At 49.5% G+C, this 58,223-nt stretch overlaps 2 protein-coding genes across 2 annotated transcripts; both read left to right on the forward strand.

Annotated features, from left to right (window-relative positions):
* Positions 1–1,473: 1,473 nt before the first annotated feature.
* Nphs1 (NPHS1 adhesion molecule, nephrin) lies at positions 1,474–27,288 on the forward strand. The gene is made up of 30 exons (XM_057757625.1): positions 1,474–1,807; positions 1,891–2,106; positions 2,181–2,303; positions 2,496–2,624; positions 3,066–3,147; positions 3,511–3,614; positions 4,201–4,328; positions 4,415–4,586; positions 4,732–4,889; positions 5,091–5,235; positions 5,335–5,459; positions 6,890–7,076; positions 7,190–7,319; positions 7,467–7,639; positions 8,469–8,609; positions 8,695–8,835; positions 9,355–9,476; positions 11,586–11,757; positions 11,838–11,994; positions 12,084–12,235; positions 15,574–15,685; positions 15,763–15,944; positions 18,046–18,102; positions 20,748–20,867; positions 20,985–21,009; positions 21,087–21,162; positions 21,725–21,815; positions 22,271–22,386; positions 26,427–26,591; positions 26,687–27,288. The coding sequence occupies exons 1-29, from the start codon at positions 1,696–1,698 to the stop codon at positions 26,556–26,558; spliced, it is 3,780 nt and encodes a 1,259-aa protein (XP_057613608.1). The 5' UTR covers positions 1,474–1,695; the 3' UTR covers positions 26,559–26,591; positions 26,687–27,288.
* A 7,856-nt stretch (positions 27,289–35,144) lies between these two features.
* Positions 35,145–47,053, forward strand: Prodh2 (proline dehydrogenase 2). Its single transcript, XM_057757391.1, has 10 exons — positions 35,145–35,324; positions 35,398–35,594; positions 35,688–35,826; positions 35,914–36,000; positions 40,274–40,354; positions 40,427–40,582; positions 40,661–40,827; positions 43,517–43,627; positions 44,870–44,955; positions 46,881–47,053. The coding sequence occupies exons 1-10, from the start codon at positions 35,151–35,153 to the stop codon at positions 47,051–47,053; spliced, it is 1,371 nt and encodes a 456-aa protein (XP_057613374.1). The 5' UTR covers positions 35,145–35,150.
* Positions 47,054–58,223: the final 11,170 nt, after the last annotated feature.

A 58,223-nucleotide genomic window follows, 5' to 3' on the forward strand; every position in this document is an offset into this window, starting at 1 on the left:
TTCCCTTCCTGGTACCCTGGGGCCACCAGCATGGAAAAATGGAGAGCCTGGAGTCCCCAGGGCATTCGGAGAAGGAAAACAGCCAAGTTTGAGTGTAGGTTTGCAACTGACAGCCCTACACCTTGGCCTCCAACGGTACCATCTGGTAGAGGCCCCCACGGCAGAGCCTCCATCCGTTAGGGCTATATGCAATCCGTTTCCCAGGAGGTCTTTAGGGGGATAGAGAAGGGAGTGTGGAAGGAGGGTAATGAATCAATAATGGGGGGGGGGGGAGAAAGACCAGAGGACTCAGCCTTGGTAGAGAGCTAAGGGGGTCTCGGGCCAGATGCCTGGACTGCCCCCTGGAGGAGGAGCAGCAGCTGGGCGGGAGGTTTGCAGGGCGTGTGGGGGCGGGAACAGTTGCAATTCCTGCAGGAGACAGCAGGCAGAACGGCTTATCCTAGGCAAATGCAGCTGTGCACCGGGTTTGGAAGGCAGGCCAGCCAACATATGGTTCAAAACTTCCAGGGTCAGAATCAGGTCTAGAGCCAGGGAACTGCATGGGAAAGGCCAGAGACGGGCTGACTGGGGAGCAGAATGTACTGAGTTCCTGTTACTGAGTGACAGTGGGGGAGGGCAGTAAGAGTGACAGAAATAAGAAGGGGAGGGGGAGAGAAGAGGAGGAGGGGAAGAGAGAATCAAAGAGATGGAGAAGAATGAGACGATAAATCACCCTGGCTGGAGAGAGACACGCGGGGAAAGGTGAGATGGAGAAGTTGAGAACAGAGGACTCTCCCACAGTCTCTGGACTCAGATGTTCCAGTTCCCAGAGACCCCACTCTGTGTCTAACTGTATCTGAGCTCACCAGGCTTATACACACTGGGGTCTGTGGACCTGGTCCTACTGGCTGTCCCAGTACCAGACATTCCAAAACTGTTCACAGATGGACTCCACTCTCACTTCTGGAATACCCACGCTCTCACACACACCCACACACAGTTGGCTTCCCTCTCTCCCACAGTTTCACCCTTTCAAACACACTCCTGTGTGTTCACCAGCAGAAGTGTATGATGCCACCAAGGAAAAGAAGGAACTTGTCACAGTCCGGGACAGCTGTGGCTGTGGGGGTCTGGGCAGGGGTGTCCTTCCCACCCACACAGGCCCAGGTCTGCCAACTCGAGCTGGGAGATAGCCCTGGTCAGACCCGCTCTCCCAGGCAAGACCTTGGGGTCACTGGGGCTGGGGAGGCACCAAAGAACATTCCTGGCATGTGCTGACAGGGGATTTCATTGCTCTGCTGGGCAGACTCAGGAAGGACTTGAGGGGAAGCAGCAGAATATGCTCACACTGGGTCCAAGAAATGGCTCCACGCTGTGACTGACTAGGTTGGCTTTCTGGGTTCGTGAGCTTGCTGGACCCCCACTCCACCCCCAGCGGTAGCGAGTGGGTGAGAGGGAGATAGTCATAGATAAAGAGAAATAGAGACTGTCGGGAGAAAAAGAGAAAGTATGCATTTTTGAGTGCTTGGGGTTGGAACTCAGAGAAAGAATCTTTGGCAGGGCGAGCTAAGGGCAGAAAGGAGACAGAAAGAAAAACTAGGACAGTCAGAGACAAAGAGGGGAGAAGAGAGAGAGAGAGAGAGAGAGAGAGAGAGAGAGAGAGAGAGAGAGAGAGAGAAGGGGACACACAGAGAGGCTCAGACAAGACAGCAAACCATGTGGCTGGCCATGGGCACTAAAGAAGTGGCCCTCAGAGGTCCTGGGGTGATCACAATACAGAGGACTTCCAGCTTGACTCCCTTGCTGCTCATGGGAATGCTGACCACAGGTGAGTAGGAAGGCTGGACTTGGAGCCCACGGGCCCTCAAGTGCCACCTCTGTCTCTTATTATCAATCCCCTTGTGTCCCCAGGCCTGGCCCAGTCACCAATCCCCACCTCGGTTTCTCGAGGCTTTTGGACTCTGTTTGAAAACCTGACGGCAGTGGAAGGGGCCACAGTTAAGCTGCGATGTGGGGTCAGAGCCCCTGGCAGTGTGGTGCAGTGGGCTAAGGATGGGTTACTTCTGGGTCCAAACCCCAGGATCCCAGGCTTCCCAAGGTACAGCCTAGAAGGAGATCCTGCTAAAGGTGAGAGACCAGAGCCTGAGATCTTGAGCCGCTAGCAGAAGCTGGGGCCCTGACTGCGAGCGCTCCATCTCCAGGTGAATTCCACCTGCGAATCGAAACCTGTGATCTCAGTGACGATGCGGAGTATGAATGCCAAGTCGGCCGCTCGGAGATGGGTCCCGAGCTCGTGTCTCCCAAAGTAATCCTCTCCATCCTAGGTATGGGTGAGAGACTCCCCTCCGGGACCCACTAACTTGGGCTCCAGCCCTCTTCTTTCATCGGACCCAGAGGTCCAAGCTCCCAAGCCCCTCCACTTTGGGCCCTGGGTACGGTCTCATTTCTTGAACTCTTGGCCAAAACCGTCATATCCACCTCTCAGTAGTGGCTAAACCCACACCCTTTCTCGCTAGTTCCCCCTAAGGTGCTCCAGCTGACCCCCGAGGCAGGAAGCACAGTTACCTGGGTGGCTGGGCAGGAGTATGTGGTCACCTGTGTGTCTGGAGATGCCAAACCAGCACCGCACATCACCTTCATCCAGGGTGAGTGTGGGACAGCACAATGCCACTGAAATGGGAAAGGGTGTTCCTGCCTAGGGTCCCCCAAAACATGTCACCCCTGAGTACCACCCCAGGAAATGAGGCCAACACGGATGAGAAAGGAATGCTTTCCAGGAGAATGCAAAGCTGCTGATCTGGGGTAGGGAGAAGGTGTGAGCACTCAGGTGAGCTAGGGGTGCCAAAGGCTATGCAGGAATAAGAAGCCGCTGGTGGGGCACGGTGAGGAGAGAGAAAGGCCCCTGATGCAGTCAGTCCTAAGAACTGCAGAATTCAGGGAATCCTGAGTGTGTGGGAGGACAGAACAGGCACCCCAGCTTCTTGTCCTCCAGAGCCAATATTAAGGGAGAGCTATGTCCATCCTGAGGACTTCCAGGGCATGGAGAAAACCCAGCATCTCTCTAGTCAGCTTTCTGTTGCCCCAAGGTGGACACACGGTACTGGATGTCTCCTATAATGTGAACGATGGATCCGAGGAGAAGCTCTTCACCGCAGAAGCTGAAGCCAGGTGTGCAAGCTGGGGTTTTCTCTCTGTCCCCCGATCTCCAGACTGTCCCACATGAGTTCCAGAATCTAATGATGCAAGTTTGGAAACTTGAGTTGTGGGAATACCTGGGACTCTGACTCTCAAAGCTTCTTGATGGTAACCCCAGTTTGTAGGTGTTGAGTAAAAATAGTTCGGGTGAAGACCTTGGGCACCCCTATTCTCATTGTTGGACCTCCAAATCTCTCCCAGGGGAGTCCAGCTCTTAGAATAAATCAGTATGGAGACTTGGCCAAGTGTGGGAGTTTGGGATGCTCTCCTCTTTATCCTGGCTCCTTAAATTTCAGGTGATGACTGACTGCAGAAATCTCTATTTTTCCAAGCCAGGGTGACGCCCCAGAGCTCAGATAATGGGCAGTTACTATTCTGTGAGGGGTCCAGCCCAGCTTTGGACATTCCCATCAAGGCTTCCTTCACCATGAATATTCTGTGTAAGTAAAGGTAGGGATAGTTGGGGGCATGGAGGACATCCCAGCAGGATTTGGGAGCACGGGCATTCAAGAATGGCAGAAGTCTCAGGCATTATCGCCAGCCATGCTGTTGCAGTGTGCCTATAATCCCAGCCTTGGAGGGGAGAAAGCAGAAAGAAGGTAAGGCCAGCCTGGGTTGTTGAGGGCTGGGCATTGCAGCTCAGTGGAAGAACCGAGCCCCAGATGTGCAATGACCCAGATTTCAGACTCAGCACTGAAAACAAAAAGGCATTCAAGAGAAATTTAAGATTTTTATTTTTATTATATTATTTTATTTTATTATTATGGTGGTGGTGGTTGTTGCTGTTGTGTCTCTGTGTGCATCGGCATGCATGGGCATGCATGGGCATGCATGGGCATGCCAAGTGGGGAAGTCAGAGAACATCTCTCAGGAGTTAGTCCTCTCCTTCCGTGTAGGCTCCAGGAATGGAAACCAGGTTCTCCTGAGCCATCTCCCTCACCCACGGGAGGAAACTGAAAGCAGGCTATGGGGCCCAGAGATAATAGATGGGCCTCCCAGGCCCACTGAGTGGTCCCTGCTCCCCAGTCCCCCCAGGACCTCCTGTCATTGACTGGCCAGGCTTGGATGAGGGTCATGTACGGGCAGGGCAGAACCTGGAGCTGCCCTGCATGGCCCGAGGTGGAAATCCACCTGCTACCCTGCAGTGGCTGAAGGTGAGGGTGGAGGCTGACATGGGGGGCAGGGGGGCACAGGGACCAGGAGCAAGTGCTGAGATAACTAGATTGACTTCTGTGTCCAGAATGGTAAACCAGTGTCCATAGCTTGGGGCACAGAGCATGCTCAGGCTGTGGCCCGCAGCGTGTTAGTGATGGCTGTGCGACCTGAAGACCATGGAGCCCGGCTCAGCTGTCTGTCCTACAACAGCGTATCTACAGGGACCCAGGAGCGAAGCATCACACTGCAGGTCACCTGTGAGTCCAGCTCTCTGCCTCAGCCCATAACCAGAGCGACCTCTGTGCCTTCACGTCTGTCGGTCCCCTGCCCCCATCTGCCTGAGCTGGTCTGTGAAGACCCCAGCCTGGACCCCGGTCTTATGTTGATGCATCTGTCATTCAGTTCCCCCCAGTGCCGTCACCATCCTGGGATCTGCTTCCCAGTCTGAGAACAAGAACGTGACCCTTTGCTGCCTTACGAAGTCCAGTCGCCCCCGGGTCTTGCTGCGATGGTGGCTGGGTGGACGGCAGCTGCTGCCCACGGATGAGACAGTCATGGATGTGAGGCTGTGGGAGATGATGGTTTGGTGATCCCTTGAGGCCCTGAACCCTGAGGAGCCCAGACTGAGGGTCCAGCTCCTGGGTCTGACTGGAAGAGGGTGGGATTGCCTCATGTGCCCCTGCTGGGGTCTGGTGGACTCAGGCCTCTGCTACCATGGCTGGGGGCTTCGCAGTCCCCAAATCGAAGTTCCCTCCTGCCAGGGCCTGCATGGTGGCCATATCTCCATGTCCAATCTGACACTCTTGGTGCGGAGGGAAGACAATGGCTTGTCCCTCACCTGTGAGGCCTTCAGTGACGCCTTTAGTAAGGAGACCTTCAAGAAATCACTCACCTTGAATGTGAAATGTGAGCTCTAGCCTAGAGCCCAGAGAATCCTCAGGTCAAACCTCACCCTGAGGCTTCAATTCAGACAAAAATGTCTTCTCTTTCCCCCTCTCTCACTAGACCCTGCCCAGAAGCTGTGGATTGAGGGACCCCAAGAGGGGCAGTACATTCGTACTGGGACTCGGGTAAGGCTGGTGTGTTTGGCCATCGGAGGCAATCCAGACCCCTCCCTCACCTGGTTTAAGGTAGGTACCAAGCAAGAGTCCTTCCCTCCCTTCCTGGCTTCCTTTCCCCTGTGTATCTGTTCGTATGTATGTGAAAGTGTGTGCAAGTGTGTGCAAGAGCAAGCACACACACGTTACTGACTAAGTCTATCTTAGATCCATTTTCTTTCCTAAGACAAGATAATGTAGTCCAGGCCAGCCTTGAACTTTGTGTTTTTGTTCAAGACAGGGCCTTGTTATACAGCCGTGGCTGGCTTAGAACTTACTCTGTAGACCAGACTGGCCTTAAACTCAGAGATCTGTCTGCCTCTGCCTGTATTAGAGGTGTGTGCCACCAACCCTGCCTAGTTTTGAGATTTTCGTCCCCTTGTCTCCTCTACCCCCTCAACACATAGAGAAACCTATAATCTAGGGGTAATGCCAGAAATTACGAAAAGACACAAATGTCATAAGAATTAATGAAACCCAGGGAAGTTCTGGAAAATCCGGAAAAACAATTCCAAGGTAAAAGAAGGAACTTTGGATTAAGATAGGAAATTCTAGAGATAAAGCAACTATAGTACCATTCATATTAAAGAAAATTCATATTAAAATTAATATTTAAAAAATAAACAAGAATGAAGGGAAAGGAGAGAGTGAGGAGAGAGACAGAGGCAGGGGACCTAAGGGGTAATATTGGAAATTAGGGAAAAGGTCAGAGTGGAAAGTTTTAGAAATTTTGAAGTTTTATTACTTTTTATGGATACTTTGCCTGCATGTTTGTCTGCAAACCACATTCGTGCCTGGCACCCTTGAGGACAGAAGAGGGTGTCAGACCCTCAGGAACTGGAGTTACAGACAGCTGTGAGCTGCCATGTGGGTGCTGGGAATTGAACCCAGGTCCTCTGGAAGAGCAGTCAGCGTTCTTAACTGCTAGGCCATCTCTGCAGCCCAAGAGTGGAAATTTAAAAAAAAAACAAAAACCAGCAGAGTGAGGTGGCTCACTGGTAATCCTAGCTTTTGGGAGGTGAAGGCAGGAGGACCAGGAGAACAAAGTTGCCCTCAGCTACCTAGAGGACTCACTTCAAGGTCATCCCTGGCTACAAGGGATCCTGTCTCATGTAAAACAAGACAAAAACAACAGAGGCAAAGAAAAGTGAAAGACTCCTACGCCGGGTCAGGGAATTTCAAGGGAGTTTCCTGGCACACAGTGTTCTGTAAATATCACAGTAATGGGTTTGGGGGTGTGGAGCCTGCAGCAGGGAATGGGCTGGTAAAGTCCGGGGTGGAGGGGTGTACAATAGGGATCAGGGTCCCCAAACAATCAAGGCAGGCAGGAAAGTCTAGGACTGGGGGAGCTCAATTCCAGTCCCCACTCCTTTAAGGTAATGGGGTGTCTGCTCTTGGAGGCGCCTTTATCACACAACGGCCCTGTCTGGGCTTGCAACCACCCACGCTCTTTGGGTCCTCAGGACTCACGCACGGTGAGCGAGCCTCGGCAGCCCCAGGAGCCCCGGCGTGTGCAGTTGGGAAGTCTGGAGAAGTCTGGCAGCACTTTCTCCCGCGAGCTGGTGCTGGTCATAGGACCGTCGGACAACCGAGCGAAGTTCTCATGCAAGGCGGGTCAGCTCAGTGCTTCCAGGCAGCTGGAGGTGCAGTGTGAGCGCATAGGCACAGGCCGGGGTTGGGTGGGGGTGCGGAGGGAGCGGTATAGACTCGCAGCCTTGTAGTCCAGACTCCTAAACCTCTGAATCTCTAACCCATTAATTAAGTCCCTCCAACCAACCTGACCATCCTGGCCAACTCTTCGGCGCTGCGCCCAGGTGACGCCTTGAACTTGACCTGCGTCAGCATCAGCAGTAATCCCCCAGTTAACTTGTCTTGGGACAAGGAGGGAGAGAGGTGAGCTTCAAGGAGGCCCCACCCCATCCGGGTTCCATCGTCTCCCCCTCTCAGCCTCTCCCCTCTGCGCCCTAAACGATTGGCCAAGGGCCTTGTACCCACATCTGACCCTGCCGGGTCCACACCCGATTTCCAAACGTTGCACAGGTTGGAAGACGTGGCTGCCCCGCCCCAGAGCGCTCCGTTCAAAGGTTCTGCTGCATCCAGGAGCGTTTTCCTTCGGGTGTCATCCCGAGACCATGGTCACCGGGTGACCTGCCGAGCCCACAGCGCTGCACTTCGTGAAACCGTGAGCTCCTTCTACAGCCTCAACGTGCTGTGTAAGCGCGCAGACCCGGTACCGCTCCTCCCGCCCCATCCTTGCAGACTCCAGCTAAAGGAGCCTTTACCTCTTCCCCCACCTTTATGCCGACCTCAGGTTGGCCCCAGCTCCAATCCATGTTCTCCTTATCCTAGCTGCTCTTTTTTCAAAACTGGATCTTCAGCTGTCAATTTAAAAAAATTTAAATTTCTTACTATGTAGTCCTGGTTGACCTGGAACTCAATATGTAGAATAGGAAGGCCATGAACTCACGGCAATCCTCCTGCCTCTGCCTCAGAAGTATTGGGATTGCAGGCTTGAACTACCATGTCTGGTTCTGCACATTTTTTTACTTCTTTTTTTTCTTTTTCTTTTTTTTTGGGGGGGGTAGAAGTGGGTTTTGTTTGTTTGTTTTTTGAGATGGGGTCTCACTGTGTAACTCTGGCTGGCCTGGGACTCACAGAGATTCGCCTGTCTCTGCCTCCCAAATGCTGAGATTAAGGGCATGTACCACCTCGTCAGGCTTGATTTTTTTTTTTTAAATTACATTTGATTATTGTGTGTGTGTTCCTGCATGCCTGTGCCACGTGAAAGAGTGGAGGAAGTTAAGGAAGCTAGCTGGTTCTCACCTCCCACCATGGGGTTCCCGGGTATTGAACTCAGGCCCTCAAGTTTGTCAGTAAGCTCCGTCCCTGCTCAGCTGGCTCACCAGGTTTTGGCTTCTATCCAGAACTTTGTCTAGCATCTCAGCTTTAACAGTTACCCTGTCCGCTACCTTAGTCCTAGCCACGACCCTATCTTTAACCCTTTACCAACACTCTTGACTTCCTGGGGCGCCCCCTCTGAAGACCCTCCAGAGTTCCTGGGGGAGCAAGTGCTGGTAGTGACCGTGGAGGAGCGGGGCCAGGCGCTGCTGCCTGTGTCTGTGTCTGCTAATCCGGCGCCGGAGGCTTTCAACTGGACCTTCCGAGGCTACCGCCTCAGCCCAGGTGGGGTGTGGGCCTGGAGAAGGGTGCTGACTCGGGAGGATGGGCGGGACTTCCACGCTCCACTTCTTGCGCCGGCCTTCCCCAGCTGGCGGTCCCAGGCATCGCATCCTGTCCGGAGGAGCTCTACAGCTGTGGAATGTGACCCGAGCTGATGGTGGCATCTATCAGCTACACTGCCAGAATTCTGAGGGCACTGCCGAGGCGCTGTTGAAGCTGGACGTGCATTGTGAGCCCCACCGCAGAAACGTGGGAACCGAGGGTTTCCAGGAGCCGGTCTTACCGTGGAAATCACGCCCACTCAAGGGACCTTGCCCAACCTGGAGTCTCCTTCTTGTGAAAGGCCCACTCAACCAGGGATACCCACCCTAGAGCCCTCCCCTTTGGAAAGTTGTTGCTTTGCGGGCTAGGGAGACCCAAAGTGGAACCTGCATAGAGAGAGGGGTCTACTTACTTGGGAGTTTCTCCATTCAGGAAACCAAGTTCTTTCGAACCCCACCCCAACACTGTTCTGGCACCCCCCCCCAATACACACACACACACACACACACACACACACACACCAGACTCCAGACTCTAATAATCCCAAAGGCACAACGAGGGTGAGGATAGCCTCATCACTCTGAGAACAGTACCCCTCCATACCATTCCAGACACCTCTAAGACCCCCTCCTCCTGGAGGCCTCCCCCACCTCAGCAGGACCTGCCAGGGCCTAAGTGCCTTCTCCAAGTCCCTGTCTCCCACTAGACGCTCCCACCATCCGTGCCCTCCGGGACCCGACCGAGGTGAATGTCGGGGGTTCTGTGGACATAGTCTGTACCGTGGACGCCAACCCCGTCCTGCCAGAGATGTTCAGCTGGGAGAGACTGGTAAGTACCTCGCCTTTGGCGACTGGACATGGAGCTAGGACGGTGTAGCCTCTTGGCTATGAGCGCCTTAGGAGTGGATGCCACACGTGGGAAGCTTTATGTGACTGTGCTGGTCAGGGTCTCTTTAAAGAACTGGTTTTGTTGAATGTCAGGTGAATGAGAGAATGGCATATGTGTGTGTGTGTGTGCACAAAAGTGGAAGGGTGATGATGGGTGGCTCCATGCTTGACTGATTCAGGATTAGAAAGGAGGCGAGTCCCTGGGGGAAGTCAGGAAGAACAATGACTGCACTGACATCAATGGCGAGTCGGGTATATACAAGTAAGCTGGCGCACAAACTTACGATGTGCACACAGAGGAGGGGAAGATGTCACGAATGTGCAGAGAGCTGCAGGGTGGATAGCCTGACCTGGCAGGTGAGGTGGGGCAGTGTGGCGTGAGTTCAGTCCCCAGAGCCCATGGTGGACGGAGCGAACTGACTCTCAACAGCAACTCACTTGCGTGCTTTTGTACGAGTGTGCCTGCGCTCATACACATGCATCGTGCATACATACCCACAATGAATAATAAAGAATGTTTACACTGGGCAGTGGTGGTGCACGCCTTTAATTCCAGCACTCAGGAGGCAGAGGCAGATGGATCTCTGTGAGTTCGGAGGCCAGCCTGGTCTGCAGATGGATCTCTGTGAGTTCGGAGGCCAGCCTGGTCTACAGAGTGAGTTCCAGGACAGGTTTCAAAGCTACACAGAGAAACCCTGTCTCAGAAAAAAAAAAAGAAAGAAAGAAAGAATGAAAGAAAAAAAGAAAGAAAGAAAGAAAGAAAGAAAGAAAGAAAGAAAGAAAGAAAAAAGGAAAGAAAAAAAAGTATTGCTGGGCGTTGGTGTCACACGCCTTTAATCCCAGCACTCGGGAGGCAGAAATGGGTGCTGTGAGTTCAAGGACAGTCTGATCTACAGAGCGAGTTCCAGGACAGGCTCTAAAGTACAGAGAAACCCTGACTCGGAAAAAAAAAGAAGAATGTTTAAAACTGTAAAGGAAGAGAACAAGCAGTCTGTGGAACCGGCGGGGGAGTAGATGGGAAGATAAACGAGTGGGCAGGCAGATTCTGTTTTCTGTTCTGTGGTTTGCTCATTTTGTTGTTGCTGTTTTAAATTTTTGTATTGTGTGTGTGCACAGTGAACACGTGCTGTAGTACGCGTGTGAAGGTCAGAAGACACGTGTGAAAATCAGTGCTCTCCTAATAACTGGCTCGCAGGAAGCAAATTCACATCGTTAGGTTCAGCCTGAGGTGTACTTACCCCCAGCCATCTCGAAGACTCATTGTTTTTGAGACGGGGTTTCATGCTGTGGTTCTCAGCTTCCTAATGCCGCGACCCTTTAGTACAGCTCCTCATGTTGTGGTGACCCCCCCAGTCATAACATTACATTGTTGCTACTTCACACTGTAATTTTGCTGCTGTTGTGAATCTTAGTGTAAATACCTGGTATGCAGGAGGATGTGCGACCCCTATGAAAGGGTCATTTGACCCCCAGATTGGGGACCACTGGTGCTGTAACCCATGTTGGCCTCAAGCTTGCTATGAGGCTGAGGCTTGAATTACTCCTGACCTTCCTGCCTCCAACCCTCAGTGCTAGGACGGATTCTAGAACATAAATACTTTAGAGAGGGTCTTGATATGTAGTCTAGGCTGTCCTAGAACTTGTTATGTAGTCCAACTTGGCTCTGAACTTGGGTTTCTCTTGCCTCTTCCTCCCAAAAGCGAGTAAACCACCATATGAAGCCCAGTCAATTTATTTTTTACTGCTTGAGACTGAACCCAGTGCTTTGAGCATTGCCAGCAAATGCTTCCCCACTAAACTGCACCCCAAGTCTACAGTTGGTTCCAAGTGTGATGAGTGTTTAGACAAATGTACGGATGGATGATTGGCTGAACTGGTGAATGAATGGATGGACTAGATTAGTGGTTGTGTGGATGGCAAAAAACATCATCACCTTTGACTTTGCGGAAGGAGATTGTAGCTGGGAGAATGAAGCTATAGATGGGATACAGTTTCAGGGGGGTGTTCTGAGGACAGACTTGGAACAAGCTCCTGTATCTTGGGATGCTAGGGGGAAGATGAGGAAGATCTGAGCCTGGATGACATGGAGATGGTATCAAAGGGATCCACTGGGCGTCTGCGGATTCACCAGGCCAAACTGTCACAGGCTGGTGCTTACCAGTGCATTGTGGACAATGGGGTGGCACCGGCGGCAAGAGGGCTGGTCCGTCTGGTTGTCAGATGTGGGTAACTTCAAGGTCTGCCCATGGCCCGCCACTCTCACCCTTCCACAGTCCCCACATTGATCCTTCAATTGTCCTAGTTGCTCCTCAGGTGGATCATCCAACTCCCCTGACGAAAGTGGCTGCAGCTGGGGACAGCACCAGCTCAGCGACCCTCCACTGCCGGGCCCGAGGTGTCCCCAACATTGACTTCACTTGGACCAAAAATGGGGTCCCTCTGGATCTCCAAGATCCCAGGTGAACCTGGGGATAGCCAGGTCGTGCCCCGGCTCTGGTCATCCAGCCCTGGTTTTCCTTTCTGAGTCCAACCGCGGCCCTCTCTTCAGGTACACAGAGCACAGGTACCACCAGGGTGTTATCCACAGCAGCCTCTTGACCATTGCTAACGTATCTGCAGCCCAGGACTATGCCCTCTTCACCTGCACGGCCACCAATGACCTCGGTTCGGACCACACCAACATCCAGCTCGTCAGCATCAGTATGATGAGAGCAGCTGGGGGGTGTGCTGGGATGGGAGTGGCTGGGGGATGCTGGGATGGGAACGGATGGGGGGGGATGCTGGGATGGGAGCGGCTGGGGGGGTGCTGGGATGGGAGCGGATGGGGGGGGATGCTGGGATGGGAGCGGCTGGGGGGGTGCTGGGATGGGAGCGGATGGGGGGGGATGCTGGGATGGGAGCGGCTGGGGGGGTGCTGGGATGGGAATGGATGGGGGGGATGCTGGGATGGGAGCTACTGGGGGGAATGCTGGGATGGGAGTGGCCAGGGAGATGCTGGGATGGGAGCCGGCGGTGCAGGGGGGGATGCTGGGATGGGAGCAGCGGGGGGGGGGGGGTGCTGGAGACTGCGCTTTGCCAAATTCCTGGTTGAGCAGAGCCAGGAAGTGTTTCTGATCTCTGAAAGGTGTTCATGCGTGAGAATGGAGTTTTGCTTTGTTGAAACAAGGTCTTGATATATAACTCAGGTTAACTTCAGACCCGGGTTAACCCAGGTAGCCCAGGATAACCTCAGGTTTGCTATGTAGCCAACCCTGCCTCAAAATGGCAATCCTTCTGACTTAACTTCCAAAGGACTGGGATTACAGTTGAGAGTCACTAGGTGTAGCTGGTTTGTTTTATTGTGGGCAGGGAGGGTGCAGAATGTAAGATCCAGGGCCTTAAGAAACTTGGGTAAGTTCCTTATTGCTGAGCTACCCCTTAACCTGGGAATACAGCTCTTTCTCCTCGAATGACTGTGTAGATATTAGATATATACCTCACTGGTTCCTTTCATCTCCATACTGATTGACAAGCCTTGTCACATGTCCCTCCCACTGGAGGGAGGCAGTTTCCATTGGAAGCATGTGGTTTGAGTGTGTGGAAGGGAAGGTAATTCAGGTGTCATCACCAAAGATGTGAGGTTAGAACAAAAGCCGTGTGTGTGTGTGTGTGTGTGTTCTTCTACTCACTAAAACTTATCCATGACTTCTAAATCAGTACTTATGGTCCTTTTTGTTTGTTTTTAATTTTTGAGATAGAGTCTCACTATATAGCCTTGGCTGGCCTGGAACTCACTATGTAGCCCAGGCTATACTCAGACTCATAGAGATCTGCCTGCCCCTGCCTCCCACGTGCTTGGGTTAAAGGTGTGCGTCCAGTGTCCCACACTAATGGTTCTTTTGTGGTCGTGAAAAGCCGTGTTCCAGAGAGATGGAATGTGGGTGGCTTGGTGGGCACGTTGTTGTTGTTTTGTTGTTGTTGTTTTGTTGTTGTTTTGAAACAGGGTTTCTCTGTGTAACAGTCCTGGATGTTCTGAAACTCACTTTTGTAGACCAGGCTGGCCTTGAACTCACAGAGATCCGCCTGCCTCTGCCTCCCAAGTGCTGGGATTAAAGGTGTGCACCACCACTGCCCGGTTTAAGGGGCATGTTCTTATTGATGGTGAACCAGTGACATTCTAGTTGTAGGGGTCATGATGTCAATGCGTGTTCTTTATGTAGCCTACTTAGTGCTGTGGGATTTGTCTTGGTTTTTCATTTTGTTGGTATTTTTGTAATTTAAAATGGTCACCATGAAGAAGGCTAAAATAGCTTGTCATGTTCCTAAATTCAAGAAGTTTGTGGGCGAGATGTCTGAGTGGTTAAGAGCACTGGTTGCTCTTACAGAGAACCCCGGGTTCAATTCCCAGCATCCACAGGGTGGCTCACAGCATCTGTAACTCTAGTTTCAGGGGATCTAACGCCCTCTTCAGGTCTCTACAGGAACTGCATACATGTGCTGCACACATATACACACAGGCAAAGCACCCATGCACATACAGTAAAAATAGGTAGCAAATCTTTAAAGGGAAAGAAGAGGAGAGAAGGTTATGTCATACCTCAAGGAGGAATTAATTTGCATTGATTAACCTTTGCTGAAGAGCAAGTGAGAGTGATGGTGGCCTCACTGGCTGTGTGCCCGAGATGGACTTTGAATTCCTGGTCCTTCTGCCTCCACCTCTGGGTAATAGGATTGCAGGTGGGTGCCACCATGCTGGGCTTATGAAGAGCTGAGGATCAAACCCAGAGATCGGCCTTCTGCAACATATGTGGATACTAAAAAAAAAAAAAACACCCTGCCAACAGAGCCACGTGTTTGCCTCCAGCTGGCCACATCTTCAGTGGGAGTGAATCAGCAATATATACTAGATAAGATGGCTTGTTTAAAAACCAGAAACATATATAAAATTAAAATTTATGAGTGGAACCAGTATAAGGATACACACCTGTAATTCCAGAAACTGAGAAGCCAGGGTCAGAGGATCAAAATGTTCCAGGCTAACCTAGGCTACCTGTGGAGACCCCTGTCGATAGATAGATAAATAGATAGATAGATAGATAGATAGATAGATAGATAGATAGATAGATAGATCAGAGTTGGGGAGCTGGAGAGATGGCCCAGTGGGTAAGAGCATTGACTGCTCTTCCAGAGGACCTGAGTTCAATCCCCAGCACCTACGTGGTGGCTCACATTCATCTACAATGGGATCTGCTGCCCTTTTCTGGCTTGCAGCTGTACATGCAAACAGAACACTCACATAAAAAGTACACAAATAGCCGGGCGGTGGTGGCGCACGCCTTTAATCCCAGCACTCGGGAAGCAGAAGCAGGTGGATCTCTGAGTTCGAGGCCAGCCTGGTCTACAAGAGCTAGTTCCAGGACAGGAACCAAAAGCTACGGAGAAACCCTGTCTCAAAAAATCCAAAAAAAAAAAAAAAAAAAGTACACAAATAATTTTAAAAATCACCTGGGCCAGTGAGATGGCTCAGTAGGAAAAGCTTTTTATTATCAAGGCTGGTGACCCAAGTTCCACCCCTGGAGCCCTCATGGTGACAGAAGAGAACTGACTCCCACAAACAGTCCTCTGATCTTCTCAACACACACACAAAAATAAATAAATACATAGAATATAATAAAAAATTGTTTGAAGCTGGGTGTGGTGGTGCACACCTTTAATCCCAGCATGGGGGAGACAAAGGCAAGTGGATCTCGTGAGTTAGAGGTCAGTCAGGGCTACAAAGGGAGACAAACAAACAAACCAGGAGGGAAGAAAATGTTGTGGAGAGGATTGCCCTCCCCACGCGCTTTGCTGGAAGCAAAACTTGGGGTTTTTTGATTCAGTGTTCAAGGTGATTTTTTTTAAGTTCATTTAATTCTCGGTGTGTGAGTGTTGTGTATACATGTATATTGTGAACTACTTGTGTGCCACGTACCTGCAGAGTTACAGGTAGTTGTGAGACTCTGGAAAGAAGCTTCTAGACTCCTTTTGTATCCCCTAACAATCTCCTCTTTCTCTCCCAGGCCGCCCTGACCCTCCTTGGGGACTGAAGGTGGTGAGCACAACCCCTCACTCGGTAGGGTTGGAGTGGAAGCCTGGCTTTGACGGGGGTCTGCCTCAGCGGTTCCAGATCAGGTGGGGCCTCCACCGAGGCAGGAGACGTGGGCCACACAGTGGAGAGAGACGCTTGGCTGACCTGTTCCCCCACACAGGTATGAGGCCCTCGAGACTCCAGGATTCCTCTACATGGATGTCCTGCCACCCCAGGCCACCACCTTCACGCTGACTGGACTGAAGCCTTCTACGCGATACAGGATCTGGCTGTTGGCTAGCAATGCCCTTGGGGACAGTGGATTGACTGACAAAGGGATCCAGGTCTCCATCACTACCCCAGGTGGGAAGAGGCAGTCCTGAGCAGGGGAGAGTTTTGTGGGTTTTTGGACAATTTGGGGGATGGTATAGCGGAGTAGAAGCTGTTATTTCTCCTACTCACAAATCAAAGAACTGAGACCCAGGGCAGTTAAGCAAATTGGCCAAGGTCACACAGCTAGGAGGAGCTGGAGATAAAAACCTTGAGAACTCGGGCAGGGATGGGCTCCAGGACCAACTTTGAGCCACTGGTCTGTAACGACTGGGGAATGGGAAAATAGGGAGATTCTTGTTTTGTTTTTCAGACAGGGTCTAACTGTGTACCTCTGGCTAACCTGGAATTCACTATGCAGACCAGGCTGGCCTAGAATGCACAGCGACCCACCTGCCTCTGCCTCCTGAATGCTGGGAGTAAAGGTGTGCACCACCACACTCAGCAGACAACTGTGAGTGCTGGGATTGCGGGTGTGCACCACCACACTCAGCAGACAACTGTGAGTGCTGGGATTGCAGGTGTGCACCGCCGCCACCAACCCAGCTAGGCATGCTTTTCTCCCGGAGCTCTCCGCCCAGGTTTCGGGAAGTAGGTTTCTCTCGCGGTTGTGAGGATTAAAGGAAGTGACTATCTTATGTACTCCCTGGACAATGCAAAACTATGACCTAAACGTAAAGGAAATGTCCCCTCTGCTTCAGCTTGCTCTGGACGGGAGCGCCTCCGATTCTGTCTTCCTCTAAGGGGTCCGCACTCCTACTGGTCCCCCACCTCCCCCATGCACTCTTTACATTCCAGTCTTCATCCTTGAATACTAAAACACAGATGATGTTCACTCCAGTTTTCTGATTTATAGCTCTGACGTGGAACTCCAACAGAGAGGAATATCTTTAAAATATGTTTTCAAATTTATTTTTTTCAATTTTAAAACATTCTTGATTTTTATTTTAAATATTATTTATTCTTAAAAATTTTAGGGCTGGAGAGATGGCTCAGAGGTTAAGAGCATTGCCTGCTCTTCCAAGGATCCTGAGTTCAATCCCCAGCAACCACATGGTGGCTCACAACCATCTGTAATGAGGTCTGGTGCCCTCTTCTGGCCTGCAGGCATACACAGACAGAATATTGTATACATAATAAATAATAAAAAAAAATTATTCGCCTGGGTGTTTTGCCTGCTTGTATGTATGTGCATTCTGTGTGTGCCTGATACCAGTCAAGGACAGATCTCCTGGAACTGGAGTTACAGGTGGTTGTGAGCCACCATGCGGGTACTGGAACTGAACCTGGGTCCTCTGGAAGATCGGCCGTTGTGCTTGCCTGCTGAGCCATCTCCCCCACTGTCCTATATTTTAATTAATTATATTTTTAAAATAATTACATCATTTCCTTTTTTCTCTCCTCCCTCCAACCAATTGCATAGTCTCTTTTTCTTTATTGTTCCTACTTACATCCTACATATAAATGCGGAAGTATATCTAAACTGTTTTAAATGCTTTTATATTTATGTATTTATGTGCATGTGTTCGTGTATACAGGCAAGCATGTCACCACATGGCTGTGGAAGTCAGAGAACAATGTGCAGGAGTCACTTCTCTTCTTCCACCATGTGGGGCCCAGGGACTGAACTCAGGTCATCAGGCTTAGTGAAAATGCCCTTACTCACTGAGCCATCTCCCCCTCTCCCAGCGCCCTTTTTTAGTAACTTGACAAATTGGTAATTCACATTAAAGGAACATGCACACTATAAAACACTAATTAATAATTCACGGTGATTATTGGCACAGGACTGCTGCAGTGTGTTGTCTTTAAAACGTCACTGAGAGGGCTGGGAGTTGATTCAATCACTAATAGCACCTGTTACCCTTGCGGAGGGTCTGGGTTTGGTTCCAGCACCCACATGGTGACTCACAACCATCTGAGCACCAGGCATGCACATGGCAATACACATACATGTAAACACAACACTGATACACATGAAAAACAAATCTTTTAAAAAAGCAATAAAATAAAACGTCCCTAAGTCACATGCCATTCCCATGATCTTTTAAGTCAGCTGAAGAGCTTAGGAAGCAGAGGGATCCTTCGGGCTTATCCGATTCCCGGTATTAATTTAATCTCTCTCCACCCACAGGCCTGGACCAGACTCCTGAAGACACAGACCACCAGCTGCCCACAGAGCAGCCTCCAGGCAAGTGCTCCCCCCCCTCCTCCCTTGTGGCCATCGCTGCCAAAGACTTAGCTGACCCCCTGCAGGTCCCCACAGGTCCCTTTCCTTCTTTCCTAAGCTGTTTTAGCTCTTTCTGTGCAACGCTGGGATCAAACCTAGTGCCATGCCTGTGCACGCCCCGCAACCACATTGCAGTATAGCACCAATCCCAGTTTTTCTTTTTGTTTTTGAGACAGGGTCTTGCCACGAATTTGTAGTAATCTTACCCCAGTCTTCCAACGCTGTATTTACAAGTATGAGCCCTTGTGCCTGGCATAATTTAGTTTAATGCTGTCTGTGCATAGGCTTGCAGGTGTGTATTTGCGCGCGCGCGCGCATGTGTGTGTGTGACCACCATCTGGCCTGTTTTATTTTCTTAAGATGTAATAATCATTATTATTTATATTTTTAAGGTATGTGTGTAAATGACAGGTTGTGTAGGTGCCCACAAAGGCCAGAAGAGGGTATTAGATCCCCTGGAGTTAGAGTTACAGGCAGTTGTGAGCCACAAAATGTGGGTGTTTGGACCACACTCAGGTCCTCTGAGCCATCTCTCCAGCACCCTCTGCCTGATTTTTTTTTTTTTCTGAGACAGGGTTTCTCTGTGTAACCTTCTTGACTGTCCTGTAACTTACTTTGTAGACCAGGCTGGCCTCAAACTCACTGAGTTCTGGCCTGGGCTCATTTAAATCATCTCTGTGGCCGGATGACCACTAGACTGTGACTGATCTCAGATGGATCCGTCCTCATATGTGTGACAGTCATCTGCCTCTTGGTTGGGACAATGGAGGTAATTGTTCCTTGCAGCGTTCACATGGAGATAGTTATGGGCTCCAAGAATAGCAAGAAAGGCAAGCTCTGACATCCCATGCTTTAGCCACTCTCCCCCACTGGCAAATGGCATGCCTTAACATGGTCCAGAGTGCAGGGGCATTCCTGTCACAGAAGGGCTCAGCTGGAGCAAGGACCCACTGCTAACAGCTGACTTGAGGAAGACGCCACCTGCCTTGGATGGAAAGAAGGGTGCAGGGACTGGGGGATGGCTCGGTGGGTAAAGCACCTGCTGTGAAGGCCAGGGGATCTGAGTCCAGACCGCTAGCAGCTGCATAAAATCCTGATGTGGCCGCACAGCTGTAACCTGGGCCTGGGGAACAGAGACAGGCAGACCTCAAAGGCTTCCTGGCCAGGCAGCTTAGCTAAAGCAGTGGCCCTCAGCCTCAGTGAGACGCTGTCCCAAAGAAACAAAACAGGAGCCAGGGAGACGGCAAAGAATCCAAGTTCAGTTCCTGGTCCCACATCAGGTGGCTCACAGTCATCCATAGCTCCAGTTCCATGGGATCCAGCACCCTCTTCTGGCCTCCTGTGGGCACTGCACACACATTGTGTACATACTTACATACAGGCAAAATACTCATCCACATAAAACAAAAATAAATAAATCTTAAAAACTAAACTAACTAAACTGGGGGGGGGGCTGGAGAGATGGCTCAGAGGTGAAGAGCACTGGCTGCTCTTCCAGAGGTCCTGAGTTCAATTCCCAGCAACCACATGGTGGCTCACAACCATCTGTAATGAGATCTGGTGCCCTCTTCTGGCCTGCAGGCATACATGCAAGCAGAACACTGTATATATAATAAATAAATGAAAAAAAAAACCTAAACTAGGAGCTGAAGAGATGGCTCTGTGGTAAGACCACTGGCTATTCTTCCAGGAACACTCGCATGGTGGATCACTATCATCCACTACTCCAGTTCTAGGGAGTCTGATGCCTTCTCCTGACCTCAGGTACATGACACACACTCATGATGCACATACATATGTGCAGGCAAAACATTTAAACATATGAAATAAATAAATTGATCTGACATATATATGCCTATGTATATATGGGTATAGATGTGTGTATATGTTATGTGTATGTGTATATGTATATGCTATGTGTGTATATATGTATATGATATGTGTATGTATATGTGTATATGTGCATGTATGTGTGTATGTATATATATGTATGCATATATGTGTATATTTTTAAAAATAAGGCAGAGGGCAGTAGAGGAAAACACCCAACACGGACCTCCACTCCCACCCGTGGACAGTGCACATGCACTCATGCATAAGCTCCCATACATCACAAACAGATCATTTTTGATGGGGTGGAGCAGGAGTCCTGGACCTGCCTTCTTTGACCGTGGAGACCTCTGCTGGTGTCAGTGAGTTACTGCTGTCCTCACTTGACAGAGTACCTGACAGGAGGACTCAGGAGAAGGAAGGATTTGCTTCAGCTCATGGTTTTGGCGGTGTCAGTTCACCATGGGACGCAGCTCAGATCGCACCATGGTGGAGAAAGAATGTCCATGCTCAGGGCAGCTTCCCCCTTCCTCTTCTGATTCTCTGTGTTCCCAGCCCAGGGGCATGGTGCCTGCCACCCATGCTTAGGCCTGGCTCCCCCTCTCAGTTAACCCATTACACAATGCTGTCACCCCAAAGTGCTCTCTCTGTACCCATCTTCTGGGTGACTCAGGCACAGTGAGGTTAACGCTGATGGTCCTTCAGTCAGGGACCGGCTTTCTCAGAACCTTGCATCCAGGTGTTGGGGTTCACTAGGGCGCATCTTCCGCTCCCAGGACCCCTGACGCTGCCCCTGCTGCCCGTACTGTTTGCGGCTGGAAGTCTTCTCCTGCTGTCCAGCGCCTCCTGTGCTGGGGGACTCCTCTGGCGGCGGAGATTGAGGCGCCTTGCTGAGGGTGAGGAGAGGGCTCCCCATTGCCAAGCTGGAGACCGGATGGGTGGGACAGCACAGCTCTGCCCAGCAGGTCCGTGGGCATGAGCAGAGTCTCTGAGGCCCCCTTTTCCTGTTTCAGAGATCTCAGAGAAGACAGAGGCAGGGTAAGTGGGAGAGCTTGGAAGTGCCAGATGGGTGGCAGACTCAGTGCCCATTTTCATCTACACTTTCGTCCTGGAAGGTCGGAGGAAGACCGAATTAGGAATGAGTATGAGGAGAGTCAGTGGACTGGGGACCGGGACACAAGAAGCTCCATGGTGAGTGAGGGTGGCCCGGCAGCTTCCAGCTCAGCTCAGCTAATCACTGTCATCTCCTGGAACCAGCAAGTCAAGGGAAATGACCTTGTTTACTGGTTTTGTGTGTTCATGTGTGTGTTCATGCATGTGTTAATGTGTGCACGTGTGTTTTCAGGTGTCTGTGTGTTCATGTGTGCATGTGTGCTCATGTATGTGTTCGTGTGTGCGTGCATGGGTGTGCATGTTCATGTGTGCATATGTGTTTGTGTGTGCATATGTGTGCATGTGTTTGTGTGTGTGCATGTATGTCCATGTGTGGCTCATATATGTGTTTGTGCATTGCATGTTCATGCATGCATGTTCATTCATATGTGCAAGTTCATGTATATACATGTGTGCTCGTGTGTGTTCATGTGTGTACATGCATGTATTTGTATGTGTGTTCATGAATGTGCTCATGTATGTGTTTGTGGGGCGTGTGTGCACGCACATGGATGTGTTTGTGTGTGTTCATGTGTGTGTTCATGTGTATATTTATGTTTGTGCATGTGTGTTCATGCGTGTGCATGTGTATGTGTGACAGGTTAGCACAGAAGTGGAACCACATTACCACTACATGAGGGACTTCAGTCCCCAGCTTCCCCCCACACTGGAAGAGGTGTCTTATTACCAAGGTGAGTCATGACCACACCAGGACTCCCCGTTTCCAGGTACCCTGACATCTGAGCTGGGCCCTCTGATATCTTTTCCTTCCAAGCTCTGTTAGCTACTTCTGTATTACTATGACCAAAATACCTCAGAGGACAGCCTGAGGAGGCCAGGTTTCTATTGCCTCACTTCAGAGGGTTCTATCCATGGTTGCTTGGCTACATGTTTGTGTGGCCCAGGAGAGCTGCTCGTTTCATGGTGGACAGAAAACAGAGTGAACCAGACAGAAAGGGGACCAGAGGCAGGAGAGCCCTCCCCCAAAGACACATCCCTGTGACCTGCTTTGTCCAGCCAAGCATTCCCTTCACTGAAGTTTCAAGAACCTCCCAGACTAGCACCACTAACCATGGCTCAAACCCCCAGCATGTGAGCCTTTGAGGGGGAACTTTCCCTCCCCAATACTAACGTCTGCCAACTCCAGCCTTCACAGGTATTGAAGACGAAGACACAGCTTTCCCTGGACACGTCTACGATGAGGTGGAGAGAGCCTATGGCCCTGCTGGGGTCTGGGGACCCCTCTACGATGAAGTCCAAATGGTGAGGAGATTCTTATCACCAGGTTGTCTGGGCTGAAAACCCACCTCCTACTGTGCATATCAGTTAGGATACACAGCTGTGACAAAGAGACCCAGCCTCAATGCAGTGGTAGTGTTTAGTTAAGCAGTGGGCTGCGTCCTGCCACCCAGCTAGCTTTACCTGAAATAATTACACGGAAACTGTATTCTTTTAAACACTGCTTGGCCCATTAGTTTCAGCCTCTTATTGGCTAGCTCTTACATATTGTTCTAATCCATTTTTAATATTTTATGTAGCACCATGAGTTGGCTTACCAGGGAAGATCTTAACCTGCGTCTGTCTGGAGTGGGAGAATCATGGCAACTGCCTGACTCGGCTTCTCTCTCCCACCATTTTGTTCTGTTTACTCCACCCACCTAAGGGTTGGCCTATCAAATGGGCCTAGACAGTTTTTTTTATTAATTAACCAATGAAAGCAACAGATTAGAAAGAAATCACTCCCACATCATGGTAGGAGGAGCCAAAGTGATATACCTTGATTCAGGAATGATGATGCATGCCAGAGAGGAGGAAGGTGCGGGGGGGGGGGGGGGAGGGAGTATAAGGCCAGCCTTGACCACATAGTGCGAGTCTGTCTTCTCCAAGGGAAAAGCTAAGGTCTTTCTCATACAGCTGCCCAAGTGGAGTCCCACTGTACCCAGTGACTTAGAAGCCAGGGTTCTCTCCCTGTATTCCTGTCATTTTCTAATATACCCATTGCTCAGGTCTGCAGGCACAGGTCAGCTTAGCGGGGGTGGGGAATCAACCAGCTAGAGGAAGACAGAGAAAGAAGGCACCAGAGAGGCCCAGAAATAGTCACCCTCCCCTCTGATCTCTTCTGATTGGCGGGAACATGATCACATGGCTGTGTCTAACCACAGAGACTGGGAGCTGTTGTCTACAGTTCTGCCACTGTGGGAGAAGGAAGGGATGTGTGTCCTTGGACCATTAGCCATCTCCACCACACTGGTTAAGTTGCTAGAAAGAAAGCATTTTTAAGAACTAGTGGTTTCTTTTCTTTTCTTTCTTTCTTTTTTTTTTTTTTTTTTTGTTGGACGGTGGTGGCACACGCCTTTAATACCAGCCCTCGGGAGGTAGAGGCTGGCAGATCTCTGTGAGTTTGAGACCAGCCTGGTCTACAAGAGCTAGTTCCAGGACAGGCTCAAAAGCTACTGAGAAACCCTGTCTCAAAAAACAACAACAACAAAAGAACTAGTTTTTTTTTTTAATGTCATGTGTGCATGCATTATGTGTATATATAGATGGGCATGCATGATGCACATGCCAAAGTCAGAGGACAATTCCGTGGAAACCACCAGACTTTCATGACGTGTGCCTTCACCCGCCGAGCCATCTTGCTGGTCTGAGGAAGGATGTCTTTGATCCACTCAGCTGAAAAGCTACATGCTAGAATTGTCTCCTGGAACATCTAGATTCAGAATTTCTCCCAGTAGAGCCAGCTTTCCTTCCTGTTAGATTTGAAATCTTCAAAGGAAGAGAATGACTCCTTTCCAGGTAGTTGCCAATGCATGGTGCAGGCATACACTGGTCTGCTTTTGGCCACACACACATGTTGCTGAGCCAAGCACTAAGACATGATAGAATATACCATTGGTTTTGAAGATTTTGTTTTGAGACAGGACTTCATATAGCCCAGACTAGATTTAACTTGCCATGTAACTTAAGATGACTTTGAACTCCTACTTGCCCGGTCTCCATCTCCCAAGTGCTGGCATTACCCATGGGAGCCATCACATCTAGTGTGTTATACTACCCAGATAAGCCTGGGTCGGTGTTCATCTACGGGGTCAGAGACTTACAGGTCAACACTATTCCATACCCTGGGCGGAGAGTGTGAGAGGCAGAGAACTCAGGATGGGGCGAGGATGATGGCTTGGCAGGTGCCGATTACAGGCAAGCACTTCGACCTCCCACCACCCACTACGCCCAGGGAGATGAGAAACAAGCTGATGTTCAAACTGAGAACAGGGTATCCGCCTGTCTTCCAATACTCAAAAGGACTAGGAGAAAAAAAACCCATCAAAACAAAACAAAAATCCTGACTCTTTCCTGAGCCTGACCACTCTAGGCCGAGGATCTCTCTTGGTGATAATGTCAGTCCCAGACACAGGTCTCAGATTCGACTATCCCAGTTTCAATGACAGGGCGGCTGAAGCGCTGTCCGTGGTGCTGGACCTTATGTTCCCTGGGAAACTCTGGGGGGGTCTGGAGAACGGATATTTCGGGCTCTGGGGGACTTATGGTCTTCCTTTAAGATTTTCATCGCTGTCGCAGGGTAGAGGCAGTCCCAGCGTATGCATATGTGAACCCAGGCTACCTGCCTCTGTCTCCAGAGTGCTGGGATTAAAGGCGTGCGGGCATGCGTCACCATCACCCAGTGAATTCTAGTTAATTTTTTCCAGTTAATTTTTATGATGCACAAATACTATCATCCCCTGATTTTTTCTAACTATTTATTTATTCATTTGATTATTAGAGACAGGGTTTCTATGTAGCTTTAGAGCCTGTCCTGGAACTCCCTCTGTAGACCAGGCTGGCCTCGAACTCGTAGAGATTTGCCTGTTTCTGCCTCCCGAGTGCTGGGTTAATAGTGTGCATACCACAGCACGGCTTCCTAACAATTTATAATTATCAACCTATTTGTAGCTCCTGGGTAACCCAAAAGCAGATGAGGTGACTGTATTTATCTCATGGGCCAGTGCTGCTCCAAGTTTGCTAAACTCGGCATTCATTTTCTCTGAGTCTTAATACAGAGCACACCTCCAAAAAGGGCCAACCTATGTGACCTCCCCCGTGTGTGTGATGTGCATGTGTGTGTGGAGGCCCGAGGGCAGCTTGGTAGAGATTAGTTCTCTCCTTCTGCCACACGAGTCCGCAGACTTGAGCACAGGTTTCCAGGCGTGGTGGCAAGTGTCCTTGCTTTCCGAGCCATCCCACGGTTCCACACATCTTTAAAAATCCCAAGTCTCTCTATATAGTAAAGACTGGCCTTGGACTGGCAATCTCCCTGCCTCAGCTTCAGAGAGTGCTGAGGTTACAGTTGTATGTCACTACACCACACTGTTTTCCATTTTGATGGGGAAATGTGTTGGGAGCCATGAGGCAAACTGAACTGAGACTCACATCCTGCAGAAGCCACAGATGACATCATGAGAGTTGTTTTTGTTATTCACTTCAGTTATTTATTATTTATCTATTTATTTGTTATTTATTTATTGCGGCAAGGTCTTTCTCATTCTGTAGCCCAGGTTGACCTTGAACTAACAGCAAATCTCCTGCCTCAGCCTTCAAAATACTGGAATTACGTGGTTGAGTCACCACATCTGGCCCTCAGCTACTGTTGTTGTTGTTTGTTGTTGTTGTTGTTGTTGGAGATGGGTGTTTTGCCTGTGTTTTATCTGTCTATCCATTGACCTTTTGTCTCACTATGTAGAGGCCAGGATAGCTCTTAACTCAAAATCCTCCTGCCTCAGACTCCTGGGTGCTAAGATTATAGGCATGTGCTACCACATCCAGCTTTAAACTTTAATTATAGAAAAGATCCCCACACAAGGAAGTGATTACAGTGGGCCGTTTTCACAAACTCCTGTCTACTTATCTCCTAGCTTCAACAGAATCCGCCCTCACCCCACCTTGACTTTTCTCAAGTTCCACCTTCACACAGACAGGTAGAGAACTTTTGAGGTGGGATGGGTCCTTGTTATGTAGCCCTGGCTAGCCTAGAAGTCACCATGTAGCTCAGGCTTTCCTCAAACCCAAAGGAAGAGCCTCGAGGGCACTATAATTACAAGCATGAGCCACAATGACTGTTTATAATGGCTCTGGTTCTGTTTTGGTTTCAACAACACCGGGGATTGCACAGAAGGCCTTGTGCACAGCAAGCAAGTGTGCTAAATCTCAGGCTTAGAAGGAAGCTCGACGGGGATGTGTGTCCTCCAGAGCTAGAGTGATGTCCCACAGGATGTCTTTCTGTGGCTCTGACCCCACTTCTTGCCCATCAGGACCCCTATGACCTTCCCGGGCCTGGTCTCAAGTATGAAGATCCAAGGGGAATCTATGACCAGGTGGCAGCAGACTTGGGTGCTGTGGAGCCTGATTCTCTACCCTTTGAGCTGAGGGGACATCTGGTCTGAGAACCTTCATGACACCCATTTCCTGCAGCCATGGTATGTCTTGCTCCATGGGCCCTGTGCATTCCTTTCTTGCTGATCTTTCAATGAGCACCACCCCGCATGATGCTAACACGTGGTTTCTTTTTCAGGAGAAGACATGAGGGAATGTGTGAGTGACAAGAAGATTCAAGTTGACATCTGGGATAAGCAAGGCTCCTTTTATGGGAATGAAACTTCTCCAAAGGGACAGAGCCACTTGGAAACGACATCTGAGCAATGAGAAGCCGTTTTAAGAATCATTAAGCTTTTCAAAAGTAAAACTTTTAGAAGTAGGGAAGGCCTATTAAAATCCCATTCAGAGCCTAATGACATGCTCAGCGGGTGAGCGTATGCATTAGCATGTATGAGGTTCTGGGTTACAGATTGCAGCCAGCCCTGGCACTACATATACATACAAAACTGGGCATAGTGCCCACCGCTGTCATTCCAGCTCTTCAGAAGGCCGAGACACGAGAAGCACAAGTTCAAAGTCAGCCTGGGACACTAAAAGCACAGGGGCTGAAAAGATGACTCAGGGGTTAAGGGCTCTACCAGTAGCTACTGCTCTTGCTACAGAACCTGAGTCTGGTTCCTAGCACCCACATCAGGAGACTCGCAATCAATCACATGGAACTCCAGCTCTAGAGACTCTGATGTTTTCTTCTGACCTCCATGGGCAAATGCACTCATGTGTATATACCAAAACATAGATACATGCATATTCACACAATTAGAATAAAATAAATCCAACCTGTGTGGTGTCCCACACCTTTAATTCTAGCACTTAGAAGTAGAGGTGGGTGGATCTCTCTAAGGTTGAGGCTTACTACATGGTGATCTCAAGCTACAAAGTAAAACATTGACTCAAAACAACACTTTTAAAAGCCTCAAAATTAAGAGGTGTGTTGTGGAGGTAGCTCAGTTGATGTGGAATTCCCTTCTGTATGCTGTGAATATGTTTTATTGCCATTAGTTAATAAAGAAGCTGCTTTGAGGGGCTGGAGAGATGGCTCAGCGATTAAGAGCATTGCCTGCTCTTCCAAAGGTCCTGAGTTCAATTCCCATCAACCATATGGTGGCTCACAACCATCTGTAATGAGGTCTTGTGCCCTCTTCTGGCCTTCAGGCATACACACAGACAGAATATTGTATACATAATAAATAAGTATTTAAAAAAAGAAGAAGAAGCTGCTTTGACCAGTGATAGGGAGGAGTAAGCTAGGTGGGGAAAAATAAACTGAATGCTTAGAGAAAGAAGGCAGAGGCAGAGAGAAGTCATGGAGCTCCACCAGAGACAGATGCTGGATGGAACTTTACCCAAAAAGCCACAGACATGTGGCAATACACAGAAATTAATAGAAATGGGTTAATAGAAATAGATTAATAGAAATGGGTTAATTTAAGATATAAGAGCTAGCTAGCAATATGCTTAAGTGATTGGTCAAGCAGTGGTTTAAATAATATAGTTTCTGTGTGATTATTTCAGGAGTCTGAGTGGCCAGGAACGAACAGCTTCTGACAACTCAGTGGTAGAGCCCCTGCCTAGAATCCCTCTGTGAGGGGCTGGGGTGTAGCTCAAGGGTAGAGCTTTTGCCTGGCATGCACAAGGCCCTGAATTCAATCCTTAGTTTAATAAAATCAAAACAAAAACCCCAGTTCATTTTGAGTTCAGTTAATCTGAGTTAGCTAATAACAATTATAGATCCTTGCCAGATCTTAGCTGTTGTGTTTATTTTCACAGTCTGTGAAATGTGTATAACTGACATGCAAACAGGAACAGATTCCAGCAGAAGACTATAGATGTGAAGGAGCACCCACTCACGGTTTCATTCATGGGCAAAGCTTAGGACCACGCACTAATATGTATGTAGGATTAGAGGGTATGGTAGCTTCAATTTATTTTCAAAATAAAAAGAGGCACGTTTATAGAGACAGAAAAGGGTAAGGTCAAACCTAAATGGTGACACTGGAGGAATGTGGGTGATGCAGAAAAAAAGTCAAAACTATAGAACTGATGTCATGATGAACGATGACATCACAGAAGCAAAGACGGGATGTGTGACTGGGCCTCGGGGGCTGTGCAATTCCAGGTGTTCCATCTTGGGGAAAATGTCACATTTTATTTATTTATTTACTTACTACTTTGTGTGTATGTGTGCATGTGTGCATGCTCGTGTGCTCAAGAGTATCTGCCACCACACACCTATGTGGAAGACAGATAAATTTTTTTGAAGAACTTGCTGGCCTTGTACTCACAGAGATCCACCTGCTGCTTCTGCCTTCTCAATGCTGGAATTAAAGACATGTACTACCATTCCTGGCATGCTTTCCATAGATAGATAGATAGATAGATAGATAGATAGATAGATAGATGATAGAAAAACAGACAGATAGATGATAGATCAATAGATAGATGATAGAAAGACAGACAGACAGATAGATAGATGATAGATAGATAGATAGATAGATAGATAGATAGATAGATGATAGATAGATAGATATGGTGTAATCAGAAGACAATTCCTTTTTAGAATTTATTTTTATTTTTAAGTTATGTATAGTATCTGCAGTTGATCTTAGCCAAAAGGCCGAGAGGCAATACATGTAGTATCTGTATTTCTGTGTGTCTGTATACCATGTCTCCTAAGAGGGCAAGAGAGCCCCTGGAACTGGAATTATAGACAGTGGTGAGCCACTATGTAGGTACTGAGAACTGAATTCATGTCTTCCGCAAGAGCAGCCAGCACTCTTCACGGCAGAGCCCTCTGGAACCCTCTGAGGACAACTTTTGAGAGCTGGTTCTTCCCCTTAGACCATCAGCCTTGGCAAAGCGCTTCTACCCCCAGCCCATCTTGCTGGCCCAGGATTCATGCTTTCTCTCTTCAAAACCTACTACAAAACAACAGTAATCAACATGTGGGTGCTGGCACAAGGAGAAACATACAATATTTCATTCCTCTATTTTATTCCAGAATGTGTTATGGACTAGAATAGAAGAAATCCAAGACATAAGCCCTTTTATATATGGCCAGATATTTTTTTGAAATATTTACTTTCTTTTTTAAAAAATATTTATTTATTTATTATGTATACAATATTCTGTCTGTGTGTATGCCTGTATGCCAGAAGAGGGCACCAGACCTCATTACAGATGGTTGTGAGCCACCATGTGGTTGCTGGGAATTGAACTCAGGACCTTTGGAAGAGCAGGCAGTGCTCTCAACCTCTGAGCCATCTCTCCAGCCCCTTTACTTTCATTTTATATGTACGAATGCTTAGACTGCACATACGTGTGTGTGCGCCATATGTGTGCTTGGGTCCTGAAGAGGTCAAAGAGGATGCTGACTCCCTGGGAACTGGAGTTATGGATAGTCATGAGTTGCCATGTGTGACTGAGAATCAAATCACGGTCCTCTGGAAGAGAAGGAAGTTCTCCAAACTACTGAGCATCTCTCCAGCCCTGGCCAGATGCTTTTTGATAAAGGAACAAAGACTATTTGATGTGGGTGAGAGGTTCTTCAACCATTGACCCCAGGGAAACTCGATATCACTCATGGAAGAGTCAAAATGGACTTTACATGGAGTACTAAAAGTAACTTGAAATCAAATTTACAATCGCTCAAAGGAGAGCACAGAAGAAAACAGAGGATATGATGTATTAATTTAGCTACAGCTTCTTGGATATAGGTAATAAAAGAAATAGGCCCAGCGAGAGGACTCATTGGTACGAAGACAGACGTGAAGCCCAACAGCCTGAGTTGAGCCCAGGACCCTCGTGGTGGAAGGAGAAGCCCATTTCCAAAGGTTTCATTTTACATCTATTCATGCATGGTGGCATGTGCGTTCTCTCCACACAAAATAAATATTAAAAATTTAAAAGGTGATGCACACCTTTAATCCCAGCACTCAGAGGCAGATGGATCTCTGTGAGTTCCAGATCTCTGGTCTACAGAGTGAGTTCCAGACTAAGTCAGGGCTACACAGAGAAATCCTGTCTTGAAAACGAAAGAAAGGAAGGAAGGAAGGAAGGAAGGAAGGAAGGAAGGAAGGAAGGAAGGAAGGAAGGAAGGAAGGAAGGAAGGAAGAAGAGAAAGAGAGGAAAGAAGAAAAAATAAAAAAAGAAAGAAAAGGACAAATTGGACTTCAAACTCAGGAGGAAGAAGAGAATTAGTGTTGTGTGTCTTACAACCGCCTGTAACTACAGCGCCAGGGACCGAGATGCCCTCTGCTGGCCTCCCCAGGTGCCTGCATGCACATTTCATACAAACACATGCACGTACATTTTAAACACACAAATGATGTCATTATATTATAGTATCAAAAGATAAAAAGAAATAATTTCATAAAGTAAATAAAACAAAACCCTGAAAAATAAAAAAGCATAGAAAATTGAAACCAACCACAGCTGTCAAGAAGGTGGAGAAAATGAAAATTGATGAAGGGATGGAAAATGGTTTGGGGGCCATGAAGCACAGTTCGGAAGTCTCTCAGAAATGAATCCACCATTACATGGTGATCTAGCAATGCTTCTTCAGGTGTCAATACCAAAACAGTCAAAGCTAGAGACTTGTAGAGAGATAGACTCATCTGTGCTCAAACTAGTGTTTCTCGACGTGTGAGCACAGTCTAAGTGTGCCAGAGAATGGGTCAGCAAAAAGGAGGTAAATAATGGAACGTGACGTGTGTGTGTGTGCGTGTGTATGTGCACGCGTGTGTGTGTGTGCTTGTGCTCACAACACACATGTGGAGGTCAGAGAACAACTTCAGGGATCTTTCTTCACCACTCTCCATGTTTTTCTGGTTTTTTTTTTTTTTCAAGATTGGGTTTCTCTGTGTAGTCCTGGCTGTCTTGAAACTCACTCTGTAGACCATGCTGGCCTGGAACTCAGAGATCCACCTGCCTTTGCTTCCCAAGTGCTGGGATTAAAGGAATGCACCACCACTGCCCAGCCCACAAATATTTTTTTTTAAGTGACTAAGATAGAAGTTTTATTTTATGTGTATTTTAAAAAGATGTATTTATTTATATATAGTGTTCTGCCTGCTTGTATGCCTGCAGGCCAAAAGAGGACACCAGATCTCATTACAGATGGTTGTGAGCCACCATGTGCTTGCTGGGAATTGAACTCAGGACCTCTGGAAGAGCAGGCAGTGCTCTTAACCACTGAGCCTTCCATCTCTCCAGTTCCTTATGTGCATTTTTTACCATAATAAATCTATTTTGTGTTGCTAGATGGTGCCTGAGACTGGCATATGCTCGGTAGAAGATTTACCACTGAGTTTTATCTCCTGCTTTTGCTGTTTTTGAGACAGGACCTCACTACGTAGCCCAGGCTGAGCTGGAACTCTCAATCATCCTGTCGCGGCCTCCCAGTCACAGTACTGAATTATAAGAATGTGCCTCCATGTCTGGGCATTAAAGTAACGTTTCAGGGGTGGGATATCCAAGTAGCTAATAGATCAAATGGGTTTTGCATGGGTGAGGTTGTCTGGAGAAGGGAGACCAGCCTATTAATGAGGCAAGTGCAGACGTTCGTGCAATTTCCCTAAATCTCCACCAGGGGATGGTACTAGCGCATTTGTAAAGACCTAATCTAGTTGGGGCTTGTGTATTGAGTTCTGGAGATTAGGGTTGGATCTGGGCTGAGACTAAACCTGGTCAAGGGGTGTCTCCTATAGGTAAACAGTCCCTGGGTCCCACTATTAAGATTCAGGGGCCGCGCCGGTGTTGAGGCAGGATTCCAGGAGTACATTAGCTGAAGGAACCTTCTTGATGTGCAAAATCAAGCTCGAGGCTGGGGTTGGCGGAGCCGAGCTTGACTAGCTGTAGAAGAAACAGCAAGAAGGTCGGTCGTGTTCCGGGGTTTACGGGCTAGCCAACGATGAAAAGCCGTTTTGCAGCAACAACGAGGCCATTTATGAATTATTCCAGCTTTGACCGTATTTTGAGTTTGGGGTTGATTTGTTTATGGGCGGAGCTGGGGACAAAGCCCTGGGCCTTGCACACACTTGGCAAGAGCTCTCTATGGAGCCTCCAGGCTCTTGCTATTGTATCTCTAGAGCCATCAGCCACTCGGCTGTCCAGCGCTCTCATCACTCAAAGCCTGCCCACCTTTGCAGGTGAGGGCATGGTCTCGCTTTGGAAAACAGCAGGTGAAAGATCTGGACAGGAGAGGGGTGGGGGGGCAGCCCAAGGTTTCCAGTATTTCCTTCTTCCCCAGTGATTGCCATAAAGACTGTCGTGGAACCCAGTCAGCACCAGTGAGAGGCCTTCTGGCTCCTCCCCCTTAACAGCTTTTGTGTTATTAGTAAAAACCTTTCCTCATCTCCCCACAAAATTTTATTCAGGAATTTTCCAGGAGACTCACATGGTGGTACACTCCTGTAATCCAAGCCTTTGGGAGACAGAGGCAGAAGGATCGTGAGTTCCAGACCAACCTGGACTAGACAGTAAGTTACAGGCCAGCTTAGGTCTCAAAACAACCTAAAAACCTCCCCCTCGAAGCCACCGAGCAGCCCACTGTGCTGTGCACGTGAGGCCGGCACCCAGCATTCCCAGCCCGGCACTGAGCCCTCCCAGCCCGGCACCAAGCGCTCCCAGTCCAGCCTCTCCCCGTCTTTATCTCATCTTCACTATGCTTTTAAATTATTACATTTATTTATTTATTTTATGAGAATGTGTGCCCGCATACGCATGCCACGGAGTCCATGTGCCGATCAGAGGACAACCTGTGGGAGTCAGTTCTCCCTGTCCACCTTTTTGGGGTCCCAAGGATTGGGCACCAGGCAGGTCAGCAAGTGCCTTCAGCCAACAAGCCATCTTACTGGCTCTATTGTGCTTATTTATTTTCTCGATACGTGTTTTTCTCTCGTGTTTGTATGTGCATCCAACGGTGTCAGATCTCCTGCCATGTGGGTTCTGGGAACCAAACCTGGGTCCTCTGGAAGAGCAGCCTGAGCGCTCAACCGCTGAGCCAGCTCTCCAGCCTCTCTATTTTATCTGCTGATTTTGGTTTTATTTACCTTTTCGAGTCAAGGTCCCAAGGCGACACTCCTGCTTCACCCTCCTCAGTGCTGGGATTAGAGGCTCAAACCGCCACACCTGGCTCATTCTCAACATCCCCCTCCCCCACCCCAGCTTGTTGCTGCCATGGTGTCAGGGCACTTCTTCCTCCAGGCCATTATTTGTTTCAATGTGTCTGTGGTCCCCACAGGAACTGCACCCAGCGGGATTTGAGGAGTCTCTAGTCTGTGAATCCTCAGGGTTCACATATGAAAAAAAGCCATCTTGGGTATGGTGTTGCATGGCTGTAATCCCAGCACTTATGAGGCTGAGGTAAGACAGGAGAATTGGAGTAAGTTCAAAGCCAGCCTGGGCTATACAGCGAGGTTATATTTTGTTTGTTTTAATACTCTAATGGGCGTGGAGAGATGGCTCAGAGGTTGTGAGCCCTGGTTGCTTTTCTAGAGGACCCGAGTTCAGTTCCCAGCACCCATGTCAGCTGACTCACAGTTGCCTGTAACTCCAGCTCCGGGGTGGATGGGAGGCCTCTTGGTGGGTGCCTGCACTCATGAACACAGACAGACATGTTATTGGATGAAAGAGCTCTGCGGTGCAAACCTAAAAATTCGACAGATAAAAGCATCTAAAAAGCAAACAAGGGCTGGAGAGATGCGCTGATAGTTAGAAGCTTGATAATTAAAAGGATTTCTTGCAAAGCTCTGAAGTTAGATTCTCAGCACCCACATGGCAGCTGACAACCTTCTGTAACTCCAGTTCCAGTGAATCTAATGCCCTCTTCTGGCCATTATGGGGCACTGCATGCATATTATACTCAGAAATTTGTGCAGGCAAAATTCTCTCTAGATAGATAGATAGATAGATAGATAGATAGATAGATAGATAGATAGATAGATATAAACAAATAATTTTTAAATTAAACAAAGACTTGGTAGCGGAGGAAGAGTTCATTCTTTTCATTTCCGTAGACTAGTCCATTACCTGAGTTCCTCTGTGTACACCTCGATGTTATCATCCAGCCCATTTGGAGGACATTTGTGTTGCTTTTATTTGGGGTTAAGGTTCTTATGGACATTTTTTCCTGGTGCCCATGCTCATGTTCTGTAGACTACATGTCTAGCAAGGATAACAGGGTTGCGGGCTATGCGCATTTTAAGTGTGTGCAGTAACTCTACACTGCTGCTCCTGGAAGATGGAACCGATTGCAACAAAAGAGGCAAGGTTGCTCGCTGAGACTGCAAAGCCCAACTGACTTGAACTTGAGCTCCCTGCTCTTGGGTCCAGCCGCTTATTCAGCAGTGCAAGTTGGGCGCCTGAGATCTGTCGGCCTGTCAGGCTGAAGGTTATTGGGGTCTGTCACTGGGGGGTTACCTGTCCTGACACTGTTATTCTGACCTCTGGCCCTAACTATCAATTATTAACTGCCTCCTCCCCAAGAGCCTGCTATCCTAAAGATTTGCGCAGTTAATCAGTCACTGCCCCCTCGCTGGGCAAGGGGCATTTGGTAGATCTGCTGTCTGCCCCTGGGGTGGTGTGTGACCAGGGATTTAACAATGCTCTGGGCACGTCTGCCGCTCTTCTGCCACTCCAGACCCTCTACAGCTGACTGGCAGCCCCTGCGTTTTGATGGTGGGGCCTTCCATCTCAAGAAAACAGCGGAGCTGGCGCGGGCTTTGCTGGTGCTTCGCCTATGCGCCTGGCCCCCGTTGGTTACCCATGGACTCGCGGTGAGGAGCCGGCACAAGGACTGGTCTGAAATTGCCCAGACCTGGCTCTGAGCCCTCACTCCCTACCACCCAGTTTCAGGCCTGGTCTCAGCGACTCTTGGGCTCCCGTCTCTCGGGCGCACTTCTCCGGGCATCCATCTATGGGCAGTTTGTGGCCGGGGAGACAGCAGAGGAGGTGAGGGGCTGTGTCCAGCAGCTGCAGGCGCTAGGACTCCTGCCTCTGCTGGCAGTACCCACGGAGGAAGAACCGGACTCCACTGCCAAGACCAGGTGAGCAGAGAGAGGGCGGGGCCAAAGGAGGATGGGATGAGGGTAGGAAAGGGACCCCTAGGCTCTGGAAACTGACTTCCGCTGGCCGGGCAGTGAGGCCTGGTATGAGGGGAACCTCAGCACCATGCTGCGCTGTGTGGACTTGTCACGAGCTCTCGTGGACACCTCTGGCCCAGCCAGAAATAGCCTCATGCAGCTGAAGGTGACGGCACTAACCAGCCCTCGGCTTTGTGTAAGTGAAGAAGTGAGATGGGGGAGGGGGACACAGGCGTGGCTACTCAAGGCTACCCTCACCACGTCAGCCACCACCCCATTTCAGAAGGAGCTATCGACATGGATCCAAAAGTCAACAGGCTCCTTGGAGCTGAGCCCTGAGAGACTGGCAGAAGCTATGGACTCAGGCAAGGTAAGGAATAGAGGTGGTTGTCACTGAGGGTATGGTTGACATGGATAAATATGGATAACACGTGAGAGGGTTTTGGATGAGAGGCTTACCAGAGGGGGCTCAGGACAGCAGCACTTTCTCCGCAGAGAACAGGGCAGGAGGAGGTCAGCTGCTGAGCATGGCAGGGCATACTTCTAATGCCAGCACTTGGGAAGCTGAGGCAGGAGGATCGAGTCTCTGAGGTCAGCCTGGGCTATGTAGTGAGACTTGTCTCGAAAACACAGGGTGGAGAGATGGTTCAGCGGTTAAGAACACTTGTTGCTCTTGCAGAGGACCCAGGTTTCCAGCACCCACATGGTGGCTCACAACCACACATAACCCCACTTCCAGAGGATGCAGCCCTCTATCCCGACTGCCACGGACACCAGGCATAGCTATAGTGCACATACAAACATGCAGGCAAAACACCATGCACAAAACTTAAAAACTACACATGTATTTTTGGTGGTGGTTGTTCTGTTTGTAAGGCAGGTTCTTATGTATCTTAGGCTGGTCTTGAGCTCTCTGTGCAGTCAAGGATGACTTTGAACTACTGATCTTCCTGCCTCCACCTTCCAACTTGCTAGAGATACAGGCATGTACCCATTGTATCTGGTTTAAAGAAAAACATTTTAGTCAATCAGCAACCACACTGGAGTGTGCTTGCTGCAGTCAACAGCGGCCACACTGGTGTGTGCTTGCTGCTGTCAATCAGCGGCCACACTGGTGTGTGCTTGCTGCTGTCAATCAGCGGCTACACTGGTGTGTGCTTGCTGCTGTCAATCAGCGGCCACACTGGTGTGTGCTTGCCACATCAGCTCTAAGCCCTGTGTCTCTTCCTTTTGTCTTGCTTTGTTTTATGAAGCCAGGTCTTACAATGTAACCCAGCCTGGCCTAGAACTTGCAATCCTCCTTCTTGGCCTCCCCAGTCCTGGGATGACTGATGTTTACAGTCATGCCTGACCTTGATGAAGTCCTTGCATCATTCATTGATTCACTCATTCATTGATTCACTCACTCATTCTTCCATTCCTTATTATTCCAGTATCCTATTTCTGTGTGTGTGTACGCATGTGTGTGCGTATGTGTGCGTGTGTGTGAGCATGCGTGTGTCCATGCATGTGTACCTGTGGAGATCAGAGGCTGGAAACAGGTACATGCCTTATTCACTTTCCATTTTTTTGTTTTGTTTTGTTTTGTTTGAGACAAGGTCTCTTTACATAGCCCTGGCTGTCCTAGAATTCATCATGTAGACCATGCTAGGGTGGATCTCACAAAGATCAGCCTGTTTCTGCCTCTCAAGTGCTGGGATTGAAGGCATTTGCCAGCACACCAGCCTGTCCCATTTTATATTTTAACAGGCAGGCTCTCACCGAACCTGGAGCTACACTGACGGGCAGGGAGCCCCAGGATCCCCTGGTCTCCATCCCTGCTAGGGTTACAGTAGCCCAGTCTTTTTGGAATACACAATTCTCCTGCCTCAGCTTTTCCAGTGCTGGGATTATAGGCATTTGCCGCTATACTAGGCCTCTTTTTTTTTTATTGTTCTATGAGTTTGAGAATTTTTCGTAAGAAAATGTTAACAAGCAAGGCATAACTGTACACATCTAGAAGCCCAGCACTCGGAGATTGAAGTGAGATCTCCAGTGTAAAGCCATCCTGGGATACAGAGTGGTGTCCTGTGCAAAACCAAGCAAACAAAAGTAAACAAGAACTACAGATGTAGCCTGGGGGTAGAATTTCCCTAGACTATACCAGTAAGAGATCGGGGGAATAACTCAGTGGGAGAGCCCCTGCCTAGAATCCCCCCAGTGAGGGCCTGGGGTGTGGATAGGTAGTAGAGAGCTTGCCTAGTCTTCACAAGGTCCGGGTTTATCCTCAGCACTGCAGGGAAAACGGTTAAAAAGTAAACAGTTCATTGTGCAGCGATCGCCCACACACCTGCCACCTTTAACATTTAGCCACACTGCATCCCAGTAAACCACCTTCAGATACCAACAGTCAAAAAGGCCTGGCATTTAGCCACACTGCATCCCAGTAAACCACCTTCAGATGCCATCACTCGGAAAGGCCTGGCATTTGCCTATAAGCTGCGCATATCCTCCCATGCCCTTTAATCCTCTCTGGGCGACTTGTCACCGGATGCAGTGCAAATACTGTACAAACGGCCGCTCTGCAGCATCGGGGAGGATGTGTCTAAGCATCTGTCCTGCTGCTGTAATAACCACTCTGATGAAAGTAACTGCAGGGAGGAGGGTTGATCTGGGCTTCATAATGTGTGGTGCAGTCCGTCATCACGGGAGATTGGGGTGGCAGGAGGTTGAAGCAGTTGGTCCCTCGGCATCTAGGATCAGAAAGCAGGGAGCCACGGGTGCTAGTTTCCTGCTGCTTAGCTCCATTCCTCCATGGTGCAATCCAGGATCCCCAACAAGGAACGTGCACCACCTCTGCGGGTGGTTCTCCCCACCGCAGCACAAGACAATCCTCCACAGGCATGCCCCGAACGCTGGTCTCCCAGACGACCCTAGATTCTGTCAACTTGACTGTTCTAACCATCTCAGAGGATAACGACAGCACATGACTGTCTATGCTCAGTGTAGGTGCAGGGTTTTCCTTTTTCTTTTTTCTTTTTTTTTTCTTTTTCTTTTTCTCTTTCTTTCTTTTCTTTTCTTTTGTTTTCTTTTTCTTTCTTTCTTTCTTTTTGCTTTGTTTTGTTTTTCAAGACAGGGTTTCTCTGTGTAGTTCTGGCTGTCCTGGACCTCACTTTGTAGACCAGGCTGGCCTCTAACTTACAGACATTCCCCGTACCTCTGCCTCCTGAGTGCTGGGATTAAAGGTGTGCACCACCACTGCCTGGCTGGCTTTTTCTTTTTAAATAAATCACTTTATTTTTCATTGCATGTGTGTGCACCACACGTGGGCAGTGCCCTCAGAGGCCCTAAGAGGGCGGTAGCTCTCCAGAAGCTAGAGAGACACACTGTCTCCTGCCATGAGTGCTGGGAACTGAATTCTAGTAAAACAGGACACGGTCTCTCCAGCTCTGCAAGACTTTTCTATCTTTTGACCTGCCATGGGCCGAATCCATGGAAACAGAACCTAGAGTTGGGGGAGGGGGGACAATGGCACCTGCTGCCCATGGACCCATCTTACTTTGTGACACTTCTCGGTGGCTGACGCCAGTGCACTTCTGCACCAAGTGCTTCAGGCTGTGAAGCTCGTGGGTTAGAGCTTCCTAATTGTTAAAGCTAGTTTTGCCTTTAGAGCTAAAAAGATTTTTGTTGAATGAAAACTACAAATCGAAGCGGGTTTGACTATAAACACCTCCAAACCAGCACTTGGGAAGCGGAGGGAGAAGGAGCAGAAGCTGGAGGTTTTCCTTGACTGCACAGTAAATTTAGGTGAGCCAGGGATACATGAGATCCTGTGGGGGCAAAGATACACTTTGATGAACTTCAGCAAATACACACAGTAGGACCATACAGATCCCCTTCCATACATGGGGCCTTCCCATCACTGCAGAATTCCCAGCAGTCTGAGGGTGAGTTTTGGTTTTGTTTGATCTTTTCTTTTTTACTTATTTATTTTTTAGGTTGGGGCTCACATAGCCCAGGCTGGCCTCTCACTCACTTTGTAGCCCAGGAGAGCCTTTAGCTCCAGCTCCTCCTGCCTCCATCTCCTGATAGGATTACAGGTGTGCACCACCATGCCTGGCTTATGAGATAGTTCCATGTTTTTTTGAGACTGGGTCTCACCCCAACTTTCTAAACTCTCTCTCTTTCTTTTCTTTTTTATTATCTTTTTAAACTTTACTGCTTTCACTTATTCGTTTGTTTGTTTCTTTGTTTGGTGTGTGTGTGCATGTGTGCACCCCTGTAAACACACATGACATAGCATGGAGTGGAGAGGTCAGAAAACACCTCCCAGAAGCCAGCTGTCTCCTTCCACCACGTGGGTCCTGAGACTTGAACTCGGGGCATCAGGCTCCGCAGCAGGTGGCTCAGCCACTGAACCATCTCGCTGGCCATCTTTCTTTCTCACTGGACAGACTAGCCCAGGCTTCCTCAGCCTCTCAAATCGCAAGACTGCAGCACAGGTCACTACACCCTAAGAGTCACTTTCTGATTTCCCACAAATTCTTCACAGACAGACAGACAGACACACACACACACACACACCTTACCTGTGAAAGAGGGGACTTGGGTCCTGGAGGGAGCCAGTGGTCCTGAGCACTGTCCCCTTCCCTAATGCCCCTTAGAACCTGCAGGTCTCCTACCTCAACGCCGAACAGAATCAGCACCTGCAGGCCTCTATCAATCGCTTACATCAAGTGGCCCAGGTAACACGTGGGTGCCCTGGCTCCCCACCTCGTGGACACTGTTGGCCCTGACACCTTTCTCTCCCGCTTCAGTATGCCCGGGCCCAGCACGTGAGGCTCCTGGTGGACGCGGAGTACACATTCATCAACCCCGCCCTCTCCCTGCTCGTGTCTGCCCTGGCCTTGCGCTGGAACAGACCAGAGGAAGGCGGGCCCTGGGTGTGGAACACTTACCAGGCCTATCTGAAGGTGGGCAGTGTGCTCTAAAGGGCTGTGGGTGGGGACCCAGCACCCTGACCCTCCTGAGTCTGCCTGTGCGCCCTGCAGGAAACTCAGGAACGACTGGAGCAGGATGCCGATGCTGCACACAAGGCTGGCCTGGCGTTTGGGGTGAAGTTGGTACGAGGTGCCTATCTGGACAAGGAGAGAGCCGTGACACAACTCCAGAGGAAGGAAGATTGCACTCAGCCTGACTATGAGGCCACTAGTCGAAGGTAGGGACAAGGCTGAGAGGCTATAGGAAAAATAAATACTATAATATGTTACAAGGCTGAGGAGGCAGTGATAGTCAGGGTTCCTATCGCTGGGAAGAGACGCTGTGACCACGGCAACTCTTATAAAGAAAACATTTCATTGTGGTAGCTTGCTTACAGTTCAGAGTTCAGCCCATTATCATCACAACAGGACATGGCAGCATTTCAGCAGACATGATGCCTGAAAGGTGGCTGTTACATGTTGATGGGCAACAGGAAGTAGACTAACTCACTGGGTGTGACTTGAGCATCTGAGACCTCAAAGCCTGCCTCCACACTGACACATTTCCTCCAAAAAAAGGCCATACCTCCCATTAGTGCCACCACAACAGGGAAAGTGATTGTTGCACAAGGACCGAGTGCCAGGGTATACCCCTGTGACTCCAACGCTCCGACGCTGGAAACAAGCAGATGCTCTAGGCTCATTAGGGGTCAAGGCAGCTGAAACATCCATCTCTAGGTTCAGTGAGAGACCCTGACTCCAACAGTAAGGTGCACAGAGCTGGAGGAAGATACCCAACATTGATCTCTGCCTTCTACATGTGCATACATAGGGAGCAAACATGTACGTGTATAAGTGCGCACACACACACACTCACGAATCTACATGTGGTATCTTGTTACTGTGTTGAGAAAACAGACAGGAGGATCCCTGGAGCTCACTGGCCAACAAGTCCGACCTAATCAGCAAGCCCCAGGTCCCAGTGAGAGACCCTATCTCCAAACACAAGGTGGAGGATGGTGAGACAGCTCAGGGGGTAAAGTGCTTGTCTCACAAGCACAGTCAGATCCCCAGAACCCCTAGGAAAAGCTGAGCCAGTGTGGTGGCTGCCTGTCATCCCAGACTTGAGAGGCAGAGACAGGGGGTCCTGGGGGTCAAGCTGCTAGCTAGACTAGACAGAACTGATGAGTCTGGGTTCAGTGAGAGCATGTCTTAGTAAATAAAGTGAAGATCGATCGAGAAAGACACTCAGCGTCAACCTTGGGCCACAACCCACATATGTACACATGTGCACATGAACACACAGACATGTGTGCATGCACAAGCACACACACTTAAAATTTTAAAATAGCATGTAACTCTTCTTCTGGGGGTAAAGCAGGTTGCATAAGCCTGACAGGCACTCTGCCACTGAACCACGTCCCCAGCTCCTCACTGGGGGATTCTAGGCAGGGGCTCCACCACTGAGCCACACCCCAGCCCCTCACTGGGGGATTCTAGGCAGGGGCTCTACCGCAGAGCCACGCCCCCAGTCCCTCACTGGAGAATTCGACCACTAAACTATATCTCCAGCCCTCTTTTTACTTTTGTTTTTGAAACAGACTTGTTAAGTTCCCAGGGTGACCTTGAACTCACTCTATAGCACAGGCAGACTTTGAACTTGCAATCCTCCTGCCTCATTGTCCAAAGTAACTGGAATGACAGACCTGCCCCACCAGGCCTGTACAATGGATGCCATTTTTCACTTGCTCAACACTGGCCATGGGGTTCTGTGCCAAACATCTTGTGTGTGTGTTCATGTCACTTCCTCTCCAGGATTTGGGACACTGTTGTTTCCCCACCTGGACAGCAATGTCCTCCTTCACCCCCAAAACCCCAGCCCTCAACCCCCTCCCAGCTTACAGCTTTCCTCCAAGGCTGCATCCTCATTTGTGGAACCTGGGTTGTTACTAATCTTCTGTAGATGTATTCATCACTCTTCTTGATGCTTGACAAAATCCCCGACAGTAGCAAGTTAAGGAAAAAAGGGCTTGTTTTAGCTCATGTTTGAGGGGACAGAGTTCATAGTATCAGGGCGGCATGACAGTGAGAGGGGCTGATCACATCACGTCCACAGCGAGGAAACAGAGAGAACTGGATGCCAGTGCTCAGCTTATCCCACCAACCCCTCTAAGTTTTCTTTGTTTCATTGTTTTGGTTGGTTGGTTTTTTGAGACAGGGTTTCTCTGTGGTTTTGGAGTCTGTCCTGGAACTAGCTCTTGTAGACCAAGCTGGCCTCAAACTCACAGAGATCCGCCTGCCTCTGCCTCCTGAGTGCTGGGATTAAAGGCCTGTGCCACCATGCTTGGCTCTTACTTTCTCATTTTTTTTTCAACCAGGGACCACAATACATAAAATGGTGCCGCCCATTTTCAGTGTGTGTCGCAGGGGCATAGGGATTTTTTCTTTCCTAGTTAAACTTCTGTGACAATGTCCAATGCCATCACGGACATGCCAGGAATTTTCTCTTATGCATAATGTCCACATCATGTCATATTGAAAATTAAAACAACCAATTAAGACAAAGCTGGTGAGATGGCTCAGCAGGTAAAGGTGCTTGCCACCAAGCCTAATGGCCTGAGTTCCATCCCTAGGACCTCTGTGGTAGAGGGAGAGACCATGTGGAGAGACCTTCACATGTATGCTCTAGAACACACACACTGAAAAAAATATTATTTAAGAAAAAATCCACCCCTGCTATAGAGACCAATCCTGGCTAGTGCCTTCTTGGGCGGAGACATGGTTTTGCTGTGAGACAGTCATTGGGTCAGAAGCCGATGCTCGTCATCCCTGTTCATGAGAGGCTAAGGCAGGACTGGGCTACATAATAAGCCTGAGTTGCACTTGGCCCTCACTCCCTGGAGAGCTGAGCAGAACTTCCTCCTTCAGTTACAGTCGCTGTCTGGAGCTGATGCTGCGCCGCGTGTCCCAGCATGGTCCCCTGTGCCACCTCATGGTGGCTTCTCACAATGAAGAATCTGTTCTCCAAGCAACTAAGCGGTACGAGGTTGGAGGAGGGAAACCAGTGCCGCCTAACAAGCCCCATCTCTCTCTGTGACTACAAGACAGTGATGGGAAGGCAGTAGTGTGTGTGGGACAATGAGGAGGTACATGGGGGGAGGGGGAGATTTTAATTTCAACCTGGCATGATGATACACACCTGTTGTCCTCAGAAGGCGGAAGCAGGAGGATCAAGAAGTTGATGCCAAATGGGTTACACAGTAATAAGGTTTTAAAAAAATCAGCCCCTTCTATGTCTGTGTGTGTCCTATAGGCTCAGATGGGAAAGGCATTGCTCCTTATTTCCTGAGAGACATAGGGAGGACTGGGGACTCCAGAGAGCAGCTGAGGCTCAATGGGGGGAAGTCTCATGAGAGCCCATGAGAATTGTTATTGATTGATTGATTTGATTTATATATGTGTGTGTATATGTGTGCACCCATGAATGCAAGTACCAGGGGAGGCCAAAAGAGAGTGCTAGACTCCCTGGAGCTGAGGTTGCAGGCAGTTGTGAGCAGCCTGACTTGGGTACTGGTAACCGAGCTTGGCTTCCCTGCAAAAGCAAGAGCTCTTTATTAAATTTTATTTGATTTTTTTAAGTGCTGTGTATTTGGGCATTTTGCCTGCATTTGTAGTGTGTGCCCATGTACTTGCCTGGTGCCTGCAGAGACCAGAAGAGGGCACCGGATTCCCTGGAACTGGAGTTGTAGACAGTTGTTGAGTTGCTCTGTGGGTGCTCGAGTCCAGTCATGTCCTCTGGGAAAGCAGTCAGGCTTTTGACCACAGAGCCATCTCGCCAGCCCTGCAGTGGCATTTGCCATCGGGTTTGGGGCTAGAGTCATTTCTCAGAACCTGTGCAAATTTGTCCTAGGACTAATTTCCATGGAAATCAAAATTTTCAGATGTTCAAGTCCTGCACATCGGATGACATACTATTTGAATATTTGCATATGACCCACGAACATCCTCCTGTAGGCTTGAAATCGTCATGCTTATTCATAACACCTAGAGCAATGAATGTAAATGGTATATAAATAGTTACACCAATCTAAGGGGGAAACCTGTGCCAGTGTTTAGCACAGACCTGATCCACCCTCATATCTGATCCCTGGCTGAATGCGTGGGTGTGGAATGTGGATCCAGCTGGCCAACTGCTCTTCCTCCATATTTGAATGCTTGGGTGGCTGGCTTGTCTCTAGATGTAGCCACTGTCTGGACTGATAATACGACCCCCTTCTGCAGTATGTGGGAGCTGGGCATTCCTCTGGATGGGCCGGTCTGTTTTGGACAACTTCTGGGTATGTGTGACCACGTCTCCCTGGCTCTAGGTATGTGAACGGCTCACCCTCAACCTTCCACCCCCACCCTCACCCTCTCATTCCCTCTCACCTGGAGCCCTCCTGCTGTTTCCAACCATGAACTGGTCCCACTCTCACAGAGAGCCTGCAGCTGGCTCATCCTCCAGTCCCTCCCGGACGGATCAGTGTTCCAGGATTTGGAACCCTCACAGGGATATGCCCTGTGTCTTCTCTCCTGACCTGTGCTGGTTCTCGTTTATGGTGCCATATTGCCTGCAGTTTAGGGTCCTGACTGCTGCTCCCTAAGGCCTTAGACTGGATTCCTTTCCTTCTATGGGTTACTAAGGGTAACGAGAGCACTTTATTACTGGGAAGATGGCTCAATGGGTAGAGCACCTAACGTGCAAGCCTGAAGACCTGAGTTCAAATCCCAAGGATCCATGCCAAAGCTAGACAGTAAGGCAGATGTCTATCATCCTAGAATGCCTATGGGAATGGGAGGCAGAGGCAGGAGGTTCCCCAGTAGCTTGCGGCCGACTCGTCTAGTTTTATGCGATTCAGAGGCCCTTCTCATGAAAGGTAAAAAAGGAGAGAAACAACCCCCACGGGTTGTCCTCTGACCACACACACACGCACACACACACACGCACACACGCACACCCCACAATACAGAGACGTTATTGTTTTCAAAAACCACTTTGCTCTCGATCCACACTGCCAGTGTTTTCTGTTGTTTATTTGTTTACTTGCTTTTGTTTTTGAGTCAGGGTCTGGTTATGCGGCCCTTGCTGGCCTGAACTCCCAAGTACACCAGGTTGGCCTCAAACTCAAAAAACCCTTCTGCCTCTGCCTCCTGGGGGTCAAAGCCTCTTTGGATACCTTGATACAAATTTAGGCTGTCACTGTGTGAATAGGCTAGCCTATGACCCCAGAAAACAGCAGTGATGAATTTCTCTGGCATCTTTGGGTCTAACACATTCTCTAGGAGTGTAGAGAGGTGGGGGACTTCTCACTAACTCTCCCTCAGAAGGTACAGCTTTTCTGTGTTCTAGCTTATATGGGGCCTGGTTCCTAGAATGCTCAGCTGGGTGAGGCTCACACGTAATTGTATAACATGTTAGGTTATCCAACATTAATCGGATTTCTCCTTCAGAGAAAGAGTGGCTTCCTGTGTCCCCATCTCTCTGAGTTTTTACTTTCTTTTTTTTAATTGATTTTTATTGAACTCTACATTTTTCTCTTCTCCCCTCCCTGCCTCTCCCCTCCCGCTTCAACCCTCCCCCAAGGTCCCCATGCTCCCAATTTACTCAGGAGATCTTGTCTTTTTCTACTTCCCATGTAAATTAGATCTATGTAAGTTTTTACTTTCTTAATTATTGAATTGGTCTTCTTGCTCTCTTAAAAGGATCTTTTTTGTTGTTGTTGTTGTTGTTGTTGTTGTTGTTTGAGGCAGAGTTAAGCTGTTCTAGAACTCACTCTGTAGACCAGACACTGGCCTCAAACTCCCAGAGATACGCCTGCCTCTGCCTCCCAAGTACTGGCTTTAAAACTGAGTGCCACTACTGCCTGGCTCTTAGCATTATCTTAATAAACTGAGATTTTTTTTTTTTGGCTAGATGGTGGTACAAACCTGTAATTCCAGCACTCAGGAGGCTGAGGCAGATTTGGGATTAGAATTGAGCCTGGACTACATAATAAAAGCCAATTTCATACCAATCAATCAGAAAGAAAGGAAGGAAGGAAATGAGAAAGGGAAGGATGGCCAAGAGGAAAATTGTTTCTCTTAAATGTTTGCTGTAGAGTGTTTTAGTAGTGAATTATGTCTAACTCACCTAGTCTGCCATGTTCTGAGCAAAGGAAGTAGCATTTGCTGCCGATGCCCAGGAACCTCTCTCTGTCTCTCTGTATCTCACTCTCTCTCTCAACCCACACTCTGCCAATACTCTTCCCAACAGGACAGGCTGGATATTTGGTGTATAAGTCTATCCCCTATGGCTGCCTGGAGGAGGTGATCCCCTACCTGATCCGGAGAGCCCAGGAGAACCGGAGTGTGCTGCAGGGTGTCCGCCGGGAACAAGCACTGCTCAGCCAAGAACTGTGGCGGAGGCTGCTGGGAAGGAAGGCCTGAGGGTTACTCCTTCAGCACCCTAGGGGCCATGTGCTCAATAAAGGTCCAGAGACTTTGCCTTTGCCTGTATCTCCCTGAAGCTGCCTCCTTGGGGAAGGGCTGATCCTGGCCTCAGCCAACAGAGCTCAGATAGGTGGGGCATTTCTGAAACTCAAGAGGTCTTTAGTCCTATGTGGTGACTTTTGGGAGGCTGGGGCAGGAGAATCATGAGTTCCAAGCCAGTCTGGGATTCACAGTGAGTTCCAAGTCATCTAGAGCTACATAGTGAGGAGGAAGAGGAAGAGGAGGAGGGGAGAGAGAATGTGTGAGTGTGTGTGTGTGTCTTTAGATGACCCAGGGTGATAATGACTTGAGGCCGTCTATCCTGTAATGAACTTGGTCAGGGTTCTATTCAAGAATTCTTTCCATCTCAGAGGATGTGCAATAAATAACACAGATGAAGAGCAGGCACTGACAAAAGGCTGGACCAAGGCCATGTGCCCAGGAGGGGAAGACCATTCCTTCAGCCAATAAGCACCGATGAGCAGCCTGGGGAGGTGTCAGGAAAATGTCTGATGCCCAAAGACATGAGGACCTGAGTTTAACCTCCAGTCGCCATATAAAACTCCAAGCCTCATGTGTGTACAGGCTGAGACAGACAGATATCGGTCGGCCAGCCTGGCCCAACTGGTGAGACACAAGTCTTAGCAAGGGATGTTGTCTCAAAAAAAGGGTAGCACCAGGAAGCTGTCTTTGCTTGGGTTTTCTATTGTTGTGAAGAGACACCATGACCACAGCAATTCCCATAAATAAAACTTTAATTGGGGTAACTCACTTAAAGTTTCAGAGGTTCAGTCTATTATCATCAAGATGGGGAGCATGGTGGCATGCAGGCAGACATGGTGTGGGAACTGAGAGTCCTACATCTTGAGACAACAGGAATACTAGGCGGTATCCTGAGCATATGAAACCTCCAAGCCCACCCCACAGTAGCACACTTCCTCCAATAAAGCCATATCTCCTAATAGTGCCGCTCCCTGTGAGATTGTGAGGGCCAATTACATTCAAACTACCATAGAAGCACAGGCAGGAATATTACAGGTTCAAGACTAGCCTGGACTACATAGTGAGACTCTATCTCAAAAACAAAACAAGAGCTGAGGACACTTGCCAAGAATTCCCTAGGGGGCTGGAGAGATGGCTCAGAGGTTAAGAGCATTGCCTGCTCTTCCAAAGGTCCTGAGTTCGATTCCCGGCAACCACATGGTGGCTCACAACCATCTGTAATGAGGTCTGGTGCCCTCTTCTGACCTGCAGACATACACACAGACAGAATATTGTATACATAATAAATAAATAAATAAATATTAAAAAAAAAAAAGAATTCCCCAGGGAGGGCCTGGAGCTTGGCTGTATGGTAGATAGAGTACATGCTTAACATATACAAGAGCTTGAATTTCATCTCCAGCACTGTAAATAATAATAAAGTTACAAAGATGGAAAGGAGCCAGACAGTGGTGGCGCACACTTTTAATCCCTGCACTTGAGAGGCAGAGGCAGGTGGATCTCTGAGTTCGAGGTACAGAGCAAGTCCCAGGACAGCCAGGGCTACACAGAGAAATCTTATCTCAAAAAACCAACAACGAAGAGGAAAACACACAGAGAAATGGTACAGGTTAAGGAGTGAGAATCTAAGGGCAGAGGGATGCATAGGACTCAATGGTGTAGCCTCAGGACTTGATCTGTGTTTCAGCCAGAGGCAACAGGAATCATGGGGATTACAGGTGGAGAAGACATATGTCAGGTTCCTCTACCATGAGGAGGGTGGGCCAAAGGAAGGCAATGATGTCAGGCAGTGATCTCTTGCTTTGAGTGGTGTAGACAGAAGTTTCTATCCCACCTGGTCCCACAGCTATTCAGTCCCAAAGAAACAGAGGTTTATACTAATTATAAACTGTGACCAATTGCTCAGGCTTATTACTAACTAGCTCTTACAACTTAAATTAACCCATAATTCTTATCTATGTTTAGCCTTGTATCTTGGTACCTTTTCTTAGTAAGACAGTCTCATCTTGCTTCCTCTGCATCTTGCTGGTGACTGACTCTCTGCCTTTCCTCTTCCAAGAATTCTCCTACTCTGGTTGTCCCACCTATAACTCCTATCTGGCTATTGACCAATCAACGTTTAGACAAATCTTTACAGTGTACAAGAGCATTGTTCCACAGCAGAGTGGTAGGAATGGGATCAAGCTGCCCACTATGAACAAGTAAGGCAAAGCTCCTTGATGCAGATCACGTGACACTGCATCTAAAACTGAATGGAGCCAGCCCAGACTAAAGGAGACCAAATTGGTCACCCAACACAAAGGGTGTCAGACTTTTTTGGCACCGGAGGGGCATGGGCTGGGGTTTGTTAGCTGTCCCTCAGTCACGTGAAAGATGTTCTTTGAGTCAGAATCCCAGCAGGAGTACTGGGAGTCAAGGTCATAGTAATTTTTTTATTTTGTTTATTTATTTACTTTTTGGCTTTTTGAGACAGGGTTTCTCTATGTAACAGCACTGGCTGTCCTGGAACTCACTTAGTAGACCAGGCTGACCTCGAACTCACAGAAGGTGAAAATGACTTTGAAACTAGTTACGGCTTTACGAGCTCTTCCCTGCTCCTTTCTCATTGTTGTCCACAAGCAGCCTGGCTTGTGCTCGGTAGGTTAACACATGGTCAGCTCTTTGAAGGAGCTGCTGGGGTCAACTTGCTAGATGTCCTGGGTTCATGACAGGGCTAGAAGATTTTCAGGCTGTAAGAAATAGGCACCCACTCCAATGAACCTAAGTTCATCCCATGTTATAGTCTTGAGTACCCAGTTGTCAAAGGAGCAACATGTCTACATGTCAGATTGAGTCGGTAGTCTCATTCAAAGTTTGAGGCAGGAAGGGGTCAGACATGACATGAGGGCAGAGATGCCAAGTCTTTCACCCCCTTTCCCACTCATCCATCAGTTTCTACAGTATCCAGGTAAGAGAGAATATTTTCTGGATGTGATAATATAAGCCTAAAATACCATCAATGGGATCTAAGACTGGAGGTTGCAAATTCAAGGTCAGTTGGCAGTACCTAGTGAGACGCTATCTCAAGCATGTGTGTGTGTGTGTGTGTGTGTGTGTGTGTGTGTGTGTGTGTGAATTCATGCGTGTGTGTGTGTGTATTTAAGCAAGAGCAGTCTTCAACATTTTGGGGACTTGTTTGTTTATTGAGATGGGGTTTATACTGTGTAGCCTAAGCTGCTCTTGAACTCCTGGGAATCCTGGGATTCCTGAGTGCTTTGGAATCCAGAAATGAGCCAGTAAACCTCTCTCAAACTTCGGCAAAGTAACCAAGACAATTGTTACCACAACCCCAGGTCAAGGGTGTTATCCTCAGTGGAGTTAGTGGAAGGCTGTGCTGATCAGCGAGGCTTGGGCTTTCTAGGACCCTTGTGTTCTGTTAGTGCTGTTGGGAGACACAAGGAGGGAGATAGAAGGGGAACGCGTCATGTTTAAGTTGGTAACCAGTTAAGGACTCAGAATTTGTCTTCTGTCTCAATTCTGTCTCCTTCCTTTCCTACCTGTTTCAGAGACTGGAGAAGCTAGGAAAGAGTGGGGACTGGGATGGAAAGGAGGGGAGGGGCTTAGAGAATGGGCCGTGGGGCAGGGATGGGAAGGAGGTAGCAGGGGCCCAGGAGAAAGCACGGTATGAGAATGATCCTGAGGCCCAATAGGCTTGACCCTTGACGGTCCAGGTGATGTCTAAAGGGTGGCGTCCTGAAGGGCCCTCAGGGTATGGGGCTCAGGGAAGGGATTGGAAATAGTCATGGGGTGGGTGAGCATGGAAATAGCATCAGGGACGAGGAACTGAGGTTAAGAGGGTCCAGGAGGAGCCAGGCGGTTGTGGCGCCCATCTTTAATAATCCCTGGTTTACAGAGTGAATTCCAGGACAGGCCCAAAGCTACAGAGACAAACCAAATTAAAAAAAAAAAAAAAAAAAAAAAAAAGAGGGTCCAAGAGGGTGTGGCTGGGAGCTGGAGAGATGGCTGAGCGGTTAAGAGTACCAGCTGCGTTTCTAGAGGTCCCAGATTGGATTCATAGCACCCACATGGCAGTTCACTGGCCCCTTTAGCCCTAGTTCTAGGGGATTCTATTCACTCTTTTGTCCATCCTGGGTGCTAGGCTGCCGCTTGGAGCACTTACATACATACAGGCAAAATAGTCACACACGTAAAATTAAAATTACAAATATAAGAGACACTGGATAACTGAAGTTCTGGAGCAGGCAAGGGGGAAGGAGAACACGCTGAAACCTCTTGGGCCGACATCTCGGTCCCTTCCTGCTACAGGATGGTAGGGATGCTTCTTAGGGTAGGCTACTGCGCAAGTGCAAGATGTCAGGAAGCAGCAGGCGAACATGCGCCTAGAGTTTTTGCGCAGACTGCCATCGCTGTGCCACAGTCACGTGACAGCCACAATTGCGCCCAACGGTAGGTACCAAGCCATCTGGGCCAGAGTCCAGGCCTAGAGCGATTTGGAGCTTTCGGGACCCTCGGCTTTTCACCACACCCACTTCAGCCCCACACTTCGCCCCCAGCCCCAGTTCAGCTGCCCTTTCGCTCAGACCCCATCTCTATTCTGGGAACCTAAGACCTCCCCACTCTTGCAGACCCTACCAGCACCCTCCAGAGCCTCCTAGCTCTTTCATACTGCAGAGCCTCTCCCAGGCTCAGATTCTGCCCGCAGCCCGTGAGTTTCCCTGGAATGCCCATCCTGCCCTAAAACTCCCACTATCACTTCTGACCCCTTGGGCCCCTTGGGCTCCTGGTCTTCTTGTGTATGGCTCCCTAGTTGGGTCTTCCAGACACCTCCTTTCCCATCAGACCCTCCTGAATCCCCTTCTCAAATACACCGCTCCCATACTCAGGCAGCCCTATTGGCTCTCGCCTCCACTCTGCCCTCAGGAGCCGATGCATTCGCAGGCCTCACGCTTCCCGGTGGAGCTGGGCTCCGTGAGGGATCCAGATGCCCAGCTGGGCCGTCTGCATCGCCTAGCTCTGGCTGGAGGCCCATGCTGGGGCATGGCCAGGCTCCTGCGCAGAGGTGAGGTTCAGAGTGAGAAAAGAACCAGCCAGCACAACTTCCATTGACCAGTTCATAACGGGGTGCCAGGGTCCTATGTTGTCGCTACTACCTGCTGTGTGCCAAGATCTATGGTAGAAATGGGATATAGGGTGTATCTGGCCTCTGGATCACCGGGAACGAAATATAGTCTGTGGGGAAGGGTTTCACTGGGTATGATAGGACGTCTCACAGTGAAAGCCATTCTGCAGAAAGGTGGGAGAAGAGACCCTTGGAAGCTGGAATGGCCTGGGCAAAGGCCCTGGCGTCAAAATGAACTGGGCATGTGTGTGACCAGCCAGACTCGGGGAGAAGCTGAAGAGGTATTGGATCCAGACAATAAAGAGCCTGAGTTCCACTGTTTGATGTTGAGTCATAGGCGCTGCAGTAGAGAGAAAGAGAAGCCCACTAAGATACTAAGCCTTCATTATCCAAAAGAGCAGAGGGGTCCAACCTTCTCAGAGAAGACTGACACCTAGCTAGCTCACTCTGGTTACTTTATTCAATTACAAGGTTGATTGGGGCAGGGAAAGGTTCCAATTATCAAAGTCATCTTGCCCTACTGCCCATGAGAGCAGACAACACACATCTCAGTTCCTTTTGATTATGGCTTAAGAACTCCAGGTCAGCCAGGAGTGTCTTTGGGCCAAGATCGGTGCCGCTGCCAGCACTCACGTACCCGAGAGCAGACTCTCCAGAGAAACAGCTCTTCAAGGTTTACACAGCCTTAAAACAATGTCTCGGGCCCTACTGATTAACCCTAACATAGCAACAGCTTTGCTGAAACACTTCTCTAAAACCGGACACAAGGCTTTCCTTCTCTATCGCCGCAAAGATGTGGGGTATTGTTGGATTTTGTGGTTTGACGGGAACAGGAGTAGGGAACTCACACTCCGATGAGCAGTCAATGGTTTCACAAGTTCCACTGATTTTTGTAAGCTGATTATCTGACCACTTTCTAAACTTGTTTAATAGCTCTGATTGCTGGCTGTGTCTTAAGTTTTTGTTAGCTGAAGAGAAAAAATAGCCATGATGGTCCACAGTCACTGGCCACTCAAGTCCGCAGGAGGCTGAGGGTGAAGGATAGAGAGTTTGGGAGGAGCCTGTGCTAATGAGACCCTGTCTCAAAAAAAATTTTTAACTCCCAAACTACTGTTGCCACTTGGCACACACTTTATTTTTTATATTTAAAGAATTAAATCTGTTTTTTGTACTGTCATGCTTGCTGTTGGGGTTTATAATTATAATAATAGCTGGGCAGTAGTGGCCATACCTTTAATCCCAACACTTGGGAAGTAGAGACAGATGGATCTCTGTGAGTTTGAGGCCAGCCTGGTCTACAAGAGTGAGTTCCAGGGCTAGAGAGATGGCTCAGTGGTTAAGAGCACTGACTGCTCTTCCAGAGGACCTGGGTTCAATTTCCAGCACCCACATGGCAGCTCACAAATGTCTGTCACTCCAGTTCCAAGGGATCTGACACCTTCACACCAATGCACATAAAATGAATCTAAATAAATTATTTTAAAAAAAAAGAGCAAGGTCCAAGACAGGCTCCAAAGCTACACTGAAACCTTTTCTCAAAAAAACAAAACTATCTATCTATCTATATATATATATATATATATATATATATATATATATATATATATAAATAATTAGTAATTCCCATCTAAGTTTTCTGAGGTTTTTCCCCATAATTAGATACAAACACTAAATTTCATCAATTTACTTTTTCTTTTCTTTTTTTTCAAGACAAGGTTTCTCTGTGTAGCCCTGGCTGCCCTGGAACTCACTCTGTAGACCGGGCTAGCCTAAACTCACAGAAATCCACCTGCCTCTGCCTCCAAGGGCTGGGATTAAAGGTATGCACCATCACTGCCTGACTAGTTTCATTTTTTCTATATCTATAAAGTTAAAATGTGATTTTTTTTTCTTCCCACTGGTGCTAAGGATAGAATTCAGTGACTTATTCATGCCAGGCAAGCACTCTGCCACTGAGCCACACCCCAGCCCCTCACTGGGGGATTCTAGGCAGGGGCTCTACCACTGAACCACACCCCAGCCCCTCACTGGGGGATTCTAGGCAGGGGCTCTACCTCTGAGCTGCACCCCAGCCTCTCACTGGGGGATTCTAGGCAGGGGCTCTACCACTGAGCCACACCCCAGCCCCTCACTGGGGGATTCTAGGCAGGGGCTCTACCACTGAGCCACACCCCAGCCCCTCACTGGGGGATTCTAGGCAGGGGCTCTACCACTGAGCTGCACCTCAGCCCAGGACATTTAAATTTTGCCCTTTAATTCGTAAAGGTCTATTACTCTGACGGGTTTTCTTACGTGGAAGAACACCTGCTTTCTGGGGATGAGCTAGGGTTACTTAGGTTTTCGCCTGTGTGATCATAAATGGAATCCATTCATAGTTTTACTTTCTGGTTCTGGAAACTATCATCCAGGTTTGGAATTAAGGCCAGGTGGGCCTCATAAAACAAGCCTCACCCTTCTTTGTGTCTTTTGGTTTTGGAACTTGTTTGGGATGATCTAGTCCTTGCAACAATTTGTGTTTTCGGAAGGTGCCTTCTGGGCACAGGTTGAGAGTGGAAAACCAGTTAAGATGTCTGGGCAGACGATGATGGCTGGGCTGTGAGTCAAGTGTGAGGCAGAGAACGTGGTGCTCAGAGGATCTGGAAGGAGCCACCTCTGGCCCTGATTTCACTCCCCTGGCCTGGGGAGGATGAATATTGTAATGGCAGACAGATGTCTCACCTCGTTCTAGCTCTTTGGAGTTACTTCTAGTGCCCTGTGTTGAGGCGCTAGTTACAGGCCACAGAAATGGAATCAGGGATCAAAGCATGGGTGTGCTGCCATCAAGGCCTTGTCTAGGACGGCACCAGAAGTGGGATGGATGAAGAAAGGGGAAGAACAGGCACCAAGCCGAAGAAAAACAGTGGGGGCTGGGCTGGCCGGGAGCCTTTGCCGAGTCGCTGAGGACATAACTCAGCTGATAGTATGTTTGTTCACAGTGCTCAGTGCCCTGGGTTGGCACCTCGGCGCACGGTAAACTAGTCATGGTAAATCCCAGCACTCAGAGACAGGAGGAGCAGAAGTTCATGGTCATCCCTGGGTACATACTGAGTGCCAGGCTAGCCTAGAATTCCTGAGATGTGTGTTACTTGGTGGCCAGAGAGACTTCCAGGAGTCTGGAGTGAACACAGGTTTAGACTTTGCTGTCCCTCAGTTGTCCAGGTAGATGGTGAGAACTCTGCTGGGCAGACAGGGCTCTTCCTGTCCGCACTACTGGGCCATACTTCTACTGTGCGCCTCCTACTGGCCTTCGGCGCCAACCCAAACCAGTGAGTAGTTCCAGTATCCCAACACTCTCAGGGCACAGATCTCCTTCCAGAGCCTAGTGCTTTCCCTGGCCTCTGGGTTAACCTCTTCTGGCTCCCCAGTTACTATTCTCATCCTGGTGCCTTCCAGAGTTCTCAAAGATCCTCCCCCTCCCACCCTGACCCCCCTGAGTTTTCATGTAACCCGCTTCCCAGGACCCCTCCCTTCCACTCAGCCCCCATTCAGCTCCCTTTTGTGCCTGTCTCCTCCTTTTTCTTCATCCATCCCATCCTTGCCTCTGGTTCTGTCCCAGCCGCTGCCTTGATGGCAGCACACCTGTGCATGCCGGAGCCTTCTCAGGCCGCGGGCTGGTGATGTGGTACCTACTGCAGGCAGGAGGTGACCTGCGTCTGCGTGACCGGCAGGGTCGCACACCAAGAGACTGGGCTGAGCAGGGTGATGCCAAGCAGAGCTGGGAGGTGAGTAGTGGCCAGGGTACGTTAGAGTCAGCAAGGCCAGCATGGGCACCCAGTCCCATCTTGTGTCCCACCCAGGTGCTGGAGCTGTTGCGGTGGTGTCGTACCCACATGTCAGCGCTGGTGCAGAGTGGGGAGCTGGCGCCCACTGTGTCCCCGAGTCAATTACAAGCTAGCTCTGGACACAGCCTGTGTGGCACCCTGCCCTCACTCAGACTGGCACGGGCAGACAGGTAACAGTTCACATTCTTGATCCTCCCGGGCCAGCACACCCAGTGACGCCATGCTTACCCTCAGCCTGCCCTTTATCCCAGGGCACTGAGGCAAGGGCAGATCAGGAGATCCTCCCAAACCCCAGCCTTGGGGTTCGGCCAGGTAAGAGGGAGAGGATGGGAGAGCAGGGACCCCTGCATCCTCTTGGTGCTCAAAGCCCTGCTTTTCCCTCAGCTGAACAGCCTGCAGCCACCGGCACTGATAATGGGCATCCCGCTGGTAGACCCCAAGGAGCTAGTACCAACCCAGGGTGAGCCTGACCGCACCTACGAGAGCAGTTCTCATACCCTCATGGCCAAGTGAGAGCCCCTTCCGTGCCTTGAGAGCCCCTGCCTCCTGCTTCCCTCACAAAGAAATCCTGCCCATGCCACTCACCTGCTGCCCATTCTCCAGCCTCCTGTGGAAGGGCCACCCTGTTACTGTACGTCAGCTGAAGACCCCGGAAAGCCGCCCTGACGTGCTACTGGCTGACCTTCAGCACTGCAGGTTACCAGTCCCAGCTGACCGCTGGCTCCAGCAGTCCATAACCAAGAGGATGTGGTACTGGCCACGGTTGTAGTTAAACGTTGTCTCTGTGCTAGCATCCCGCATGGAGCCCTCCAGCTGTAATGACACCCTCCCGTAGAGTGGTACCCAGAGAGGAGGGAGGGATGGGAGGGGACTTGGGCAGATATGGACTGGGGCTGACCTGTCACTGCTAGGCTGTGATAGAGGATCTCAGTATTTTCTGCATGGTGGCTGGTGAACAGTCTTCCCCTGGCCCATGGTAGGTGGCCTGTGGCCAGAAGCAGCCCTCACCTTGAGCAGGTGGGGGACATTCTGAAGGACCTGCTCTGCTCCCTCCCAGCATCCTGCACCACCCTGGCCTTCTGCTGCTGATGGCAATGAGCCCCTCAGAGGACCTGTCCGGACTCAGCCTGCTCTTCGAGCCAGTGTGGCTGGGCTCCCTTTATATCCTGCTGCACTCAGCAAGAGCGGTTGAGGAGGGTCCCCGAGTGCTGCCAGGCCTGCTGCCCAGCTCTCTGCTGCTCCAGGTGGTGGAGGCCCTGTTGTTCCTGCAGTCCCGCTGCTGGGCCCATGGCGGCCTCAGTTCTCATGCTGTGCAGCTAGTGCGGCCAGGCCTGGTTAAGGTGAGCCACCTAGAACACGGGCGTCCGCTGAACCAGCCCAGGCTGCAGCCCAGGTGAGAGCCTGCCCCCATGTCTGCCCTATCTCCCTCCTGGCAGCCACTAGCTCACCAGACCTTTTGACCTCCCCAGGCGGCAACGGGACTACCCCCAGGGAGACCCAAGTCCAGGGCTTCCCCCACCCCCTGAACTGTACCCATGGCTACCACTTGAGCTGATCCGTGGTGACATGCCAGCCCCTACCTCAGACCTCTACAGCTTCTGCATCCTGGCCCAGGAAGTCTTCACTGGTCAGTGGCTCACCCTACACTTCCTGCCCACCCTGGAGACGTAGCACTAGTGTGGGTTTCCTCATGGTCCTTCTTCACAGGAGCGCTGCCGTGGGCTGGGGGAGAGGGACTGGAGGTGAAGGCAAAGCTGGAGGCAGGTGAGAGCCCGGCCCTGGACCCCTTGCTGCCAGCCCCTTATCAGGCCTTGGTTCAAGCGGGGCTGGGCCTAGAGCCTGCTGACCGCTGGGGCAGCTTGCAGAGCACTCGCTACCTATTGCGAAAGGCCATGGCCAAGGTACAGGAAGGTCAGAGTGGCTTGGGTACTTATGGAACCCCAGGGAGGGCCCATGTCATCACATCTCACCTCTTTCTATAGGACTCAGAACCCAAGGTCAACTCCCCAGCAGAGTGGACAGCATTGTCTCCTGTAACCCTGGGTTCCCTGCCAGGTTAGAGGGTACAGATGATGACGGGGTGCTCTGGACAATGTGGAGGTGTGCATAACTTTCAGTCATCTGCTCTGTATTCCCAGAGCATCTGTACCGTGAAGTGACCCCCAGGGCCAAGGCCAGATCAAGG

The sequence above is a fragment of the Chionomys nivalis genome, chromosome 2 (assembly GCF_950005125.1).
Source record: "Chionomys nivalis chromosome 2, mChiNiv1.1, whole genome shotgun sequence".
Lineage (NCBI taxonomy): Eukaryota > Metazoa > Chordata > Mammalia > Rodentia > Cricetidae > Chionomys > Chionomys nivalis.

What these genes read in the sequence shown, in the direction of transcription:
- Prodh2 (XM_057757391.1), top strand. Translation starts at nt 35,151, where the DNA reads ATGCTCTGGGCACGTCTGCCGCTCTTCTGCCACTCCAGACCCTCTACA. An exon ending in GACTCCACTGCCAAGACCAG is followed by an intron (nt 35,595 to 35,687) that starts GTGAGCAGAGAG and finishes CTGGCCGGGCAG; the next exon opens with TGAGGCCTGGTATGAGGGGA. An exon ending in TATGAGGCCACTAGTCGAAG is followed by an intron (nt 40,828 to 43,516) that starts GTAGGGACAAGG and finishes TTCCTCCTTCAG; the next exon opens with TTACAGTCGCTGTCTGGAGC.
- Nphs1 (XM_057757625.1), top strand. Translation starts at nt 1,696, where the DNA reads ATGTGGCTGGCCATGGGCACTAAAGAAGTGGCCCTCAGAGGTCCTGGG. An exon ending in GTTGAAGCTGGACGTGCATT is followed by an intron (nt 8,836 to 9,354) that starts GTGAGCCCCACC and finishes GTCTCCCACTAG; the next exon opens with ACGCTCCCACCATCCGTGCC. An exon ending in CATCCAGCTCGTCAGCATCA is followed by an intron (nt 12,236 to 15,573) that starts GTATGATGAGAG and finishes TTTCTCTCCCAG; the next exon opens with GCCGCCCTGACCCTCCTTGG.